This window comes from Lepus europaeus, chromosome 19, assembly GCF_033115175.1.
Source record: "Lepus europaeus isolate LE1 chromosome 19, mLepTim1.pri, whole genome shotgun sequence".
Lineage (NCBI taxonomy): Eukaryota > Metazoa > Chordata > Mammalia > Lagomorpha > Leporidae > Lepus > Lepus europaeus.
Window position 1 is genome coordinate 49800521 of NC_084845.1, and position 72089 is coordinate 49872609.

Genomic DNA, 72089 nt, shown 5'->3' on the forward strand with positions numbered 1-72089 from the left:
AATCGCACTAGGGCTGAACTGTACAGCACTCTCATGTCAATTATAAAGACATTATTCAATGGCTCTACTCAATGCATTTGACTTATAGTTAACCCCACAACTTTTATTATTAACTTTCCTTTCTACTTCTTTTAATATCTGACACCTACATATCCTAAAAAATTGGTAGGATCTTTGAAATAGAATTAGAAATCAAGTAACACAGGATCTGCTTGAGTGGGGGATGTGAAACTGAGATGTGAGAATGATTTTTATTGGAAAACAAAATGGCGTTAGACAGTGTGTGAGAAAGGCAATGATCAACCCAAATCTTATATCTGCAACGTTATTCTCTTCTCAACTTCCTTTCATTCCCTCTGGACACATGAAAGAGAATGAATCAGTGTGTTGCTAATATGTCTTTAACACACCTTCAACACTTGCCACTGTAACCAAGATAGAGCAGACCTCAGGCTCAAAATGTTCACTGGAGATATATATTTTGCTCTTTTATTTAGTATCTTATATTTAAGATTTTAATATCATATTTAAGGTGCCACTGCTTTCCATTTATTATAATGATGAAAGTTTTCTTTTAAATATATTGGCAAATTAAATGATTTGTTTTAAAAATGTATATATAATAGTGACATTAGTATTTGAAAATAATACAAAACATAATGACATTATGCAAATGTCTTAAGTTTGGGCCATATCGACCTAGCAAGGCACACATTCGTTTTACTGTTGGAGGACTAACATCTTGATTGTGCTTATTGCTATGGACTGAATTGTGTCTCCTAGAAACTTTATATTTTGCTGTTCTAACTACTTCTTCAGAATGCTGCTGTGCATGGAGATAGAGCATTTGAGGAGACAAAGGTAAATGACGTTACATGGATGGATCCTCATTCAATTTGACTGGCACTTCTATAAAAAAAGGAAACTACATGTAGAGGAGGCCACAGAGCCACCTATCCAGGGGAAAGATCGTGTGCATGCACAGTGAGAAGGTGGTGATATGCACATAAAGAGGGTGGTCCTCTAGAGAAATCAACATTTTCAACATACTCGTGTTGGATTTCCAGGCTCCAGAGTTTTTATAAAATAAAATTTAAGCCACCTAGTCTGTGAGCTTCTATCATGATATCAGGAGCTGGTTAACCCAGAGGTCACACATCTAGTCAGAATGGTTGAATGACATCTTGAATACATAGTCTCCTCACCCCTTCTGGTCCCTCAGTGAGAATATTTTTATGAGTTCTTCATTTAAAGAAGTTATAGCATCTTGAGCACTGAAGAAACAAATGAAAATAAGGGAGCATCTGACCTTGGCGATCTTTAAACTATACCATGATGATAAATAGTAACCATATGTGGACTAATAAGCAGATCTATTGAGAATACAACTGCATTTATCAAGATCTTGAATATGGATGGGGATTAAAGGATTTCAGTAATGTAAACAACGGTTCTCAACTGAAGAAATTTTGTCCTCTAAGGAACATTTGGCAACAGTTGATGGCATTTGGGGTGTTCTAACTTGAAGGTGGGTTCTAATAATATCTAGTGGATTGAATTCACAGGGGCTGCAACACATGTTGTTATGTATAGGAACTTCCCCCTCACACAATAAAGAGTTACATGGCCCAGAATTTTGACAATGATAAGATTGAGAAACTTTGATATAGAGAAAAAGGAACATGAAAAATTAAACTGACAACTATGCTCTGTGCCATGGAACAAAATGTCAATACAAAGTCAAACATGTTAGTCAAATCCTAGCAAAGCCATTTCCTGTTTGTGTTTTCATAGGGGAAATTATTTAAACACACATGTTCTAATTTCTTCATTTACAAAATAGGTTAAAAATAATACCTATGATTCCAAGTAGGGGAGAGACTACATTGAAATAATACATGTAAAGGACATGCACTGCTTTGATGTGTGTTATTTCAGTTATGTTATTCAGTCCAGACTGATTGTATTTCTCGACATAATTGACATTCTGGTTATGGAGATCTAATAGTTTACACAATGATGGGACCAGTTCTGTGGCTCAGATGGTTACGCTGCCTCCTGCAACACCGGCATCCCATACAGGCATCAGTTCAAGTCCTAGCTGCTCTACTTCTGATCCAGTTCCCTGCTAATAAACCTGAGACAGCAGTAGAGGATGGCCAAAGTGCCTGGGCCCTTGCAATGATATGGGAAACCAGGATGAGGCTCCTGGCTCCTGACTTCTGCCAGGCTCAGCCCTGGGTTTTGTGATCATTTGAGGAGTGAACCAGCAGATGGAAGCTCTTTTTCTGTCTCTCCCTCTTTCTCTCTATGTAACTGTCTCTCCAATAAATAAATCAATATTTAAAAAATTAAAAATACTTTGGACAAATCAGTGAGTCAGTAAGTGAGTAGAGACATGAAGAACTGCCTAGGTTAAGCTCCCTAACTTACTTCCTTATTTGTAATATCAATACTAAATATATACTTTATGCAGATGGTAAAGAAGTAGCCTAATTTCTGGAATAATGTGAGAAAGATTATAGGATATAAAACCATTATACTTTCTATATATTTTAGTAATGTTTGATTCCATTGAAGTGGAATGTCGTGATATTTTCTTTTATACAAGCAATGAACACAATTTTGGTTCCCTTTTGCATGCCTAATTCATAACTCAGGTAATTTCAGAAAATATTATTGAACTGGTGGTGAGCTTCATTTTCCCTTCATCTGTTTTCCTTCACTCTTGTAATGGTGGATGATATGTGATCCTATTGGGTGATTTAATTCATTTCATAAAAATACTTACCGCACACACTGTGTAGCCCGAGCTGCTTATATGCTTTATGAGAAAGAGAAGATGTCCTCTTATATTTAGTGACCTTCCTTTAGATTTATTATCTAGTAATGTCAATGAATAGCTTCTCCATATCAGTTATACTGTAGTACACAAGGAAGATATAAGAATAACAAAAAGTGCTTTCAAATATATAATAAAAATTCTGGAAGCCAACAGGTTAATATTTTTTCCTAATTCATAATATATAATTTAAATGTATATTCTAACAATATAGATTGTAAACATATAATATCTCGTGGTAGAAAATTCTAGCTTTTTTGAGCATTTATTATGTACTTCACACTGCCAGGCAAGTTACACACGTCATTTCACTTCATTTCCACAATTCTTTATGAGGTTGCTTGAATACCATTCTGAGAATATAGAATTCACAATTAAATATCTTATATACAGTTACACATATGTTCAGTTTATGAAAACAATGGATTGAGAATTGTGTGCAACACATGGAATTATTGAAACTTGGTTTCCAATCCTAAAGACATCATCCATTATTTTTGTGTCTTTGAAGAGATTTTAGTTTTCTCATATTGAAAACTAGCAATAATTACTTGAGGCTCTTGTCATGAGTTGCCAAGGCTATGGGAGCCTCTTGAGTTCACCAAGTCCAATCTTATTTAGACAAGGACATAGTCAAAGTGGAAGTTCTCTCCTCACTTCAGAGAAAGGTACCTCCTTCTTTGATGGCCCCATTCTTTCTGCTTGGATCTCATTCTCAGAGTTCTTTCATTTAGGTCATATTTTTTTTTTTTGACAGAGTGTCTTGGCTTTCCATACCTGAAATACTCTCATGGGCTCTTGAGCCAGATCCGAATACTTTAAGGGCTGATTCTGAGGCCAGAGTGCTGTTTAGGACATCTGCCATTCTATGAGTCTACTGTGTATCATGCTTCCCAATTTGGATCGTTCTCTCCTTTTTAATTCTATCAGTTAGTATTAGCAGACACTAGTCTTGTTTATGTGATCCCTTTGACTCTTATTCTATCAATATGATCAATTGTGAACTGAAACTGATCATTTTGACTAGTGAGATGGCATTGGTACATGCCACCTTGATGGGATTGAATTGGAATCCCCTGGCATGTTTCTAGCTCTACCATTAGGGGTAAGCCTGAGTGAGCATGTGGTGAACTGTACATCTCCTCCCTCTCTTATTCCCACTCTTATATTTAACAGTGATCACATTTCAGTTAATTTTAAATGCCCAAGAATAATCGTTCAACCAATGATATTAAAGAGTTCAACCCATAGTATTAAGTAGAACAAAAAAATACTAAAAGGAATAAAAATAGTAAGTTGTTCCTCAGTAGTCAGGACAAGGACTGATCAAGTCGTTGTTTCTCATAGTCCATTTCACTTCAACAAGTTTACTTTTAGGTGCTCAGTTAATTGTCACCGATCAGGGAGAACATATGATATTTGTCCCTTTGGGACTGGCTTAATTCACTCAGCATAATGTTTTCCAGAGCATAATGTTTTCCAGAGCCTTGGAAACTCATAACAAGAGCCTCAGGTTATTACTGACGCCATAAATAAGAGTGTCCATTGTTAAATCAACAACAGGGGTCACTGTACACTTACTCCCCATGTAGGATATTTGTCCTTAATGTGTTGTACTATGTGAATTAATGATATAACTAGTACTCAGTCTGTACTTTATACTTTGTGTTTCTGTGTAGGTGCAAGCTGTTGAAATCTTTACTTAGTATATACTAAATTGATCTTCTGTATGTAAAGATAATTGAAAATTAATTTTGATGTGAATGGGATGGGAGAGGGGGTGGGAGATGGGATGGTTGCTGGTGGGAGGAAGGTTATGGGGGAAAGAGCCACTATAATCCGAAAGTTGTACTTTGGAAATTTATATTTATTAAATAAAAGTTAAAAAAAGAACGAAAACTAGCAATGATTGTCAATGGCATATTTGTGTGATGAATTCATGAATTGATATTTATTGGATGTGTAAACAAAACCAAAAATTTTATGTCTGACCAACATAAGAAGTGTTCTTTAAATTTTTTTTCCATCATCCCGTGCATCTAACTTCCTCTTACTTTACAATTAGCTCATTGAAATCCTGGTTATATTTTTGGCAAGATTAACAGCCTCTTAATGCAGAAACATGGTTAACATGGAGGTAACAAATCTGAAAATATAGTAAACCTATAGCTAAGAATCACCTCTACTCCACCAAGAGATGTTCACTTGCTACTTTTGAATGGGTTTTGGACAGATTTCCGTTTTCCCAAGGGAGATTCACAGCATTTAAAAGCTTCACTGACATTTGCTGGCTATATATCTTCCTTTGCTTTTGTATGTGTATGTACATTCCCATAAAATAGGTTAATATTCTTCAAATCAACCATAACAGTCAAACAGTATCTATTTCTTAAATCAGGTACCATGGGACATCAATGAATTAAGAGATGAATATAAATAAATTGGATAACTGTTGCTGCCTGAGGTGTTAGAATGTATTCTTTCACTCACAGAAGTGAGAAGTTCAGCAGCATAAAATGTGGCAATAACTTTGATGATGCCTCACTTGAGGAAACATAGTATACCAGAAAAAAAGTTGTACTGATAGTAGAGAGTCCTGGGTTCTCATCCTAACGTAGTTTACCAATGATGAGGACAAAAGAGAAAATCAGGGTGCACATACTGTTTAGGAGCAGACTCAAATCATGTTGTGTTACTTTTTAGTAGTCTTTTAGTTTGTATTTCTGAATTTAGTTAGTATTTCTGAATTCAGTGTCCTCATCTACAAAATGAGGCTAGTTTGAGAGTTGGCACTCACTGTGATTTATTATTATTATTATTATTATTTTGGTAAGGGTCAAAAGCAATGATAGTATAAAAATTTATGACAGCGATTGGCATTGTGGTGCAGCCAGTTAAGCTGTCACTTATGATACTGGCATCCCATGTCAGAGGGCTGCTTCATGTTCTGACTGCTCTATTTCCAGTTCAGCTCCGTGCTGATGTGCGTGGGAAGACACTAGAAGATTATCCAAGTCCTTGGGCCACTGTCATCCAAGTGGGAGATCTGGGTGGAGATCCAGATCCCTTGCTCCATGGTCTGACCCTGGCTGCTGTATCCATTTGTAGAGTGAACCAATGAATGGAAGTTTTGTCTCTCTTTTTCTGTCTATCCCTCTCTCTCTCTGTCACTCTACCTTTTAAATAGATAGATAGACAGATGAATAAATAGATGGATAGATAATAGATATATGATAGATAGATAGATAGATAGATAGATATATCTGTTTCGAAATATTATGACAGTTTTCCAGGCAATAGAACCATTCCATATAGTATATAATTGTAGTTGGTGTAGTTTCTCCTTTTGTTGTTAATGTATTCTGATTCTATTTTCTTTATCCAAATACAAAAGAACTGGGATAAATAATCTCTAAGAATATTTTCAATGGTTGCAAGTTATGGTTTCTTTTTTTCTTTAAGTTTTCTTTTTTTATTATTTTTTAAAGATTTATTTTATTTATTTGAAAGACAGAGTTACGGAGAGAGGTAGAGCCAGATAGAGAGGACTTCCATACTGTTGGTTTACTCCCCAAATGACCACAATGGCTAGAGCTGAGCTGATCTGAAGCCGGGATCCAGGAGCTTTCTTCAGGTCTCCCAGGCAGGCACAAGGGCCCAAGTGCTTGGGCCATCCTCCACTGCTTTCCCAGGCCATAGAAGAGAAATGGATCAGAAGAGGAGCAGCCAGGACTCGAACTGGCACCCATATGGGAAGCTGGCGCTGCAGGCTGAGGCTTTAACTGGCTGCACCACAGCACCAGCCCCTTTAGGTTTTCTTAAAAATACACTTTTAGCTGCTAGAGCCACTGACAGGACAGAACAATTTGTCCTTTTCACCGCTGAGTTTCAGTGCTGAAAAGAATATCAGATTACGTATTCAGTAAGTATTAGTTGAATGAATACAACTTCAGGGCACCAAGTGGACCTAAACAGATCAGAACCTCTCCAGGCCATGTAAATGAGATTAATCTGTGGACTGCACTTAGAAAATTATAATTTTGGGGTCAGCACCATGGCTCAATTGGTTAATCCTCCGCCTGCAGCGCCAGCATCCCATACAGGTGCTAGTACTAGTCCCGGCTGCTCCTCTTCCAGTCCAGCTCTCTGCTGTGGCCTGGAAAGGCAGTGGAGGATGGCCTAGGTGCTTGGGCCTCTGCACCTGCATGGGAGACCAGGAGGAAGCGCCTGGCTCCTGGCTTTGGACTGGAGCAGCGCTGGCCATGGTGGCCATTTGGGGAATGAACCAATGGAAGGAAGACTTTTCTCTCTGTCTCTCTCTCTCTCACTGTTTATAACTCTACCTGTCAAATAAATTTAAAAAAAAAATCATAATTTTATGGAGCCTAATAGAGGCAGAGGTAATTAGAGTGATCACAAAATATATTGTCAAAATGAAGGTAATTTTAATAGTAAACTGGGATATTGATAAATATAACAAGAAAACAGATATAACTGCATTTTATAAATCAATGTGGAAATATAAACATGCTCAAAATGGCAATGCTGGAATATGTGAATATGTAGTTTTGACTGATCCTAAGTATCTGTTTCTTTCTCTCTCTCTCTCTCTCTCTGTCTTTACAGTCTCTTCTCTCTTTCTTTCGTGTGTGTGTGTGTGTGTGTGTTTATTTATTTATTATTTATTTTGGAATTTCACTCTCCTGGGTAGAGTTGTGTGGCAAACTGTGAGGTGCCAAAGTTCTAAGACACTAATTTTGACCTATAAAGGAATTCATCTATTATGTTCTTATTCAGAAAAATTGCTAATTGATAAGTAGTCAGTAAGGTTAGTGATAAATTTGAACCCACAGAAGAAATATATTTTAATTGCAAAATGTGATTAATTATACAAGTTTCCAAAAACCAAAAACTGCTCATAAAGACCAAAACTCCCAAATTCCTGTCCGGCATTTATTGTCCATTGTCTTCACTGGCACATGAACTGAAATAGAAAATGCCTTTTATGGTACATCCTGTAGGCCCTCACACTGGTGCTTTTTGAAACTGTTTTTATCTTGCTTGCCCACTCCTCATGATACACTGAAATATCAGCAGTCTCATTACCACTGTTTTCTTTCATCATTCTTCCATATCCAGTCTTACCCAAGGAGGGATTGTTCAGGTTTTGACATCAGATGCTATAGTGTATTAGTTATCCACACTAATGAGAAGATGCACCAGAGGGTAACGGAAAATTATTTTATGGAAGTACCAAGAATAAAGTCAGCCCTTGTACCAGGTTGTAAAGCAAAAATTATTCATTTGTGGGGACACCAGGACTCCAAGAAGGCATCAGTTGTGCCAGTGAATGAGAAAAAACTTACAGATGTCATACTAGGGGAGCCGCCACACTGAATACTGATGTGCCCCTAAAGGCACTGAGTGTTTCAAAGATGTTACTACCAGTATTGTAACCAGTAAATCCTTGAGAAGAAAAGGGAGATTTGCTAGGGTTAATATTGTGCTGGCAACTTATGTGTTTTTCAACTACTAGGTTTTTTTAAATTGTTAAATGTTTATTTATTTTAGTTGAAAAGTAGAGTTACAGAGAGAAAGAGTGAGAGTGAGAGTGAGAGAGAGAGAGAGAGAGAGAGAAATTGCTGACCTGCGCCTGGGTCCAGGAGCTTCATCTGGGTCTCCCACATGGATGCAGAGACCCAAGTACCTTGGCCATCCTCCACAGCTATCCCAGGTACATTAATTAGCAGGGAGCTGGATTGGAAGTGGAGCAGCCAAAGTTTGAGATGGTGCCTATTTGTGATGCCGCGTCACAGGTGGTGACTTAACACGTGTTGGCCCCTCAACTATAGCCTTTCATACAAGGAAGTCAAACATGATGCAAGTACCACTGAACAGAGGCCAATGTGGAGGGCACAGCCCGCATTCTGGACCAAGACCTCCTTGGTTTATCTCCCCTCAGTGAAGTACTTTATTGTTGCTGAATCCTTTCGTACCATAGCTGAGAAATAACGCCCAGTGAAAAATTGCTGGTCTAAAAAATGTAATGGCAAGGAAAAGACAAAGAAGTTAGACAAATGCAGGCAGGAATGTGCAAAATTAAATCAGTATTCAGAGACATTAGAATATTTAAGCTGTGCACTATTAACTGGCTACTGGACACTGTTACAGAGATTGTATATTTATGTATGTTTCTGGAATTGCTGGATTCATACAGCTCTTTTTTTTTTTTTGACAGGCAGAGTGGGCAGTGAGAGAGAGAGAGAGAGAGAGAGAGAGAGAAAGGTCTTCCTTTTCCGTTGGTTCACCCCCCAATGGCTGCCACAGCCAGCGCACTGTGGCCAGCGCACAACACTGATCTGAAGCAGGAGCCAGGTGCTTCTCCTGGTCTCCCATGCAGGTGCAGGGCCCAAGCACTTGGGCCATCCTCCACTGCACTCCTGGGCCATAGCAGAGAGCTGGACTGGAAGAGGAGCAATGGGGACAGAATTTGGCGCCACAGGTGGAGGATTAGCCTATTGCACCACAGCGCCGGCCTCCTACAGCTTTTCTTAATATCTACAAGGGTGTTTCTCTTTTTTTCTCTCATGAATGCATTTTTCAGTTAAGCAAGATAAGATAAAGAGAAGCCACTTCCAAGATCATTAAGTCTGAAATTAAAAAAAAAAAAAAGTGAAATGGAAAGTGAAGCCTGTCACATAAAGTACTGTAAGATAGCTAGGCAAGGCGGGGGTTGTTGTTGGTCATGTCAGACATCTGAAGTCCAGTGTTTTCAAATAGAGCCATGATTTCTCTGCAGAGTGTCTCTTTTTGTCTAACAGTTGCAAATGGATCCAAGAGTTACCAGTTTTTTTTCATCTGATCGCACTATGTGAACCACTAAAATGTGCTAAGGAAGAAGTCCTTATAGCTGTTATGTAGTTATGGCAGCAGGTGGGAATCTGCCTTTGATAGTCCCCTGTTCAGCATGCCTAACTCACTTTGTACTTTTCTTTAAAAAGCAATGTCACAAGGATATTATTGGTTGGTTTCAAATGTGTGTGTTTGTGCAAGAAACAGAAGAAGAATTGAAAACAATTCTAATTTTTGGGACAAATAATGTTGTGTTTGCAAAACTATTTTTACATTAAATCATAATAATATTGCCCTAGCACATTGAGATACAGTTTGGGCATGTTAATATATATAATTATATCCATATGTATGTATGTATGAATGTGTGTCCAAATCCATAGAGATACAGTTTCTTAATGTGTAATAATGTGTTAAAGCAAATCATGAATAACGATTATTATTGTCACACGTGTATTTGCTTAACAAATATTACTTGCATCCTTAGAACATGCAACATCCTGATGGAGAATGGGGGTGACAAAAAATCAAGAATTACACAAAGGTACAAGACAAAAAGTAGTCTCTCCTACTGAGGAGCTTCTGACTGAATAATGAAATCCAACCTGCAATAAGCTGTGTTAGAAGCCATGACAAATAATCGCTAAATCCAACTAGTCAGAAAGGACTCTGTGGGCTTGATCTAATTATGACTTCTGTAGGTGGGCCTGGTGGGAGATCTTTAGGTCATGGAGGGCTAGCCCTTAGCAGGAAGTTCTACAAGAAGCTAAGTTATGTAAGCTGGGCAGGTTTTGCAAATATCTCTCTCTCTCTGCTCCCTGGCTCACTATCAATGCATTCCTCTCCATATGATATCCCCCACTGATGGCTTTCACTAGATGCTGCCCAATCTTGAACTTTGAACCTCCAAACTAGAAGCCAAAATAAACTTTTTTTTTTAAAAGAATCTTCTCCTGGGTGCATTAAATATTCTAGTATGTGGCTGCTTGGTGAGAGTTTGACTTTTTTTTTTTTTTGAAAGACAGAGATACAGGGAGAGATGAGAGACAGAAAGATACATGAGACATAGAGAAATCTTCCATCCTCTGTTTCACTTACCAAATTCCCACAATAACTGGGGCTGAGCCAAGCTGAAGTCAGGAGCCAGGAACTCTGTTCAGGTCCCTGACATACAAACAGGGAGCCAACACCAGCTGCCTCCAGGGACGCACATGAGCAGGAAGTTGGATTAGAAGCAGAGGAACCTGGGCTTCTCAATTTAGGCACTCAAAAACAGGCTTCCCATGCGGTGACCAAAGTACTATGTCAAACACCCAGCCTGAGAACCTAACTTTTTTCTCACTCGCCTCTTTCCAACATTACAGGAACTTTAACATCATAACTGGCAATTTTACCAGGTTTGAAAAAATAGGTGAAGTTCAGTGAGAAAGTGCAATGTGAGAGAAACATTCCAGAAAAGAGGAAGTGGCACAAAGGGTTGAAATACTGGGTTGCAAATGAAACAAAAAGGCGGAAATTACCAAATTAACACACAATAAGCTATTGACTTTGTGAAAGAGGAGTTGATGCTAAAATTATTCAGAGTTAGCATCTAGGGTATCTGCATTGGGAAAATTGTGGAACTGCTTTTTTTTTCTGTATACAAAGTAATAAAATTAAATCATTTGGAAGAAACAGACAATGTCAGTGTCCATCTACTATTATGGAGATCATAGAAATGCACCATGGAATTTTGTTCCTGTTAATTTATTGCTATTCTGTTTCCATTCACAGGGTGGATGAGTGAACCCTCATCAAAATGGATTTTGCTGTGATATGTACAATGTGGAGTTGTTGAATCATTATTTGGGGCTTTGATTAATGAATTGAGAACTAAGAGGCTTAAAACCCTGGCAGCTTCTACTTGTCTCAGTACTTCTGAGCATTTGCTAGAAGTCAAATACCATTAACAGATCGAGTGGATGCTTCTTGGTACTTTATTATTCAACAGCTATTTTAATTGTTAATAATTCCTAAGAGCACTGGAGTGAAATATGAAAGGGGTGGATAGAAAAAAAAATCAAGTTCTCACTAGGAAACCAAGTCTTGGAATATTTATTGGAGGGCTAACATAATGAAAGGCAATATTATGAAAGTCAGATAAAAGTTATTGGCTATTCTTTGAAATAGGAAATTTTACATAAAATATCATTGGCAACAATTGCTACACATTTATGGGCACCTTAGGGTCAGAGAGCTTCATAATAAGTTCAAGAATTAATACACACTAACCCTAAAATAAATATGATAAAGATAATGAGGATGATAATACATAGGACAGCATTTCCTAAATTGTGGGACTTTTAAAAATATTTGTTCTATATTTTCAACAACCTTATGAATTAAATCTCATTGTCTATATCTTCATTTCACTGATAAGAAAATTTAGGTACAAATAGATTTAGTGATTTCCAGAAGGTTCTATGGCTCTTACGCTCAGAACTTGGCAGAAGCAGGGTTCAAATGTACATAGCTTGCTTCTAAATAAAATGAAATGCTGTTCTCTTTGGATAAGATTGTAAGAAAAAAGGGTTGAAAACTATATCTAAGGCAAGCGAGTACTTTAATAAGTTCATGAAAAATCAAATTGAAATGTTTATTATAATTCAAAAAATAGAAACCCATAAAGACATATTATGAAAAAAATCTGAGAATGCATTTCAAAATTATTTTCATCAAAGTATACTTATCTCTTAATTTTAATTTTCCATGAACCTTTTGAAATACCCATGTATTGGGCCGGTGCTGTGATGCAGTGAGTTAATCCATCACCTGCAAAGCTGGCATCCCATATGGGCAGGTCTCAGCTGCACCACTTCTGATCCAGCTCCCAAGTGCTTGAGCCCCTGCACCCAAGTGGAAGACTTTGAAGAAGTTCTCAGTTCCTGGCTTTGACCTGGTCCCATCATGGCCACTGGGGCCATCTAGGGAGTGAACCAGCAGTTGGAAGATTTCTCTCTCTCTCTCTCTCTCTCTGCCTCTCCCTCTCTGTAACTCTGCCTTTCAACTAAATGAATAAAGCTTTTAAAAATAAATACTCATGTATATCCAGTTGATACATGGGTGACATCCACAGTGCTACAGGTTTTACAAACACTAATGTATCCAATTTTTAAAACATGTACATGAGTAAAGTATTGTTCTTCCATTGGGCTTCCTCTATTGCATAAATGGGATAACTGAGGCTCTGAGATGTAATTATTTGTCCACAAACCATAAGCCTGAGAGATATGCTTCAGATATACTGCTACTGCCCTTAGAATCAACATCAGTAATTCTGCATTTTCATGAAGAATAACATCACTTATTTCCAGGCTGATACCTTTTTTGTAAGAGATGTTCAAAATTTCATGGAAAAAGTATACTATGAAAAAACTATGCATAGATTTCAGATATTTTTTGCACCAAAATAAACATTTTTAAAAAAAAACTTAAAATTTTTTTTCTTTTTTCTTTTCTTTTTTCTTTCTTTTCTTTTCTTTCTTTTCTTTTTTTTTTTTTTTGGAAAGGCTGACAGAGAGTGAAAGAGAGAGAGAGACAGAGAGAGCCAGGAAGAGAGAGATCATTCATTAATTGGTTCATTTCCCAAATTCCTGTAGCAGTCATGGCTGGGCCAGACTGAAGTCAACAGCTGGAAACTCAATCCAGGTCTCCCTAACGGGTGTCAAGATCACACATATTTGAGCCATCATCTGCTTTCTCCTAGCAACATCCCAAGCAGTGTCTTTACCATTGAGTCAAATGTCTACCCTGAAAATAAACTTATTTTTAATTCCATTTTCATATGAATTTTAAATACCCTTGTATATTTCTTCCTCTATAAATTTATATAAAAGTTTATGTATTTACCTAAATGCATCTCCTAATATGCTTATTTGTATAAATCTCTTTATATCTATCTATCTAGATAGATTTCTTGATATATATAAGGGCATGCATAAAGCAATGAATACAATCATTGTGTAGGATTGGCTCGCACAGTCATGACAGTCGAGCCCCACAACATACCATCTGAAAGCTGGAGACCCAGCTGATGCAGAGGCCTGAGAGCCAGAGCCTGTATGTGGTGGATTCCAGTCTGAGTCTGAAGGTCTGAGCACTATGATCAGTAAAGACAAAAGAAGATTGATGTACAAATTTGGCAGTCCAGCAGAGAGTGAATCTTCTCTTCTTCTACCATTCTGTTCTGTGCAGATCTTCCATGGATTGGATGATGGCCAACCCACAATTTGAAGGGCACTTGATTTATAGCATTCTACCAGTCCCAACACCAGTTTCTTCTGGAAACACCCTCACAGAAACACCCAGAAAACATTCTACGAGAAACCCAGGAATCTTGTGGACCACTCTAGTTGACTCATAAAATTAACTATTACACCATATCAGGAAAAAGTAGCAAATTGTCCGATATGCATCAGAAAAACAGGCATAAACTGGATATTTGTTAGATATGGCAGTATGTAATATCTACATATCTGCTGTTGACACAGACTCTAGTCCTAGGGATCTCTGTTAATATAACTCACAGTTAAAGTCTGTGGTAAAGAGATCATTCAATCCTAAATTAATTAATTTTTCCATTAAGACCTCAATGTTTTTGCCTGACAATAGAGAAAGGTGGTATGATCACACCTACGTGTTTTTACAGGCCCCCAGATCACCTCTACAAAGCATTCCCTAAACCCTCCCATCCCTTCCTTCTATTAGTCTTGCCCTGTCTTTGCTTTCCACTGTTAAAGATCTAATCAAACAGTGTTCTTATGATCTGATGACTTGTCTTCTCTGTTAGACTATGAGGTTTGGGAGGACAAGTAGCAGCATCTATTTTTGTATCTCCCCTAAGTAGCACAACACAAGCACATAGTAGGCATTCAATGCAGGTTTAAGTAAGACAGGGAAGGAATGAGTTTTCCTGCTGACAAAATTCTTTTCATACATTCGCCAATTTCATTTTCAGCATTTCATCAAAATTTTGTGTCAACATCGCCAAGGAGAGATTTTCTGATTAAGGAGTAAAATTACCATGAATTAATTTATTCAAATGTTCATTCATTCAGTCATTCCTAGTAGCTGCTTGCAGGCTTTCAGGCAGTAAATGATGGCAATTGATGACTAAATACAAGTTTGATTAATGAAGTCATCCAATTTCAGAATGTGGTAGTGAATCCATCTCAAATTATCTTTGCTTGGCAAAACTCTCCAATCTTGGATGAAAATGTCATGATCTGACAGGGTGGGGCACTGGAATGACATTAAAGGGTTGCTCCAGAAAAGTTCTGAGATGAGGTAGTATTTCTAAGTTTATATATTCCCCAAATACCTGTTGCAAACAAACAAACAAAAAATCCTTATTTAGCTGTATAAGTTCTGGTCTATTTGTTTAACAATTAGTGATCTTACATTTCCTCTTAAACTGTAAGATTATTGGACCCCATGCAGACATTTAATCAATGAGTGCTTGAAGAAGAGAATGAGGATTGCACTGTGCCATGGTTGCTTTTGGGTGGGACTGGCACACAGCTCTCTCCCAATTATATAGGCATGGTCTTTCTTGATAAATGATGAGTACTACTAAGTCTTCAATTTTGATTGTATGAGTTAAAAAGAAAGCATTTCTATCTGGTTAAAATCTTTTAAAAAGTTGCCTGTTGGGAGAAATGTGAGTTCCATGAGACTATAAAGTAGTAATTTAACTTGAATTATTCACAGATGCTAACACTTAAGCAAATTAGTCTATTACCTCAACTTCCAAATAGAGAACATTCTTTTCAAGTCAATAGAAAGTTTTACTTGTTTTAGATACTACAGTTAACTTGATATTATTGTTTCTTTTAGCTGTATTCTATAGCTGAATCCAATAGTGTCAGTACTCTTTTATTGAACTGCAAATGTCCATTGTGTAACCAATTAGTTTGCACATTTAGATTAATTTTCTACCCTATTACTTCATTTTTGTTTTTACTATTTTTATCTTTGAAAGTGCATTCTTATGGAGAGTATTTCTGCTCCCTCCCCCCAAATCCACTATATGCTTAATAATTCTAACAAATTAAATTTGTGCTTGCATGTAGATAAAATAAATAAATGGCTTAAAAACATCACAATCAAGGACAATAATAGCAAAGTGTTATACTTTTAATAAATGATTAAGGATGGTGTATTGCAAAGATTTATTTCACAGAACAAAATCGCAGAAGCAGGAGTTTATATTACTGCTATGCTTCCATGATGATAACATTGGGATTCCAACCTGCATAGCTATGATGATTAATTAACGGTCTTGTTCAGGATGAGTGAGCACCATTATTGTTCTTAAATAGGAAAAGGCAGATAACCATTACTGATTATTCCTCAATTCCCAGTCTTACTTGTTAAAAACTAAAGAATATTAAAGTAGGTTGTCCAATTTCCAAGCTGCTATGAGAAGCAAAAAATAGAATTTCCATTTCATATATATGTGAAAGTTGCTTTCGATAAAAGATTCAAAATAATGGATAGATTTACACCTACTTAATGTTCTGAATACAAAATTTATGAGGGTCTGAGTACAATTTACTCATATCTGGAAGATCTGAATATCTTTAACAAGAGGTAATTTAGAATCACAGTACATGCTTTAAGCTGAACTTTGAGCTGTATATATGAACGTATTTACCAGAATAAGAATTTATGGAATAATAAACATCAACTTGGATTATCTAATGAAAACATTTTCCAAAAGCATGGACTTTCTTTATTATTTGACTTTGTTTTATCTTTCTTCAAGGCATCAATCAGGTCATATTGGGTCATTTTTTTTTTAAAGAAAATCATACCACTGAACTGATTTTAGAGTATATTCTAAGGTGTTTAGAGACTATTTCTCAATCTTGAAATCCTTCTACCACATCTCTTCAGTAATTTCTACGACCAGTTTAAAGATGTGAAAGAAATATAAAAGAACATTCTCTTTGAGATTCTGTGGCTGGCAGGATGCACATTATAACCATTTAATGTTGTGATGCACCCTGAAATACATGTGCACTGAAATGCTCTGACTGCTCCTCGTGTCCATATCTCCTCAGGAGAACACTACAAAAGAGAGCATCTTTCACCTTTGACCACAGGGCATGGTGAAGGTCAAGTGAAGGCTGGGGAGTATTCCATTCTATACATATGCTTCAATTGCTAGAAGAGTGCTTGCTTGGTAGACAACACAATAATCATGAAAAGTCTCAGACTGGAAGAATTTGCTCTCATTTAAAAATACTAACAGTTTATCATTCTTTTGCTATTTTAGGAGAGCTTATTTACATATTCTGTTTTTCATGACTCACAAAATTTTGCAGATGAGACAATAGCTCCTAGGAGAAAGTAATTCTCCAATGTTCCAAAGCAAATTGTGAAAGAAATAAGACTCTGACTTCAGGTTTTTCTGAAGTCTAAGATTCAGAATGTGCTTTTCTTCTAAAAGATATGATATATCTGTGGAGAAGATGTCGTTATTTATTTATTCAAAAGTCATACACTATCTAGCTCTAAAAAGTGTCAGAAACTATTTGTAAGCTATAAATATTAAATAGGGATCTTGATTATAAAAATTACAAAAACTTCAAAACTATTTAACTCAAGGAATTTTTAGAGGAATTGTTAGTTTGAGTGCATTTATACAATGGAATTTTATGCCAGTACTGCAAGTAAAAAAGTAAATCTGCATATATCAAATTATAAAAATCTCAAAGATATATCAATTAAGAAAAACCAATCATTTGATGAGACTCAATGCACAATTTGTTTATGTGTGCTGTGTTTTTGGGTGCAAATGGGTGTGGGTCACTCTTTCTATATATCTTCATGATTGGAAAGACTTTTTAATGTTTGACAGCAAATTAAATCATGGTACAGACCATGGCTGTTAGTTTCAAGAGACAATAGGCAGATTTTATTCTGTGTTCTGTATTATTTGTATCTTTAAAAACAGGCAGTTGTTTTTGATACCTCTATGAGAAACAAACTGAGATTCCTTTGACACAGATATATCAGAAGCCTTGAGCAAATACCACCTCCTCTTTTCTATTTTTTTTAAAATATTTTCTTATTTGTTTGTTTGTTTATATATATTTATTTGAAAGCCAGAGAGAGAGGGAGAGACAGAGAGAGAGAAATCTTCCATCCACTGGCCCACTCCCCAAGTGACCACAACGAATGGCCAGAGCTGGGCCAGACTAAAGCCAGGACTCAGAAGCTTCATCAGGTCTCCCATGTGGGTACAGGGGCCCAAGCACTTGGGCCACCTCCACTTCTTTCCCAGGTGCATTAGCAGGGAGTTGGATTGGAAGTGGAGCAGCCAGGACTTGAACTGGCGCCCATATGGGTTGCAGGCATCACAGAAGGCAGCCTTACCTGGTACACCACAGCACTGGCCCCAAACCCCTCCTCTTTATGCCTCTTTACACTTCTGGCTTCCTCCTAAGCACTTAATTTTAATATATTTTTGACATTTACAAAGTCAAAACTTTCTCTCAACCCAGAACTCTGCCATGGAGTGTTCTGGCCAGCACCAAGCACTTGCAGAAGGAAATCTTTGAGAAGGTTGACCTCTCTCCTGGTCTGATTCCCAGTCAATGCTTTCCTAATGGCAATTCGGCTATTGCCAATGATACACAAATTTGACCATGCTTCAGAGTTATGTACGCAAGATTTGGGGAGGCATTAATAGTTCCGAGAAATATTTAAGTGATTTAATTTTCTGGTTGGAAGGACATTTTGGACTCAAGATTTTTTTATATACATTTTGAATCTCCTTAACTTTTAATTATCTGAGGCACTTCAAATTATCCCCTTCAATCATTTACTTTGAGAAATATCAAGACTGAGGTTCAGAACAGTTACGTGTATTTTCCAAGGTCACAGAGCCAGTTATTGGAAATCATGGTTACATATATCTCCTGTCTCGTTAAGGAAGATATAATGAGTAAAATCTAATCTTGTGATCCTTATGGCTTTTGCTAGGCCTGAAATTGTTATGATGAGCATTGGTGGTTAGCATACAGAAAACTGAACAGAAAGACACATTAATGTTTGAAATTATTTTTTCTTTTTCTTGTCAAAAAATTTATTTTAGAGAGAAAGAGGGAGAAAGAGAAAAATGCTCCTTTCTTCCAAGTTTGTTCCCTAGATGCCTTCAGTGGTAGGAGCTGCAACAGGCCAGAGCCAGAAGAGGGGAACATCATCCAGGTTTCCATCATGAGTGGCAGGAACACAGCTACTTGAACAACACATTTTGCCTCCCAAGGAACACATTGGCAGGAAGCTGGAATCGGGTGTTGAAGCTGTCATTGGAACTCAGGTACTCAGATATGGGACATGGGCATTCATACAGCATTTTCATCAGAAAGCCAAAGCCTGACCTTCCTTTTCTTTTACTATTTTTTAAAGATTTGTTTATTTGAAAGGGAGAGAGAGAGAGAGAGAGAGAGAGAGAAAATCTGTTCCATCCACAGCTTCACAACAGCCAGAACTGGGTGGGGCTGAAGCCAGGAGTCAGGAATCCTGGTCTCTCACATGGGTGGCATAGGGCCAGCAATTAAGTTGCCTTCCCATGCATATGGAGGGGACTGGATTGGAAATAGATCAGTTGAGAATTGAATAAGTACTCTCATATGGAATGATGATATTGCAAGCAGTGACTTAACCCACTGAGCAACAATGCTGTCCCACTAACCTTTCTTGCAATACCTAAGAGAAAGATTATTTTTCCCACAGCCATTCTTCTTGGAATTTTATGGTTGACTACTAAAAATAGATAAATAGAATTTTGTTGTATCTCAAAGAAAGTTTGCAATGGACAATGTTCTAGAAACTTGAACTCATTTTAATTCAGTTTCAACCTCTTAGGATCTCCTTCTGATCCTCCCCCTTTTATTCCAAATGATGAGTCTCCCCCCCACCCCAGGACTAACCCATTTTCAGGCAGTAGCAATTATCAGCTTGCTAAAGCAAGTACACAGGACCTGAAATATATTCCACATCTATAAGTTGAGGTATCTACTAGTAAAGAAATATGTGATTCTGAAGATTAGATTATTTCAAAGTATGCATCTTACCCTTCAATTTAACTTTTCTACAAAATACAGAAGAAAAAAGAATAAAGTAGATTTATATAAAATATCTTTTAAAGTTGGTATTGTCAGCTACATGCTGAAGTTAATATACAAATGTATGAATATATTACATATATCTATTTGCAGGAATATTGTGTTAGTGTCAGAAATAATAGTCAAAGCTTTAAAAAGATAGGGAATCAATATTTATAAAAAGGACACTCTTGAATATGAATCATGTAAAACACTCACATTTTGTTGAGCTTATTTTGGTTTTGATGACAAAGATTTATTTTTTAAAGATTTATATATTTGAAAGGCAGAGTAACAGCAAGAGAGAGGGAGAGAGAGGTCTTCCATCCATTAGTTCACTACCCAAATGGCTGCAATGGTCAAGACTGGGCCAGCCTGAAGCCAGGAGCCAGGAGCTTCAACCAGGTCTCCCAAGTGGGTGGCAGGTGTCCAAACACTTGGGCCATCTTCTGCTTGTTTCCTAGGAGCATTAGCAGGACCTCGATTGGAAATGGAGCAGCTGGGACTCAAACTGGTACCCACGTGGGATGCCAACTGCAAGCAGTGGCTTTACCCATTATGCCATGGCACAAGCAACAGCCAAGATTTATATTTTTTTTTAAAAAAAGGAGACATGTACAGAGATGAGAAATTTAAAGTATATTAATAGAGATTTTCTACCTGGTTACAGAACACCATAATAATAGTCCGAATTTCTTCTCCTCTGGTGCTGAGATTACTTTTTTTTTTTTAAATATTGAATCATAGAAAGAGATAAAAAGAAGTATGTGATCTGGCACTCTGCCTGTTTGCATTCACAGATTGAAGCAAAATGGTGAAATCTGTTTTCCAAAATTTTTGGTGTCAGTTCTAGAATCTTCAACAATTTGCTCCCCAGTCCCATTATGCTGAGGCTCTTGCTCTTCCCAAGCTTTGAAAATATAGAACCTGAGTTTTAATTTCTAATTTTGTGGCCTATAAAGTGCATATGTATATGCACTTTAGAAAGATGTGTGTGTGTGTGTGTATGTGTCTATGAAAATCTCATCTATGAAGTCTCAGAGTAGTTTGCTAGATATTGTGCTGATAGTTTCATAACTGAAACAAGTGGAGCTTAGGAACCTATAACCATAAATGCAACTTTCTTCTTTCTCTCACATTCCCACTTCTTTTCAGATACCAATTAATCCCCACCACTGTACTTCTTCAGGACTACATAAATGTTATAATTACTGTTGTAATTATTGCATATGAGCACCTGCTTTGTGTGTCTGTACTTCACGAGACACCTATGAGACACCAGAGGATCACAAACACACTTCCCAAGATGGAAATGAAGAAAGCACTCGTTTTTCATCTCTCACTCTGGGGACTTCTTTCTTAGTCTGTCTTCTTTGCTTGTCAAGAGGAGTTGCTTATATCAAGTAATCCATAAAGACAGCTTTGACTGAAAACCAGTTCATAGCTATATAATGGGATTTAATAGCTCTTGCACTGTCTGAATTTTTGTTCATCAGCAATTAATAGATATAAGCCAGCCTGAGTATTTTAGCAAGGACAGTCTTGATACATTAATACCCATGCTTTCCACTTAGCTTTCTTAGTCTGCCAATTCATAATTTTTTGAATCAAGCATTATAGTTTCCACATAAAAGATAGTATTAGAGTAAATTAAATGCTTTTACTGTCATAAAAGTAATATCTAAGCTGCCTTTTAGAATTGGACATGCATAGAATTTGGTACAGTTGCTAGTGTAGAATGTAACTTAGAAATCTCAACAACAACTTGGCAGCAGAGAGCATATGGAAGATAGATTGCCCGTAAGTCCAGGAAATAGGAAAATCCACCTGTAAGTGAAAGCTTTGGTCTTTTTTTTTTTTACATCTACCATTTATAAATCACAGCATTCTAATCAGTAGAGAACAATGAGCAATTGTGTCCAGTGTATACTGGTGATGGGATGAACAGTTCTGTGAATGAGTAATCAGTGATGTTAGTGAAACCCACACAGCATGACACAGATGGAGTGGCTGGATGGCCAGGGTCTGATTGCTCTGATGTCCTGTTGGTCTGAAGATGCTCAAACTGGACTATTTCTTCCTTATTTATATGCTTTAGCATGAAAAAGATTGTTGTAAAGATTTATTTATTTATTTGAAAGGCAGAGTGACAAGGAGAGAGGGAAAGACAGAAGGAAAGAGAACCATCTATTAGCTCACTCCCTACATGTCTGCAAAAGCCAGGTCTGGGCCAGGCTGATACCAGGAACCAGGAACTCCTTTCTGGTCTCCCACTTGGGTAACAGGGGTCTAAGCAGTTAGACCATCTTCTGCTACTTTCAGGAAGCTGGATCTGAAGCAGCGTTACTAGGACTTGAACTAGCACTCTAGTATGGGATGCTGTTGTGGCAAGTGATGGTTTCACACTTTGTGCTGTGACACTGGCACCAGAAAAGCATTTAAAGTGTCCATCCCAATATAAGTGAACTATATCTTTCATTGTTTTATCTGGAAGATTAATATGGAGAGAGATAAAAGACAACACACCTAAAAAGAGGGCTCTGAATCAAATCGTTCAACCACAGTGTTCTTGTGTAGTTAATGACTCTGGAAATAATATTGCTCAGGAACAAGTCTGATCTTAATGACCCTGGGTAAACAGTCTGAGGCAGACAGTTTTGTTCTCCCTAGAACCTCCATGGAAGATTCCTCCTCTAGACTCACTATTCCATGTGTTTAGACTTCAGGCTTCTTCTCAAGAATTTATTCTCTGGCTGGCACCACGGCTCATTAGGCTAATCCTCCACCTGCGGCGCCAGTACCCTGAGTTCTAGTCCCAGTCGGGGCGACGGATCTGTCCCAGTTGCTCCTCTTCCATTCCAGCTCTCTGCTGTGGCACGGGAGGGTGGTGGAGGATGGCCCAAGTCCTTGGGTCCTGCACCCGCATGGGAGACCAGGAGAGGCACCTGGCTCTGGCTTCGGATTGGCGCAGTGTGCCAGCCGCAGCGGCCATTGGGGGTTGAACCAATGGAAAAAGGAAGACCTTTAACTCTGTCTCTCTCTCTCTCTCTCTCACTGTCCACTCTGCCTGTCAAAAAAAAAAAAAAAAAGAATCTATTCTCTAACAGAACTTCAGAATCTTTCTGACTTAAGTAGATCAAATTTTCTGCCCCCACTCTCCCCATGTTCAAAATGCTTCCACATTTCATTTCTTAGTTATTGCCTCTGGATTCTCCATTCTGTGAAGATAGCCATATACATTTAAGTACCCTGAGTCCCAAAGATGACGACACAACTCTCCCTGCTGCGGGGCTTCACTACGCATTTACTGAGTGAACGAATGAGGTAACTGGATGATGCCCACAGTCTACACTTCCCTTTGAGTTCTCCCTTTGTTCCAGGCTAGGCTGTTAAATGTCACAGATATGGACAGAGATGAGAAATTTAAAGTGTATTAATAAGGGTCGGCGCTGTGGTACACCGGGTTAACGCCCTGGCCTGAAGCGCTAGCATCCCATATTGGCGCCTGTTCTAGTCCCATCTGCTCCTCTTCTGATCCAGCTCTCTGCAATTGCCTGGGATAGCAGTGCAAGATGGCCTAAGTCCTTGGACCTCTGCACCCATGTGGGAGATCTGGAAGAAACTCCTGGCTCCTGGCTTTGGATCAGCACAGCTCCGGCCGTTGCAGCCATCTGGGGAGTGAACCAGTGGATAGAAGATCTCTCTCTCTGTCTCTACCTCTCTCTGTAACTCTTGCAAATAAATAAAATAAAAATCTTTTAAAAATAAATAAATAAAATGTATTAATAGAGATTTCCTATATGGTTACAGGACACCATAATAATAAAGTAATAGTCCAAAATTTCTTCTCCTCTGGTGCTGAGATTATGTGCTTTTTTAAAATATTGAATCATAGAAAGAAGTCTGTGATCTGGCACTCTACCTGTTTGCATTCACAGACTGAAGCAAAATAGTGAAATCTGTTTTCCAAAATTTTTGGTGTCAGTTCTAGAATCTTCAACAATTTGCTCTCTGGTCCCGTTATGCTGAGGCCCTTGCTCTTCCCAAGCTTTGAAAATACAGAACCTGAGTTTTAACTTCTAATTTGTGGCTTTTGCATCAGTGACCAGCTATGTTCTGCTTTTCTTTAGCCACTAAAATTAACTGAAGCTAGGGATGTTATGAACTTTAGTGTTCCCAACTGCTCCATGTCCTTTGAACTACTATGACTTGTCTATGAAACTTTAATATAACAATAGTTACAGAAGGTACTGGTTTCTGCTTACTTTTACTTTTGATTCTAATTAAAGGCATTTAGAAGGCTTGTCTGATATAGAAGCTAAAGGGAAGAGTTTTGATTCTGCCTCTGCAGTTGCTTGTGTGTTCAACCTGTTCACATGTCTGAGTGACTGTTTTCAGATCTGTAAAATGGGAAGTGGCTGTCACGTAGGAGTAGGCATAGTGAGAATTAAATAAGACATTTATTACACAGAGAACATCAAATGTACATGTGCTACTATCTTTGTTTCGTATTTTAAAATCTTAACTACCCCAGGTCCTTCTGTTAGCTTCCTACTCACTCTTGCATAACAAAATATTCCATGTCTGTCCTTTTCAGTGAGCTGATCTGAAGTTCTGCCTATTCCCCCCCTAAGTGGCATTAATCATGCTGCTGGCATGCATTCCCATTATATCACAGGTCTCCCCTCTGCCTCTAGTATCCTTTGCAATATGGGATACTATTATCGCATGTGGCAATATTTTATTTGGTCATCTTCTTCCCCAATAGGTATAGTTTCCAGAGGCCAGAGACACTTCTTTGGTCTCATTAGCACAATTTATTCAGCATGGGTTTGAGCTCAATGTAACTAAGTTCTTAGTCAATGAATCACCACTATTCCCTTGGATGTGTATTAACAATACTTGGATTCTGGCTTGAAATTTCATATATAAAACATATTTAATAAGGGCAGTATACATGGTTGTAAGTGAGAGTCAGTGTATCTAGCTTCCATTTTTACTTTTGAAACTATTTCTTGGGAAAAAAGACAGGTCACCTAGCTTAGTTACATCCTAGATAACTAACATAAAATAATGGTCTCATACTAAGTCAGAATAAGTGAATGGCTTAAAGTATAGGCAGATCTCATACACTCTCACTTCTGTGTTGTGAATGACATTTGATACCAAATTTGCTAATTGGGAAAGAGTACCATAAAAAAATAGTGGTGTCTGCCTTGTGAATGAGAAAGTAGAGAATCATTTGATAAGGCATATTTTTAAAGTCTGATTATTTCTATTTCCATAATGCTCTATTTATAGTGTTAAGCTGTTTATTTTAAAGGTGACTAAAATTGAATGCATATAGACAAAATATCTTGGGCAAAGTTAATGCAATCAAACATACAGGTATCAAGATCCATATGTATAGAGTTCACCATGGGAATTTTCGAGGTAGAAAGTCTTTTTTTTTCTTCTAACATTGATTGGTTATTTCTGCCTTTCCACAGTGCATACTCAGAAGAATAAAAAAAAAAAAAGAGCATAAACATCATCGGATATGCTATTAAGACTATCTTAAAACAGTTTCCTTAATTTGCACATAAAGATAGTTAGAGGAGAGTAGGAAGGAAAGGTGATCTGAGTTGGCCAAAAGGGTGCATTTTAAGATACAGCTTCCTGCAAATTGGCACGCTATGGAGACACAAATGTGCGGATGTTTCCTCCGAGGTCGGAGCTCTTCACTGTGCCTTGGAGCTGGGGGGGGGGGGGGGGGGGGGTCTGCGGCTGCTTAGTTGTGAACCAGCAGCACCATCTAGAGGTCCGCAGAGAAACTGCGCGTGGAGGAAACAAAAGAACGGAGCCCACCTATTTAATTTGAGCAATGGCAAACACATTACTTCAGTTTTCAATTTATACCCCCTTCCAGAATGCCTGTAAAGGAATTGTTTCCCATTCCTGTTAAGAGATGACTGCAGAGTTCATTACAGGGATCATTTAAGGCTTCACATCAGAAGCTGAAACATTCCTCCTCTACATCCCTACTGAGAAGTCAGTCAGTGACTTTCAAAAGGGTTACTCCAGCCCACACATTTTACTGGACCCCTGCCATGCCCCAGGCTTTGTGCTAGGCTCTAGGGGACATAGGCAAAAATAAATTACTGACTGTCTATCTGTACCTCTAGCCCACATATCCACACCTCACCACATGTATAAATCTGTCTTATGCTTTTAAACATTTTTCTAGTTAGTGAGAACAGAAACATTTTAAAGCTTGCATTACATTTCAAAACACTTGTTCTATATGAAACCATCAGAAAGTTTTAAGTGAAATCATGGATCCAATAAAGTTCAGAGTGGCAGAGGATCATATAGTCTTTAGAGCAGAAGTTATTAAACTTCTCTGTACTTGGGAATTACATGGTGTACTTTATATTATAATACAGAATTCCAGACTCCAAGTCCCAGATATTCTAACAGTATTCATGTATAGTATTGTCCAAGATTATGCATCATATATTAAGATGTTAATCTGGTTTTATTATGGAAGTGAACAAAAAAAATCAGGCTTTTAGGAGGGGGAATGCAATGGTTTTTTTTTTTTTTAAGAATTATTTTTATTTATTTGAAATGCAAAGTTAATGAGATAGGGAGAGAGAGAGAGAGAATCTTCTATCTGCTAGTTCACTCCCAGCTGGGCCAGTCTGAAGCCAGGAGCCAAGGATTCCATCAGGTCTCTCACGTGGGTGCAGCGGACCAAGCACCAAGGCTGTCCTCTGCTTCCTTCCCAGTCACATTAGCAGGGAGCTGGAGCTAAAGTGCAGCAGCCTGGACTGGAGCCAATGCCCATATGGGATGCTGGTACTGCAGGCAGCTGCTCAGTCTGCTACACCACAACGCCGACCCATGATCAGGCAATATTGAAGAACCACACCAATGCTTTATTTCAGTTGTGCCAGGTGTTTAGCAATCCCTTAACTTCACGTGAAAAGAATTAGATATAATTATCAGCACCTGGCCAAGCCTACAGATGTCACTGGAATAGTTTGTGAAGATTTATTCTGTTAAAATGCAGACACCTAAGTTTACTGATGCCTACATTTTGATATATGTTTTATTTACATAAAAATGCACTGTGTAAAAATGCTTGTTTAGTGAGTCCCTTGTTACATTTAACTGGGAATCCATTATATTAGCAAACTCACAGCTATGAGACAGTGTGGGTGCAAGGAAGCTGAAAATTAGAAACTTGAGTGGATTTCAATATCTAATTCCATACCAAACACAGGCAAATTAGAGCTAAAAAAAAAAAAAAAAAAAAAAGTATTCCAAACTGAAGGCAATTTAGCATTTACTCTTTTTTTTTCTCTTTCTTTTTTTTTTTCTTTTTTTGACAGGCAGAGTGGACAGAGAGAGAGAGACAGAGAGAAAGGTCTTCCTTTACCGTTGGTTCACACTCCAATGGCCGCTGCGGCTGGCACGCTGTGGCCGGCGCACCGCGCTGATCCGAAGCCAAGAGCTAGGTGCTTCTCCTGGTCTCCCATGGGGTGCAGGGCCCAAGGACTTGGGCCATCCTCCACTGCACTGCCGGGCCACAGCAGAGTGCTGGCCTGGAAGAGGGGCAACCAGGACAGAATCTGGTGCCCCGACTGGGACTAGAACCTGGGGTGCCGGTGCCACAGGCGGAGGATTAGCCTATTGAGCCACGGCGCCAGCCTAGCATTTACTCTTTTTCATCTCAGCAGCCCCTGGTTTGAAAGACGTCCAGCTATAAATCGGTGGGACTTTAAAAGGTGAACTTTTTGAAACAACTCTTGAAAAACATTCTTGACAACAAACATATTTCACATATCTCCTCTCCTCTGTTCTTTTTATCCTTATAGAAAAGAGTGCCTGTCTATACTGGCTGGATTACTAAACTAGTCTGGTAATGAATTACCCTGATGACTTTCCAAATTTAACTTCCTTGTCTTCACCAGGGAGATCTTTCTAAGCCCCACATGTGGTTATGTCACTTGTTAAAACCTTCTAACAAAGCTGCATTGACTTAAGAATGGACTACAGGAGCTGGTGTGTGGTACAGTGGAGTAAGCCACTGGTTGCAATGCTGGAATCCCATATCTGAATGCTAGGCTGAGTCTTGGCTACTCATCTTCCAATCCAACTTCTTGCTAATGCACCTGGAAAGGCAGCAGAAGATGATGCAAGTAGTTGGTCCCTGCTAGGAGACCTGGTTGGAGTTCCTGGATCCTGGCTTCACTGGGCCCAGACTGGCTGTTGCAGCCATCTGGGGACATAACCAGCGCATGAAAGGTATCTCTCTCTCTCTCTCTTTCTGTGTGTCTGTGTGTATAATAAGTATGAAATATATATATGTATATATATATATCATCTCTATATGTCCCTCGCTTCTCTCTGACTTTCCCTCTCTGTTGCTCTGCATTTCAAATAAGTAAATATTAAAAGTAATAGTAATGTAAAATATGTAAATATTATTATTAATAATAATGGATTCAAAATTCAGAGTTTGGTGATTTGATCTCATTCCTCATTCTCTGGGATCCATTCCAAACTCAAATTTGAGACATGCTGAATTCTCCACCCTAACAACCCTTTGACACTTCCGTGACTTTGAAACTGATCCTTTATCCTGCCACACGGTTGTCTGTGATAATTGTTTGGACGATTCAGCTATTCCCTGCTCTCTGGAATGATTTTCTTAACATCTGTGTGTTCTATGTCGGTTTTCTGTTTTTTTGTTTTTTTTTTCCCCAGAACCCTCTATGTTCTACCATCACAGAAGCATAACAAATGTGAAAAAATGAAGATAAAACATGGCTCTTAACTTTAGTTTTTTTAAAACCACAGCATGTATGATTTCTACTTGCCGCTATATTTTTAAACATCAATTCCTCAAAAGCAAGAATACTATTATTTTTACTCTCTAATTATAGCCTCTATAATTTCTTGTTAAATATGTTCATGAACACTCCCATTTAACTCTGTTTATCCTAGCACTAGTAATCTCAATATAATTGAAATGATTTTCTACAGGGTCAGACTTATTAATTAGATGATTTGATTTGTGACTGTTATTCATTATTCTTTTCAAAAATGGACTAGTAATAGAAATTTAGGAAACAAAAAGAAAAAAATCTCTGAACAATTAGATTAATAATTTGAATCACGATTGCTGGAATGTTCTTTAGGTCATCTCCCAAATTAAAAATGTTACAAAATTAGTGTAGTGTTGGTTAATTATTCAATTTCATTTTTTAATTTTGAAAAGTAAGATATAACTAAAGGAACAGGCTCCATTTTTATCTTTATTGGCTTGATAAAAATGGATTGGGATTTCAGAGAAATCAGTGTCTTGATTATATAAAGGTTCAATTATTGGCATGATTGATTGCCCCAACCTGTTCAAATGAGCCTGGATACTGTTGGTGTTATTTCTGCACATCTTGTGAGAGAAAAAACTAGCATTTCCTTAGTGACTATCAGCCTTGTTTTCAATGCAGCTCCATAAAACACTCAGGCCACCTTGGTGTTGAAGTCCAGGAAATCTCCTCCTCCACCATCTCCGTGGGCACAGCCTGCCAAGGGTTGTCTCCCAAGGATCTCTTCTCCGTCAGATTTGGAAAGAACACAGTACAGGTGACCCTTAGTCTCACTTTCTTTACAAATACTTCATGTCAAGTTTGAAAACATCACTCAATTTATATTCTCTAGATTTCTGTTGGCTAGGAATTTGAAAAAAATATTTGACATGTAAATTTTTTCTCGAAGTCTTTCCATAAGTCCTTCCAGTCATAAACTTACTATTACATTTCTCCATTTTCTCAGTGTTTGTGTTGCTTAGTTCAAAAGAGTGACAGGAAAAGGGAGAGAGACAGAGACAGAGAGATAAATCTTACAACCCCTGGTTCACTCCCAAATGCTTGCAACAGCTGGCGTCTGCCAGGCTCCGGGAACTCCATCCCAAGTCTCCCATGAGGGAGATGGGAACACAAGTAAATGAACCATGATCTGCTTCCTCTCAGGGTGCACATTAGCAGAAAATGTTGGGTGCGTAGGAAGGATGAGAACTGATCCCAGGCACTCTAACGTGGGATCCTGGCATTTCAGGTGGTGGCTTAAGTCACTGGGTCACAATGCCCACACCTAAGTTTCTCAGTCTTTATACTCTTCTTCCTTGCCCTTTCCAGGTTACTCCTTCTTTCAAAGTCTCCTGATCATAGCTGTTTTATAGAAAAAGCAATTGGATAGCATATGTCAAAACATTAGATGGGTTTATATGAATTTTTCATTTTTTAATTTCTTATTTTAAGATTTATTTTATCTATTTAAAAGGCAGAGTTACAGAGAAAGAGTGGGAAGAATAGAGAGATCTTCCATTTGCTGCTTCACTCCTCAAATGGCCACACCAGCTGGGGCTGGGCCAGGCCAAAGGCAGGAGCCAGGAGCTTCATCCAAAAAATGGAATTGGGCCATTTTTTTGCTGCTTTCCCAGGGATATCAGCAGGGAGTGGATTGTATGTGGAGCAACCAGGACTCAAACCAGCGCCCATGTGGCATTGCAGGCAGTGGCTTAACCCATTATACCACAATGCTGGCTCCTACATTCCTATGAAGTAATTCTGAATTTATTACGATTACTTTATCTTGATCCCATAGATGTAGCTTTTGAAAAATATCCAATTATTTATTAATTCAAAGTACACACTTTTAACAATTATAATTACTTAACCTTTTTTGACTTTTCAAAAGTTTTTCATTAATAAACTATTTGTATGTATGGGCTACAGTAAAATATTTCAATACATGTAATTCAGTGTGTACTGATCAAATCATGGTAATGAATATTTTACTTTTTTAACATTACTGTATTAATGAAGACTGGGGCTCCTTTTTTATTTGCACGTGAATATAATAACTTGTTACTGTGAACTACAATCACCGCACTATGCCATGTAATACTAAGAACATACTCCCTTGATTTAAGGCAGACTTAGTACTCATTATCCAAATTCCCTTCATCCCTCACATCCCTCTCAGTCTCTAGTAATCACAATTCTGTTTTCAGATTGAGGTTATATATTTAGTATTCAGTCATTTAGCTTATTCATGTAAGGGAGAACATTTAGTACTTGTGTCTGGCTTAATTTGCATAATATTTCACCCTTTATTTCCACCCATTTTGCCTTAGATGACATCTATAATTCTTTTTAAAGTCTGAATAATACTCCAATATGTATAAATACCACATTTTCTTTATCCATTCACCTGATGATGAGTATCATTGCTGATTTCATATCTGGGGTATTGTTAAGAGTGCTGGAATAAGTGTGGTGGAACATGTATTGTTTTAATATGATGGTTTCAGGTCTTTTGTGTGTATACCCCGTGGTGAGATTGATGGAACATAAGGAGATTCTATTTCTAGTTTTTTAAGGAATCGCCATGCTGTTTTCCATAGTGGCTGTACTGCTTTACATTCCCAACAATAACATAACAGCTCCCTTTTTCTACATCCTCACCAACATTTGTTATTTTACATATTTTTGATAATAGGCATTCTCACAAGAGTGGGGTCATATCTCATTGTGGTTTTGATTTGGTATTGTGCATTCTCAGTAGTCTATTTTATTGTAATATCATTGATACAGAAAATCTTCACACAACAAAGATGTTTATGATAGTTTAAAATCAAGTACATTTTGATTCTTGTACTGTATTGTAGAAGGTTAAGCTTCCACCTGCAGAGCTAGAATTCCATATGGCCACCAGTTCAAGTTCTGGCTGCCCCACTTACAATCCAGCTCCCTGGTAATGTGCCTGGGAAAGCAGTGGAAAATGGCCCAAGTGCTTGGGCCCCTGCCACGTGGGAGACACAGAAGATGCTCCTGGCTCTCTCTCTTTCTCTTTATCCTCCCTCCCTTTTTCTCCTTCTCTCTCTGTATCTCTGCTTTTCAAATAAATAAATAAGTCTTTAAAAATATCAAGTACATTTTAATTTATATGTTAAAAACAACAGAAGAGCAACAGTGACTTAAACCACTCTCAGTCCTCAGGATATAATGTTATAAAGTTATTAGAATCTTACTTACAAACAGTTTGTCATAAAATGACCAAACATTACCTCAAAAAGCAAAACAAAATAAAACAAAACAGACCAGATAAAGGAATATCTAAACTGAATAAGAGTGGAATATAGAAATATGCAAATATAAAAAATGAATAGAATACATAAAAAGAATTCATAAAATAAAATGAAGTGTTGTGACTACAAGATGATTAATTGTTTTCCATGTATTTTTAAATGATTGATTTTGCTATGTAGGAATATTCCAAAATTTTCAATATTGAGCATTTTTTAATCTTAGAGTGAAAGAAAAAATAAAACAAATGTGATTATGAAACAGACGTGGAGGGAAGAGGCCTTCAGATATCTTGTGATTGTGGGATCAGAAAATTCAAATTAATGTCACATTTGTTTTCATGACCTAGAACCTGGGATAATTTTAGAATTGTAACTACATATCTATGTAACATCCATCTCCAAACATCCTGTCAAACCTGTCTTTTTTTACTATCTATTAATCCTACCTTTTCCTAAAACATTATTGTTGTTGATTAATGAATGAACTCACCGCTAATTATTTTAGAGCACTTTAAGATGTGCAATGGACTATAGAGAAGTGCCTGAACTCTGGAATCAGTCACCTAACTTGAAAACCTCTCTCATTCATTAACATATCTTCCCAAAACTTCTTTAATGATTTCCAAGTAGATGTTTGTCAATTTAAAAATGGGGGAGGTAATGCCTTATACCTCATTCATTATGTTATAACAGATCACAAGATTAAAAAAATCAAAAACAAAGCAAATAAAGCAAGACAGTGAATACAAGTAAAAGTACTAGAGATGAAAGTATTGCCTTAATGAATAAAAATTTTATGCCCTTGCTTATGGCATCCAGTGTATACCTAGGATCTGAAATATATTGTGATAAGTAGAGTTAAAATCTAAGTTGAATAAAGATAGCTCCACCATATTCCAGATTGTAATTCTTAGGGATATGTGACATTATTCTTGCTCTTCTTTTTAAAATTTATGCATCCTTCTTAAGGTAATTAGATGTTGTGATATGAGTGGGATCACTTGAGAATATTTCCCCCTGAGCTTGGATTGGTACTGCAGCCCCAACAGGTAAATTACAGAATCATCTCAAGAAAAGAGATCAAAATCAGTAAAACAGAATATGGAGAGATATAAATATTTTAGTAATCTAGAGTCAAGGAACTGGAAGTCACATTATATCCACATTTTGTTTTCATTATCATGGAAATTTTATGAGGAAAGCAGGAAACATTTAAATGCACATATTACCAATGAGAAAACTGGTCCTAACTGTTTTACTGCATGCAAACAAACTGGCCATTGTCATGGTAATAGTAATGTAGGTGCCATAATAATATTAGCAATAATAATAACTGGAGTGACAAGAGCTAAAAATGTGCTGAAAATATGTATATATTTACTTAATATTGCTACCTATTTTTAAGGTTTTCCTTACCCATTTTTTGCTCATGACTAAACTAAAACAAAAATGCTTGAGCAATATGGGTAAGGCTGCCTGTAAGTAATGGATCAGGCATTTTAATCCTCTGCTATAGGACCTCTGCTATCTTGCATCTCTCTAGAAATGACAGGATTAGAACAGAACTTCAATCCAAGGCACAGTAGATGCCAAGTATAACTGCATGGAAGAAAGCTTAATGAGACTTTGTGCTCTGCAGTTAGGCCACACAGATTTGAAATCAAGAAGTTACTGTTTCCTTGAGCTTTATTGGGTTGTAATTAACAAATAAAAAACATGTTTAGTTATGGTGTACAAAATTATATATGGGTGTGTGTGTGAGAGAGAGAGAAAGAGAAAGAAATTAAATAAGCAAATTAACATTTATCACCTCACATGTTTTTGGAGGGAGAGTGAAGACATTTATGATCTGCTTTCTTACCAATTTTCAACATACTGCACAAAAAATTTTCAGTACACTTTCACCTTAAGTAAAATTGTGTGCCCTTGAATAAATCTTCCCATTCACAATCTAACTCCCCTACAGCCACTGACAATGGCCATTATAACCTCTACTTCTGTAAGTGTCCCCTCTTTAGATTCCCATATTGTGTGACTGTGAACGAATGACTTTATTTATCGGAACTTCAATTTCCTCATCTGTAAGATGGAGATTAAAATAACACCCACAATATAAGGATGATGCGAAGATTAGGTGATATAAAATACATTAAAGGCTGACATGAGTCAGATGACTTATGTGTTTAGCAGATACTACAATGGCTAGCTTTGTACATATAATAAACGTGAGGACAATGCAACTTAGATATTGTCCTTTTTGTCACTTTCCAATCTTTAATGAAAACCCATAGGCAATGATAGTTAGAAAGTGAATGGGTGGTAAAATTTTGCCAATTGAAATAGAGACTACTCTAGAAATGACTGCAGAACCTACTTAGATTCTGAAGGAGTGTTCAGTTAAGGCTGTGTGTAGAGGTGTAAGCCCGGGAAACCTTGTGGCCATCTCTGGGTGGCAGTAGCCATTGTGGTCTTGATTGTGTAGCAGACAAGTCTATTAGATTTAGAATCCAGCTGCTTTGTCCTATTGCATTAGCTCATTATGAAAAGGTTCCTTCATTTTGTTGTGATTTTTTACTTTCTGAACCTCTCACAGACACTACATGTAGTTACCGACAAGCATATTTCCTGGGACCAATCTTACCCTGCACAAGAACTTTCAAACAGACAAAAAGAAATACATGCAACTAGACTAAGACACTCCAGGATGCAAACTTGCATAATCTGTATTGTATCAGGAGCTATGGAACCACATGGTAAGGCTTCCCAACCAGTCATTCAGTTTATAGACTGGCCAGAGAAAATGACTGTATGTTGTATTTTGAAAGAAATATGGCAAAAAGGTAAAAACCAAGAAGAGAGGTTTGGATAATATCGCAGCAAAGAAGAAAAATGTAGCTTTGTGGTGGATGGAGGATCCAGAATCTGGTCTCAATCTGCATAGCAGTGTGGAATCCACACCAGAAAGCTGTGTGCAGCTAAGGAGGGGCACAGACATCCTTGGAAGTGGGAGGGATTCTGTGTAATATTTGCTCTCTTGACCAAGAGAAAGAAGCTTAGCCCTTGTCCCTGGACACTTGGCCAAGGAATTCCAACTTATTTTTGAAGATCTGGTTTAAGTTATGAAGAAAAAAAAAGGGCCAGGGAATCTGCATATTTTAAGGATAGTTTTTATTTTTAAATGACACAGTAATTGGACTTATTTATGAGATACATTGTGACATTTTAGTACATGCATACTATGTATAGTGACCAGATCAATGTAATCGGCATATCTTTATTTCTTTAATGGAGATATTAAAAATATCTCCTTATTAGCCATTTAGAAATAACCGTTTAATTGCTGTTGAGCATAGTTACCCTGCTTTGCTGTAGAACATAAGTTACTTTTCCTGTCCAGCTGCATCCCTGCAATAATTCACCATCATCTCTCTAGTTCTAACCCCTGTATCCTGTTACTAGACCGTGATAACCACTGTTCTAGCTCGACTTCTGTGAGATAGTTTTTCAGCCTCTGCATGTAAGTGAGAATGTGCAGTATTGTCTATCTTTCCCTGACATATTTCACTCAACATAATGCCTTCCAGATCCACCCACGTTGCTGCAACAGACAGACTCTATACTTTTTAATGTCTGAATAGTGTTTCATTGTGTGTGTGCGTGTGTGTGTGTATCTCACATTTTCCTTCCCACTCCCCTACTGATGAACACCTCAGTTGATTCATATCTTAGCTATTGTAAGTAATGCTGCTGCAATAAACATGGGAGTGCAGATGTTTCTTTGACATACTGATCCGAATTCCCTTGGATACATACTCAGTAGTGGTATTGTTGAATCATATGGCGGATCTACTTGTAGTTTTTGAAGGTGCCTCTACTATGTAATAATTTACAGTTCTACCAATATTGTATGAGAGTCTTCTTTTCAATTCTGACTGTATTTGTTAATTATTGTGGTCTTTTTGATAATAACTTTTCTAATGTGAATGAATTGATATATTATGGTTACATAGCTTTTCAAATTTACCAGGTAAATTTGATTCAAATTCCTCAAGAATTGGTAAAAAGGTGCTGTCTGATGAAGGTTTTTCTTTTAAAGTAATTGCTACTGTTAGCTGGACATATTATCTTTGGATATTTTGATAATCTGTACACCTTCTCCTGAATATACCCATGATTAGTCTTTTAGTTGGCATAACAAAATGAGATACATTTAATATATTATTTCTTTTAATATATTGATTTGTCTTACAATTCTTTTCCAATTTATATAATTCCTCCAATAAATGATTTTTTATCTTGCCAAGTTTCCCAGAAGGAAAAGCTCCACTCTTTTACCTTTCTCAGAGCCCTTTGACTTATCTTAAGCTTTTAAGTTTCAATTGAACTGGGCTCAAATGCTATCTCTGTGAATAGCCTGACCTTGCCAATCACTCTTCCCCCATTTGGATAACACGTGGCACCTTCTCACATATCCTTACATTCTGCCTTTGAGGATCTCACCAGGGGTTTCCCTTGGACTTTGTTCCTCAGCAGAGAAATTTCCCCATTCTGTGCTTCATGCATTTGCCCTGGTGAGATGCACTCTTTGCCCCCTGACTATATTAAGAGTGAAATGATCTACACTTGAAGCGACACATCGATGGCATGACATTAAAATGAATACAGATGATGGAGGCAAGGTTTCAAAGATAGAGTCCATTTGGTATATTTCCCTGACAATGTAGGTTACCAAATCAAAACAAGGTGAAAAGCACATACGTCCATTCCAACAGTTCTAACTGCCCCTAACAGACATATCAAGTGGTGCCTCTTATTGAAGCATTGCATTTTCATTTTGCAGTACATGGGGAGAAACTTGCGATATTTACACTTTTTTTTTTACAAGGCGAATTGTATTTGTGTAAATAAGGCTTAAGATAGCAAGGAAAGTGAAAAAAGAAGGGAATTAATATTTTATGATGCTTATCTCTGTAAAATGCAATTTTATAAGCAACTAGAATATAATCTACCTGGAATAGGGACATTACTATTATTTTTATTTATTTTATCATCACAACTTCTTAGACCCATGCCTGAGAATGCCCTTTAATAAATACATGTTCAAAGAATGAATAAACAAATAAATGAATGCTGTACACATAAACTACCTATTAAAATGTTTGGTTCATAAGAGAACCTCAAATGGCAGTTACTGCTTCTTTTACTATAATTAAGATTATAACAATATATGCAAAGTATTTGATATAGAATAATCACCACTCCTGCTCCTACTTGGGATAACTATACTTTTGTTTGAAAAGTAATTGAAAAGCACTCCACGGTAGTTTGAATACATTGTAATGAGTGAAAAAATGAAGACACATGTGAGAATGATCAGGCAACTAAAATCATTATCAAAGGCCATTTATATCAAGATAAAATTATATAGACTTTCCACTGCAAGTGATGGAAATTAATTTACTTTACTTTTGTGTCTTAGACAATGGGAAGGTGCAAAGAGACGCATGTCTAAGAAAGATCACTCTCTCATTAACAGGGCAGAAAGACCAGTGGGGATTTGGAGAAAGAATGAAATAAGCAACTCAGTAGTAAGTGAAAGGAGAGGTAAAGCATCTTGCACCAAAGCAGAAAAGAAAATAAAAAATTTACTCTGGACTTAATTTTAGGCTAAATTTTAAAAATTTGATAAAATGGATTATCAGTCACAGTATTTGCATAATCACTGGCAGGGATAGGAACAGAACAGAGATGCAGATATTTTTAAAATGGAAGCTCTGTCTTATCAGTCTATGCTAAATTCTGTGGTTGCTCACCAGTTCCAGGTTGGAACTGAGCTGAATTGAGGGAGACATGAATTTTGTGTAGAAAACTCGATACACGTTTCTAATAGCAGAACAACCTTACTTTGTAAATAAGATACAACAATTCTATATGAATTATACACAGAAGCAAATTGTATTATTTCATTTCTAGCAATAAGTTACTGTTTGAAATTCAAATTAAGTAGAATAAAGGATTTTGAATGTTTTTACTATGAAGAAACATTAAATATTTGAAAAGATAAATAGGTTTAGTCTCATTGGACTTTATTCAGTATATACATGTGTAGCAATATCACATAGTCCCATTAAAATGCACAATTTTTAAAAACAAAAGATTTACAAAGTAAATGTAGAATCTTTGTGTTTGAACCAATTTTGGAGGAAAGCATCTTGTCCAAAATTCTCCTCCAGTTACAGAATCCTTCCTATAGTGTCTGAGTAGTGAAAATTGGTAATGTGTCCTTGAATGTGTCTAAGGACAGAAACCTGATCATTACATCCTTGACAATCTCTGGATGTAATAGTGACTGTATTATACTTAGCTGAATTATGTGTCCTTGGAAAGTCATTGCACGGTTTCTGTTTCCTCTCTTCTAAAAGAGGCCCTTTCTCCTTGTCCTCTTTCTGAAAGTAAACATGTCTTGTACTTTCTACAATATTTTTTTCAAAAGCTGTAGCCTCTGGAGTCTTTGCCAAACATCCTTGCCCCTCTCTGTTGTGTTCTAGATTTCCAGGATGCTAGTAAATGAATGAAACTTTGGCCTTTGAAATCTTCTACTTTTGTCCCTCTGTGATCCCTTTGCTACATAGAAGGCAAAGCATAACTTGTATCCTGATACCTAGCTACTAAAATGCTCAAAAGTTACATAGTAGTTTTTAGAGGGACTGAAGTCTTCTATCGGCCTGAGAGGATCTGCATGCTCTTTGCCACACTCCCTCTTTCTCTTCAGGCCCATATTTTAGCCCCTGTCCCTTTGTTTGGTGCCGTGTGTACCCTTGGGCCATCTCTGCTCCTACACATCAGATTGTTTGCCAACCCTGGCACCCCTGACCTAGTTGTAGTTGCATTGTTTTGCAATACATTAATCCTTAATTCCTAGTAGTAATTAAATTACAATTGAAAGTACTCTGGGTATTTAAATAAAGTTTGGCTTAGTTCTCATCTATTGGACTATAAGCTTTATAAATGCAAGAAATATTTCATGTGTACCATGTTCCTCCACAACACTCACAGCAACAAACCCAATCCCAGACACATAGTAGGAATGTATGACCTTTAAAAAAAAGATTTATTTATTTACTTGAGACTCATAGTTACAGAGTGAGAGAGAGAGAGAGAGGTCTTCCATCCGCTGGTTCTCTCCCCAAATGGCCGCAACGGCTGGAGCTGGGCTGATCTGAAGCCAGGAGCCAGGAGCTTCTTCCAGGTCTCCCAAGTGGATTCAGGAGCCCAAGCACTTGGGCCATCTTCAACATTTTCCCAGGCCATCAACAGGAGCTGGATTGGCAGAAGTGGAGCAGCCAGGACTCAAACAAGTGCCCATATGAGATGCCAGCTCTGCAGGCGGGTGCTTAACCTATTATGCTACAGTACTGGTCCTGGAATGTATGACTTTTTTAGGAATTTATTTATTTTAAATGCTGGGTAATAGGAAGAAAAAGAGAGAGAAAGAATTTCCTTTGGTTGTTCTGCTCTTCAAATGCCTGCCACACCCTGGGGCTAGACCAGACTGAATTTGTGAGCCTCAACTCAGTCCAGGTCTCCATGAGGGTGACAAGGACCCAAGGACTTGTGCCATTGCCTCCTATCCCCAGAGTGTTCACTAACAGGAAGTTGGATCAAAGGTACAGAATATTCTGAACTTGAACCAAGTAGTCTGACAAGGGATGTCGTTGGGGGTGGCAAGTAGCAACATAATCCGTGTCACACAATCCCTGCCCCTGGATATTTATGTAAGTTAATATTGTCATCCCAAAAGAATACTTCTATCAATATTGTGAATAGCATAATGATTAAGATGGCAGGTTGACAGTTCAACCTACTCTACCTCTGGATGGTTTGTACTACATTGGGAGAAGTTATTTAAACTTTAAATCATCAGTTTTTGGTTATATAGAATGAGAGTAATAATCATGTTTCCTTACCAGCAATAGTGTGGCAATTAGATGAATTACATGGAAATTGTTGAGCACAATCCCTTACACAGAGCAAGCTGTGCTTAGCTATGGTTATTTGTTGTGCAGGAGCCCTACAAGGACTTGCTGGGTAGACACAATGGATGTATAGGAAATCTGTCCTGCCTAGAAGTCAGAGTATTTACGTTCGGTGATGCTTCCATCGGAGAGTGTCTCTGTGGAACAATAGGATAGCATTAATGACTGAATGAGCCTCAGTTTCCTCAAACATAATGATAAAATGTTAGAGTAAAATCTCTTCACTCATTTTTTTTTTTCAGTGCTGAAATGTTCCAGGTCAAATATGCTTTGTAGACAAGACCTTAAATTTTGTAATATTATTTGAGGCACGTTCGGAAAACCTGTGAGTCTCACAGTTGCCCTAAGGCTCTGTTTATGCAGGCAAATTGAAGAGGAGACATGAGGCCATTATAGAGTGGAAGCTGGGAAAAGGGGACTCATTTGACCTGGACTGTCTTCATCGATAACTTTCCTGGGGTGATCGCTCAACTCCCCATTTGACAGCGTAGACAGAGCCTGAGGAAGGTTTGAGGGGAAATACAGATTGAGATAGTGAAACTTGCAAAATGCATGCTCACTGAAAACTGTTTGATGATAAGGGGTTGTACCCTGGCTGAGAGCGTTAGGTTTTGATGTAATATAGTTTAATTTGCTTGAGTCTGCTTAGCTGGCTGTACCTGCTAAGAGTTTTGATTACACAATCAGAATGAAAGTTTCAGGATAAGCACCTTTTTTTTTTTCCTCCTGTATGTCATGTTGCATAAAAAAAGAAAACGATTTTAGGAATTGACAAACCACAGCTATAGAATGGGAAATAAAGGGTAAGGTCTTACACAGATTGGCCTTTATACTCTGCATTGGTATATGCTAATGTTGTCCCCTGTACTCCAGACTTTCAAGGTGTCCTCTTCTCTTTACAGCATTTGAATTCTGCTGCCCTTCCTGCCACTTAAAGGTTTTAGAAGGTTTGTTTTCTCCGTTTGAATGACATTCCTATCACCTTGTTTGTTATATATTTGTTTCATTTTATATTTGGTCTTCACCAATTTCTATTTAAGCTTTAGGTTTTAGATTAACAATAATTCCTCCAAATGGGCTTTTTGTAATCTTTGGATCTGACCTAGAAACCCAGTTCTTATTGTATTTCAACTTCTAATTATTTCAAAAAAGAACTTAACATAGTTATAATTTATAATTAGATAATAACCCATATATATATTTAATCTTTTTTCTCCTTCCATTAGACAAAAGATACTTTGAGCACAGAAGTATTTCTTCTTTGTTCAGAGCTGTATTCCCAGCAAGCAGAGAGTTGGCACAGCAATCTCTGAAGCAATGGGTGATTTGTTAAATGCAAGGCCCAGAATGGGTAATCAATAATAACAATCATTTTTTGAAAGCATGACTAGGGAAGTCACCTCTCTGAGTATTTTCTCTTATACTATCTGGAGAGGTTGTTGACTGGACACACTCCCGGTTCTGTCATGACAGGGGCTGAGGAGATGTCTTTCTCAGGTTTGTGATCTACTTTTTGTTAGCAATGGCTTACCTTCATTTAGACTCCATTCAGTTCTCTAACTCCCTAATGGTAAAATCATTGCACCTGATCATTTTCTTCCAAATATAAAAAATTTACGACAGTTTATTGGAAGATGTTCTAAACTATAAATTAGCAAATACATTTCCTAAACTCTGTTGTGACTAATCAATTCTGATAAATTGCTTTGTGTCTTTGGTGCTTATATATAAAATGAGGAGAGGTGATAACAAAGACATTGATTCCTCTCCTAAAGTTCCCAGTTTTCAAATCGCTGGTGACTGGAGCATTCAATCAAGAGGGGAGAAAGCATATGGAGTGAGTCCTTGCGATGGTGACAGGACCTTGGGAAGTGCCAGAGGTAGAGACCTATTGCTAGAGAGAGGTAGCTCCTGGCCATGTGGTGCCTCTGGGGAACAGGGCTGAGTTTGCACCTTATCATGGACAGCATTTTTTTATTTGATACTGTGCAGGACGAGTGGCAGTGAGGTAATCCTAAATTTTGTGCACCTGTTCTCTTTGGGAAATTAAAATGTTCAATTGGTCTGTCACTTTCATGTTTCTTTAATCAGAGAATATCTTTAAAAAAAAAAAGCAGGCAAATCACATCCTACACTAATGTGACAGCAAAGACAAATTATGCATACCTAAATATTCAAAGCTTTTTCTGAGGCGAGTTAAATGAGAAAATGTGAATTTGTTTATTCTTTAAAGACATAAAAATGGAAGTTTAATGCAAATTAAGTGAATGAAATTCCCATATGTAAATCACAGGATTTTATGATTTTAACTACATTTTAATCAAGAGAAGGGATCCTTTAAACACAAACCCTTTAGTTAATTGGGGTGACATAGGAAATGCAGAAATATTCCAATGTTCACAGTAAATTCCATCCTAATATTTATACTATAGAATAATTTGCTGCCATAACAAATAAAAAAAAGTGAGTTAGTGTGGATACTATCTCTTTCACTATTGTTTCTTTTCCCTCCTGGAATTCAAGGACCAAACATAGTAGAAAGAGATGCCTAAGAAGGCAACCAAAATTCAAATTTATTCATAGAAGCACTTGTTTAGTAAATAAGAAAATCTTTATCTTACCTCATAGTGTTGTCTTGATACTCTTGTGATGGAAGCAAAAGAGAAAAAAATGAATTGGAAGGTTTACTTACAAATATAGAAAGCACTTACAGGTTAGCAAAAGACTGGTAACTATCACTCTATTTCAGTGTCCAACAAGCTCAACTGGGACTTAAATACAAGTCTCAGGTAAATTAGAACAAGAGAACACCAATGAGAAGTGAGAGATGCTCATTGCAGACGGGCCTGAGAGGTACAAAAAATATGTTGGCGATTATTGTGCTAATGTTTGCCTGAGGTGTCCTACAAACCCTAGCAAAGTGAATTTCATCTCTTGAAGTCTATTCTTTAATTGACACAAAATGCAGCTCCCTGGGATGAGATTTGGCTGCTACCTTCCCGGCCCTGGGTGCTTTATCTTAATGTTTTATTGATGGGATTCTGCTGGGCCCATCACTGGGACAGCGTCAGGAGACTCATTAGTACAGCTTGCTCTCAGTTCCAAAGAGCCTTTTCTGAATCTTTTTTGCCGGTTTAAAAAGCTGTAAAGAGAAAGAGGAAAATTTGCACAGTGGCTAAAGGGTTGTTTACCACATGAAATCGCGAGCTGCTTTTGGCCTTTCTTTTTTGTTACTTGTACTTTATACTTTATTCCTTTTTTTTTTTTTGCTCTGGTTCCCTGAGAAGGAATTCTTCTGCAAAATCAATCTCACTGCCTTGACAGGTTTCTTTCTTTTTTCTTTTAAGCTGTGGCCAGTGTACATTCTGACTCCAATACAGTGAAGACATTACCTTTTGATTACTCTATTTTGGTCATAACTCTAACACAGGTGTTAGACTTTGACTAATGTTGTACATCTTAAATGCTCTGTAGGTATAGATCTGTAATTTCATCACTCTTCACCCCATCAGCAATAATTATCTTTGAGAAGGATAAAATTTACTATTTCATTCAATCTTCTTATATTACTTTAATTTACTTTATATAATATTAATATAGTATATTAATATATTATAACATTGATAATTACTTTAATTTTTCAGTATTCTTCCTATAAATATAGTCCAAAATTGCGAAAGAATATCCTTTCATAAGTAATTTCCAGAATTTTACCTCTACAACTCTTGTCATGTGGTAACAAGGTATATAATCAGAAAAATATTTTAATGAGGCAACTTTATAAAATATTGAGAGATACAAAACTATATCTGGGCTTAAAGTTCAGGAAATATTTATCAATGCATTCTTGCTACACAGGCTAAGTGGCCATAGACAACTTATAGGGTGATACTTATTCAAGTAATTGTGAGCTGGTATGCACTCACTCTTTTTTAGTATTTGGCATCTATTAATAAAAGGAAGCAGAAACTGTAAGTGGATACATGTTCAAAGTATAGGGCTGGCCGTTGTGTAACTCTAGATAAAGTGTCTGTATTTCTGGGGTTCATTTTTCTCTCCACTTTGTACAGTGTGGTATACACTGCAATTGCTATGGTGGGGCTTTTTAATCTTCACATTTCACTGAGCATAGCAATTAAAGGTGGTAATGTTCAAAATTCATATTCCTTGTATATAAAATGAGGTAGGACTTCGGCCCACGTACTTACTCTGTTTCAGATCTTGATCTATATTTATAAAATGAAATAATATTGCCTATTTCATAGTTCTGTGATGAGAACTGATACAAATAAGTGTTTTTCATGCTATAGTTGACACTTATTGATTGTTGTAGGTGTCATTATTTATCACTATTGCCCTTTTTTATTTCATGATCTGAAAACACTTGTTAGATTTTTCTGGTCCTTATTTCTTTTAATCTAGAATCTACTATTTCAATTGTTACAAAACTTGAATGTTTATTAGGGTTCATTTCCTTGTGTATTCTGATTATCACTTTAAAGCAATATCAGTGACTCTTGTCCTCTTAAATATTTGTTAAATCATCATTTATTTTTTAAATATTTTTCATTTGAAAGAGAGGTTTAGAGAGATGAACAAACAAAGAGAAAGAGAGCTCCCAACTGTGGATTCCTTCCCCAAAGGACCACAATGGCAAGGTTTGGGATAGGAACGGAACCAGGAGTTGAGAATGTAATCCAGGTTTTCCACACTGATGGCAGAAAACTAATTGTTTGAATCATCACTGCTGTCTCTCAGAGTCTGCACTGGCATGATGCTGGAGTCCAGAGCAGGAGCTGGAAATCAAACCTAGCTACTCCAGTGCAGAATGGGGGTGTGCAAACCACCGGGCCAAATTCCTTCTCCTGGATCTTGACTTTAACTAAACACACAGAAATGATTTGTCAGGACTGTTGGATTGATAACAGCTCTTACATGTTAACAGTAGATAAGAACTCAGGTCACATCTGACATTTAATTAAAATTATTTAAAATAAAAAAATGTATTACACTATGTTCTATCCCCTTAAAATATAGTTTGGTTTTCTTTTGCATTTTCTGAGTAGCATGCTTAAATAAAATATATAATTATCTACCCAAATTATTATTTTAAATAATATAAAATTTATCATTTGGGAGTTCTTTGATGGTACATCAAAAATTATAAGCAGAATTTAAAGACGGGTTTGTTTTTGGTGCAAGAAAACTTAGAAATTAATTACATGAGGGTTCTTCAAACAGTAAGTGTTTCGAAAATATGTACTGTGAAATCTATGCGTGGATTTTCCATAAACGTTTTAAAGTTCCCTCATAACATATGCCATGGGAATAAGTGTGAGATTAAGAATTTCTTCAAAGAAGATGTAATGAATATGATGGTTCTTGAAGACCAGAAACACTCTAGATAGTGATTTTTCATCCTCACAGTATTGATGTTTTGACCTGAGTAAATTTTTCCATGGCATTGTAGAATGGCTAGCAGCATCTCTTGCCCCTGGCTCCTAGATAACAGCAACACCCAAAATCACAGCAGATGTTCAGATGTTTCCAAATAATGCTAGGGTGCAAAATTTAATGGTTGAAAACCAGCCGCTGAGGCCGTACTATTCAAAGTACAGGTCTCAAAAGTGCACTACGTGTCTCAAAAGCATCCCATCACCTGGAAGCTTGTTATAAACTCACAGTGTTGTGCCCTACACCACAATTACTGAATCTGAACCTACTTTTTAAACAGGATTTATCACCAATTTGTACCACTCCCATCTTGTGTTCCTCTCCCCCAGCCCCCAAGATTTTGAGCAGCACCTATTTAGAGACAACTTGAAAACACAAATAACAAGTACATTCACAGCAGTCATGACGCAGAGAATATCAAATGGTCAGACACAGACGAAGAATATGAGACAAGAAAAGCAGGTGTTTGGTATAGCTATTTAGGCCACTCTTAGGACCCATGTTTCCCTTAACACAAAGCCTCACCTCAAGTCACAGCTCTACTCCTGATTCAGCTTTCTGCTTATGGACACTTTGGCAGACAGGTGATGGCTCAAGTACTTGGGCCCCTGCCACCCATGTGGGAAAAAACCTGGATGGAGTTCCTGGCTTTAGTCTGGCCTCACAAAGGCTGTTGCAGGCATTCAAGGAGTGAATCAACTGGTGGGAGATTTCTAGTACACCAGTCTGTCTCCCCTTAAAGTTAAATGAAATTATAAAAGCATGGGAGACAAGATTGGGGACTTCAGTAAGAGCCAAAAGACAACATCTGACAAGCTCATGAAAACATCTAATACTCTTTGAGTAAAAGAAATTATCAAATAGTTTTAGTCAGAGATGCAATGAAAACATCATATTTGTTTTAAAAAATGATTTTGTTTGTGCTTTTTTTTTTTTTTTACTTTGATTGTATGATTAGGAGTGAGTGATTTGTACTTGTGAGTTTGGTTCATATCACACTCCAAATTAGTGATGAGTTGTTCTCTAGTTAATCTGAAAATTTGTCCTTTCCTTCAAATCAAAGAAGAAGCATCACTGTGCAAGCAGTTGTCAGGGAAAACCAAAGAGTGATGTTTTATATGTCTTTAAGAAGCCAGTCATGTGTAGTGGCTGAAGAGGCATCAAGATAAAATTACATCTTCGCATCATATTTAGATGGGATTCTTGCTGTTCTAGAAATTAACTTGAATTAATCATGATCTTTCTACCCTTTGTCATCCTTTTTTTCATAGCCAAATTAGTCCATAGCACAGAAGTCTTACAAAGTTGGAGGCCTGATTTTTGAGTTTGGCCTGGGGATAGGAAGTCAAAAGCTGGCAGAAGATGGATGCTTTGCAGAAGTGACAAATATAGTTTCCTGGGGAAATTTGCTGACTGCAATGTTCCAATTGGAGTTGCTTATCTGCTCCTCCAGATGTTGAAATAATGACAGAAGCTTAGAGAAAGCTTGACAAGAGGAAGAAAAGAGCCAGCCAAAGAGTCCAAGTTATTTGTATGGAGGAAAATAAAAGCAACACTTATTGAGATCCCTATTCTGATGAGCTATGTATATGCAATATTATGGTAAAAGCATGGAATGACTCCCTAGAACTCTACTGTAGCAAATTAAATGATTGTGTACTGTTGGACTGCCTAGAATTGTGATTCTTTTCTTCACAAGATTAATAAATCATCGCATCACTTTATTGAACATGAGACAACCTGTGGGTACCTGAGCTGCCTGACAGGACACAAGTTTATAATGACTGGATGTGTGTGTGTTACTGCATTTTCCTTCACCATGGCAAATGAATGAGTATCTTACTGTGTATGGCATTTCTAGCAATTTGTATTTAAGTCATATTTTGATACCATTAAGACCAGCTATCTAAATGAAGTATATAAATGAATACTTGCTAAACCAGTACAAGGAACAAATATTTGGTAGGCAATCTGATAGTTTGTGCACTTGCAAAAAAACAATCACAAGACATTGATCTTTGTGATAGAATAAACTACAACCAGATGACAAACATGAATAGAATGATGGGTGATTTGGGCTGGCACTGTGGTGCAGTGGGTTAGCTGCTTGCATTGCTGGCTTCTCACATGGGTGCCGGTTGGAGTCCTGGCTGCTACACTTCTGAATCAGCTCCCTGCTAATGTGCCTGAGAAAGCAGTGGAAGAGTGCCCAAGTGCTTGGGCCCCTGCACCCATATGGGTGACCTGGAAGAAGTTCATGTCTCTGCGCTTCAGCCTGGCCTGGCCCAGCCCTGGCCATCACAGCCATTTAGGGAGTAAACCAGCAGCTAGAAGATCCTTTCTCTTCCTTCCTCCCTCCCTCCCTCCCTCCCTCCCTCCCTCCCTCCCTCCCTCCCTCCCTCTTGCTTGCTTTCATCTTTCTTTCTCTCTTTTTTTCTTTCTTTCTTTCATCTTTCTTTCTCTCTCTCTCTTTCCCTCGCTCATTGTGTGATCTGACCTATAAATAAATAAATATTTATAAAGATGAGTAAGAATCATTAAACTTATTTTCAAAGTCCATAATTATCTTGTGATTGGAATGCCAATGGTAATTCCTTGATAGATACGTAAATGTAGGTGGAAAACACAAACAAAAAAATTGAGGTTTTAAGTATTTAAAATCTGGAGATTGAAAATGTCTTTTTATATCTCTGTATGTGTGATTTTCTCCTGTGTGATTTCCTTTAAAAGAACTCATTCAACTTCCTATGAGAGATACTTTTTCTTTCTAGAGGAAAACTACCCAGTTGTAAAATATGGTTTGTTAGAAGAGAGAAACATTTTTGCAAATATTTCACCTTTCCTAAGCAGATCTTTCCCATCCTACTTGGGTTCCTGAAAGAAGATTTTTACAATATCCCTTGCAGTATTTCTCACTTGTGGCTGAAATTATTTCTGCATTCAGTTGAAATTTCAGGCTGTGCACTCTGAACTATACTCCTCAAGTAAATCACCATATGACTGAACTTGAAAGTTGTATGCCAACTAGATTGATGGATATGCCAAGAGGGGCGTGGGAGATGCATAAAGAAAAAAGTATGATATAGAAACAAGGATTGCAGATTTGGGTTCAAACAGCAACCTTCATTGTTTCTTATTGGTGTTTTGGAACATAACACTTCTCAATTTGCTGTAAGTGCAGCTAAACAAGTCATGGGAGAGACAACGTGCATACACCTCTCTGCTTTGAAACAAGCTAAAAATCACAGAGCTTTTGTGGAAGTGTACCAAGAAGTGTTTGGTCACAAATCTATTTATATTCTTTTTTAAATCCTTAATTTGGCAGCTGGAAAAATATCATGCATTTATATCTTTAGAAGATTCACATCTATTAAGTAAATGAGATAAGAAAAATAATTCATTTTTTTCCTGATGAGCAAGCCAGAGAACATGCTTGTGCATTATCTTTACTATCTATTATCTACATCATTGGAGAGTAGATGATATATGGGTTATAAAAACTGATGAATTTAGCATTATGGTTTCCTTGGGAACGTTTTATAGAAGGTTCTACATACCAAATATTTGGACCAATGAATAAATCTATTATATGTGCAACATTGTATTGATCTTAATACATTCGTATATTCCTTGGCTGAAATACATGTATCACATGTCAACAGTAATTATATACTTAAACTTTTTTGTGTTAAAAAATATAATAAACCATCTCAAGCATTTTAAGTGTATAATAGTTCTAATGTATGCACATTGCTGTACAACACATATCTGGAATTTAAAAATAACTAAAAATGTGTTTATTTGAAAGATGGAGAGGAGGGAAACTGAGAAAGAGTATATGATTCTGAGAGAAAGAGAGCAGTCCCATCCAGTGGTTCACTCCTCAAATGCCCATAACAAGCTGAGTCTGGACAAAGGTTGGGACAAAGAACTAGGAACTGAATCCAAGAGTTTCATGTAGGTGGCAGGAGCCCAACAACTTGAGTCATCACTGCTGACACCCAGGATGTGTATTACAAAGAGCTGGATTTGGGAGCAGAGTTTACGCTAAAACTCACATACTCAAATATGGATTGTGGATATCCCAATTGGCAACTTAAACACTAAGCCAAATGACCTTCCCTGGAAATTTTTCCTCTTGCAAAACTGAAGTTCTCCAAGTCTCCATTTGCCTCTCTCCTTAGTCTTTGTTGACCACCATTCTACTTTGTTCCTGAGTTTAGCTGTTACAGACCCTCCTATAGTTGGACTTATACAGTATTTGTGGTCTAGTAACTCACTTATTTCACTTACCTTAATATACTCAAGATTAATCTATTCTGTAACAAATGACATAGTTCTCACGTTTAAGATTGTGTCATATGCTATTATATGACTACACCATATTTTCTCTACACACTCACCTGTGAACAGACATTTAGCTTGTTTCTACCTCTTTGCTATGATGAATAGTGTTGCACTAAACAAGGGAGTGCAAACATCTTTTCCAGATCTTGTTTTCCACTCTGTTTGAAGTATAGCTAGATGTGAAATTACAAGATCTTATGGAAAGTGAATAATTGTGTGTTAGGTATGGCCTTTCGTACCCCCAGAAAAGAGAGATGGAGACCAATCTCAACAGAGACCGGTTGCTTTATTTTAAGCAAAGAGGTTGGAAAAAGTTTGCTTAGAACTCAGGTGTTTATCGGGTTAAGGAGGGAATTTGCCACTACAGAGGGGAGGGAATGGAAGGTTGCTGGCAGAAGAGTAAGGGGATCTTTGGAGTCTTAGGAACTTTCCTCTTATCTGTTTCATAGCAGCCCTGTGCAGCTTATCTGCTCTGCTATTTGCATTGCAAGGAGTTTAGAAGGGTCTGGTTAGGGACCAAGGATCTCCACACAAGGGAGAAAATAGGGGAGGGGGGGGTAAAGGAGGAGGGGAAAGGTGCAACATGTCTTTTATTGTAGATATGGAGGGTGACTGCTTCTTATAAACTAATATTCTAGAATTGATTAGTGTCAGCCTATCTTTCTATTTTACCATTATACGTGCAGTTTGCAAATAGTTTACTATGTCATAGCACACAAAAATATTTAAAATGTGTATTTAATGCATTTGTGGAAAGACTGCACAGAGGTATATATCTTGCCCAGTTTTTATGAGAGATTATCACCCCTCAAAATTTACACCATTCTATTTTTGCAAGTTGTTATTTCTTCAATTTTTTTCCAATGACTGTGACTGGAGAATATATACTATGTAATTATTATAGGCAATTTAATATTATGGGGAGAACTGGATCTTTTTTTGGCACCTGATTTATAATGTAAAGAATCATTGAAACCATTAATAACCAGGAATTCCTTATTACAAGTAACAATAACTAGGAAAAATCTAGGAAATATATGGTAGGACGCTGTATCCTCACATAATAAAGCAGATTATTAGATTTACTAAAATAAGTAATCCCCAAAGAATGGCCATATATTGCTAACTTCGTGAGTCACCCTGAAGACGTACTTCTATTTAGAGTGTGAATCCTGTGGATTAGAAGATTTGCATTTAAATGGTCTTTTTCCCCCTTGCAGCTACAGGTTTCTGCAAAGGATAATACCATTCTTTCTTTGTGCAGCACATACATAAAAGGTCCTAATAAATCCCACCATTGTGATGATCCTGGAGTTTGTTAAAGGACTTTTAAGCTATTCTAAGGGTTTCATTTGAAGCAGAGTTTCCTGTATTTCCTTTTGGGAGCTTTTAAGTGTATTTAGGATAATTAGCTCTTCCCCTGCAGGCCATCTTTATAAATGTAAGAAAATTGCCATCCATCTTCTAGTAAACTTAACAAAAAGACACATATTTGAAACCTCATCACTAACTTCAATGGCAAAAGAGGCAATAGTTTAACATTTATAAAAGCTCCCTTCCTAATATTGCATGCCTATTCATTTAGGGCCTGTGAAATTGCGTATATGAAGAAATGAAGAGGATATATCATGGAACGGTGGTGTTGAAGAATTCTCATTTAAAACCTTAGCTCCACCAGCTCCCTGCTAATGCTGCTGGGAAAGCAGCAGAAGATGACTCAACTGCTTGGGCCCCTGCACCAGTGTGGGTGATCTGGAAGAAGCTCCTGGCTCCCAGGTTTGGCCCAGCCCATCCCTGGCTATTATGGCCATTTGATGAGTGAACCAGCAGATGGAAGACACTTTTTCTCTCTCTCTGCCTCTGCTCCTCTCTCCCTATAACTCTGCCTCTCAAATAAACCTTAAAAAAACACCTTAGATCCAACTCTGAAATTTCTTTCACATTATGTAGTATAACATTTTGGTTTTAGAAATTGTTTTCCAATGACAAAAACAGAGAATCATGGAAAGGATAATGTCAATAAAGTGGCAATGCGTTTGTGTATCAATATCAAAAGTTTAGTTAGTTCAATGTGCAATCCACTAGAAAAAGAGGCACATGTAATGGAAATGCCTGTATCGTGTGGTTAAAAGAGTAGAGGCTTAAGTGCTTTGTGTATATGTCCCATCATCATAGAGTATGTGTGAGTGTGTTTGAGTGTCATGAATAATAAACTCCAAAGACAACAAGTAGACTTCAGCAAATAGAAAGACATATTCCCTACTCTTGGCCAGAATGTCAAAAAATTACAACTTCAGTTCTCCCTTAGTTTACTTTATAAATTTATTTTTATTTCAATTGAAATACAAACAAGACTTTTTCACTTAGAGTAAGAAAAGTTGGTACTAGAAACCACTTTAAAAAAACATTCAAGAATTGCTTCAAAAACTCTGTATAGAAAGAATAATAAAGGAGCATAATAAACATGCCTCATGGATTTTTCAAAACAAAATGAAAAAAAATAGAGTAGCTTTGTCATGTAAGTAAATACAATAGTGAAATAGAATAGAATCCTGAATAATAATTAACTGTCTACAAAATCCAGTGCAAGTTAAATATTTCTCACCACTGATACATCTTTTGGCTTTGTTGTTGTTGTTGTTATTCTAAAGGTTCATTTATTTCAAAGTTAGAGTTACACAGAGAGAGGAGAGGCAGAGAAAGAGAAATGTTTTCCATCTACTGTTTCACTCCCCATTTGGCCGCCTATCTGAAGCCAGGAGCCAAAAGCTTCTTCCAGGTCTCCCACATGGGTGCAGGGACCCAAAGACTAGGGCCATTTTCTACTGCTTTTCCAGGCCATAGCAGAGAGCTGGATTGGAAGTGGAGCAGCTGGGACTCCAACTGGCACCCATATGGGATCCTGGTACTGCAGGTGGCAGCTTTACCCACTATGCCACAATGCTGGCCCCCAAATTTTGGCTTTTACAAGGAAATAGTGCTGGATAAAGCAGACAGCAATAGGAAAATGATTAAATTAAATATATTCTTCCCACTGTGTACAAATTAAAATCTAAATCAATCACAGTTCTGGGGAAAGGAGGAAGAGGAAGGGAGAGGTGAAAGAAGGCTGGTATTCTTTACTGGTTTGAGGGAAGATAAAAATGACACAAAGGTGAAGGAATTCTAATGAGTGAATAATATTTAAATATGAAGAAACAAATAGCATGAAAATCATATAGGAGAAAGGGTCAATAATACAAATAATTCTGAAGTAAATAAAAATGCACATTAAACCTATAAACAGATAATAGCACATCATGTAACATAAGAGAAATGAAAATTAAAACAACATAGAAATGTTGTATCTCATGCATCAGACTGGCCACACTCCAGCAGCTTAACAATGCACTGTCTTGTCTCAGCTGTGAAGAAACCTGCACTAACCTTCCAGATGGTTTATGTTCAAATGATAAAAAATTTATGGGCAAAATTTACCAACATCTAATCCAGCGATAATTACATTTATGCACTGATCAAACAATCTACTCTCCTTTTTAAAAAAATGAGTTTTTATTTGAGAGGCAGAGTGACAGAGAAAGGGAGAGTCAGAAATATATATATATATATATATATACACACACACACACATATATATATATATATATATATATATATATATATATATATATACAGAGAGGTCTTACATCAACTGGTTCATTATCCACAAGCCCAAAACAGGCAGGACTGGGTTAGACCAAAGCCTGGAGCCAGGAACTGCATAATGGTCTCCCACTTGAATGGAAGGTTCCCAAGTGCTTGAGCCATCATCCATGCCTTCTCAGGCATATTAGCAGAGAGCTGGATGGAAACAGAGCAGCTAGGATTCCAACCAGCCTTTTGATACAAAATGCTCACATCGCAAATGGTGGTATAACCTACTGCACCACAATGCCGGCTCCCCAAGAGATCTATCTTTTAAGAATTTATCTCAGTTATAGTTGCAGAAACACAAAGATATATTCTCCAACCTTATATGTAAATGCATTACATGAAAAGAATTCCCAAACATAGCAATTTGACAAATTATTTTTATATACCATGTATTATTCAGCATACAGCTCAGTACTACTTTGAAAATAGTTAGAATGTCTATCAACCAATATAAACAGATTTCCAAAATGTGTTAAATTAGTGAGGTGAAGTAATCAAAAGTAGATATTGCTTATTTCCTTTTGTTTATGAGAGAAGGGATAAAAACCAAATAAAAAACAATGAAGGGGAAAAAACCCCAATCTATAGAAAGAAATATTTGAAAAGAAAATACTTTTTTAGTATGCTTGATTTTAGTAGTGCTTTAGGCATAGATATTCTGAAACTCCTTCAACTCTAGTGCACAATTGAGCTAATGAGTAACAGTGTTGCTATTGTTGAAAGCAGAGGTTTTTATTGAGGGAAGAAGTATACATACATATATGAAATTATAATTGCATGGGGGTATGTATATGTTTTTATTATATAATAATGCATATATGCATGCATTTATTTTTCTATTTCTTGAAAGGTCCTAGGAGCAGTAATGAGTTCATTTAATATTCAGAACTTGGTCCCTGAAGATACTTCACAACCAAAAGGAACTAGGGATCCTAGACACATAGCTGATTCCAGATCTGGGACATCAGTTATGCTCAATGAAGGAACATAAACCCAGAAATGATGGGGACATAAGACAAAGACACAGAGCCAGCTTGAAGGAGCTTCCACTGCAAAATCTGGATAATTTCATCATTAAAATAGGTGAAGACATTGATGTGCCATAATCTTTTAATACAATGGGAGTATGTGATTTAACTAGAACAGAAAATAGATAAAGTAAAAGAAAATGGATAAATTTGTGCATTAAAGAAATGAAACAAGGAAGAGACAACATGTTCTTACAGGGACATGTCAACAACTCTTACAGGTGACATGAATGGTGGGGTAGACAATCAGCATTTTGCAATTCCATGGTCAAAATTGTTCCAGCAAATATCATGGAGAGTAGGGGTTGATGATAGTAGTTTTACATCATCTCAAAAAGTCTTCCCACAAATTTGTTATTATGTGGAAGGGCTAGCGCAGTCATGCACAATGGAGTGCCCTGACAAATGACCAGGAGATCTTAAAAATAACATTTTGAAGAACAGATGCCATGAACCTCAACAGTAAAATGCTCTACCCCCAAGCTAAACCACCTGCCATATACCTCTGGATTTCAGCTAGACATGAGAAAGGATTTTGCCTCATTTGGGAAATAAGTTGTTGTGAGATCCACCCTTCAACTGAATTCCTAGAAGCATTAGAAAACTCCCAAACCATAGCATAAGGGGTCTGTAGTTTTCAAAATGTTATTGTCATAGAAGAAGAAGGAATACTGAGAGTCAGTTCTAAATGGAAAGGAATCTAAATACCATAGTAAAGCATGGCCCTGACATATGTGTTGTACTATAGGGGAACTGCACCAATGCATATCTCACTGAATGGGAAGTGTACAGATTATTGTACTGGGCCGGTGTCATGGCTCACTTGGTTAATCCTCTGCCTGCGGTGCCAGCATCCCATATGGGCGCCGGGTTCTAGTCCCAGTTGCTCCTCTTCCAGTCCAGCTCTCTGCTGTGGCTCAGTAGGGTAGTGCAAGATGGCCCAAGTGCTTGGGCCCTGCACCCTCATGGGAGACCAGGAGGAAGCACCTTGCTCCTGGCTTTGGATTGGTGCAGCGCCGGCCATAGTGGCCATTTGGGGGGTGAACCAATGGAAGGAAGACCTTTCTCTCTGTCTCTCTCTTTCACTGTCTATAACTCTACCTTGTAAAAAACAAAAACAAACAAACAAAAAAACCAAAAAACCAGATTATTGTACCAAGGTTGGGCAGGCGTGAAGTCGTTAGTCTTTGGTACCCTACAGACCTGAAGCAATATGTGCAGTTGACCTGATAGGAAATATTCAAATAACAGAGAAAATGAGAACAAAACTCCTGTTAATTAAAAAGGTACTGAGAATCATGCTAGGTGTGCTTTACAGCTATGACTCCAGTTAATTTTTGTAATTAACATATTGATATTAAGAGAAAATCAATGCTCAGAAAAGATAAATTATTCCATTATCTAAATTTCTTTCAAAATCATGTTGCTTTGCATATTTAAAGAATTTTTTTTTGTTTCTTGAGTGAAACTGGAGTATACTTTCTCCAAATGTTAAAACCCAGTGTTTTTGGAGCCAGCGCCGTGGCGCACTAGGTTTATCCTCCACCTGCGGCGCCAGCATCCTATATAGGCGCCGGTTCTGGTCCCGGCTGTTCCTCTTCCAGTCCATCTCTCTGCTGTGGCCTGGGATAGCAGTGGAGGATGGCCCGAGTGCTTGAGCCCTTGCACCCACATGGGAGACCGGGAGAAGGATCCTGACTCCTGGCTTCGGATTGGTGCAGCGCTGGTCCTTGCAACCATTTGGGGAGTGAACCAATGGAAGGAGGACCTTTCTCTCTCTCTCTCTCACTGTTACTCTACCTGTCAAATAAATAAATAAAATCTTTTAAAAAAAACAACCAATGTTTTCTTCTTTACTAGGAAACTGATGATAGTTTTATTTTTGGCTTCTGTATAGCTACCTTTGTTATATTTCTTAGTTTTGCTGAGACTTGTCACCATACAGAGAACAAAAATGATTCCACATAATGTACATTTATACAACATGAATTCTCTTGAACTATTTATCTATTTATTTATTTATTTGACAGGCAATGAGACAGAGAGACAGAGAGATCTCCCATTTGCTGGTTCAGTACCCAAGTACTTGTAATGGCCAGGGCTTGGCCAGGTCAAAGCCAATCACCAGGAGCCAGATCTTCCATGTGTGTGACAGGAAGCCAACTACTTGAACCATCGCCCACTCCTTTCTTGGGCACATAAGTAGGAAGCTAGAGTTGGGAGTAGAGTCAGAACTTGAACCCACGTGTAAGGATATGGTATGTGGGTGTTCCAAATAGCACTTGCCTCCATAGGTGTGCATTAGTATGTAGGTGGATCATAGATGGAGACAAAGCTCTACCCCAGGCACTCACATTTTGGTATGTGGGGGTCCCTACTGGGGATTTAACCTGCTGCAGCACAACAATCATCCTCTCCAGAACTCTTGGTGTGAACCCAATTGATGAGAAACCAACATACTGACAACTTTGTAGAGCAAATATTTTCAGAAACTATCTTCACCAATACAAGAAACAAAGTCAATTCTTTTGTTTGTTTGTTTGTTTGCATATTTGCAGAGACATAATTTCAATCCATTCCACACTCACAGGCCCAGTTACCACCAACCACAATATTCAACAAACAAAAAGCAGGAAGATCACAGTTCCACAGGAGTATTAAAAAAGCACTAAAAATGACAATTATATCACAAAATGCCCATTTCATTTCTATACATTTTTGTATTCTATATTAATAGTCCCATATCAAAGAAAATATATAATATTTATCTTTTCAAAGTAAGTTCTTGATAATTTGCTATACTTATAGAGATCTATATAATGTATATTTCAACATGAATAAAGTGTGTTTTTACTTCAATATGAGAATATTCTGCTACCATATTTTGAGATGAACTACTTTCTATATATATATGTATAGATAGATATTTCAAAACAGATTTGATTCCAGTAGAATATCTAATTCAAAAAATAAAGTAATTCTGCTCTGTAGAGTTTTATTCATTTCTTTTCATGGTTTCAAAGCAACTTCTTTTGACTTTGCTGTCAACCTCTAGGTGAAATGTTTCAAAAGTTTGCATAGTGATTTTCCCATTAAAATGCAAATCAATTTTCCTTAGTGACAAATATTAAATTAAAACCCTCATATAAAGTGGAGACATTCCTTAATGGCTGCAAATTTAAATCCAGTCCTATGTTAAGATCTGAGTTATGGGGTTCCGTCATGAGTAAAGTTTGCAAAAGTGGTTTCTGGCACAATGTCATGCTTGATAACATGATAGTAACTGTTTAAGGAAGTATTTATAATGAGAAGATCTGAGTTGTTAACACTAGCAGGTTGTTAATAAACAGACATTGGAACTAATTGTTTGATTTCATTTAAATTGTATGTATTTGCTATAACTTTGACAAAGAACATTAACTTGAGATCTTGGATAGGGTAGGTCAATAATAATTTGACTATGATATCTTGTTATATGCCATTGGTGTATTTTATAGTATTATTTAAACTTTAATAATGGCAATATCATTTTCTAGCTTAGATCTTGGAACAGCAAATGTCATTGGTAGTAAATTGGTGGCATTCAAAGGAAGTTGGGGTTTAAGTAATAATAATCTGTTGGTCTGGTACTCAGTCAGGATTCTTATGAGTAAAAGATTTTAAGTTCATCTCATTGTCCTTGAAAAATGGAGCACTTGTGAGTCTATTTCAATGAGAAAACCAAATATGGTATAGTATATTTTATCTCTCTGGCTTGTGTTTCTCTATTTTCTCTTTCTAGTCTCTTGCTTCTGTATACCTCTGTATTACTACAATTTTTCTTGCTCTGAGTGTAGTTCTCATTTCAGTAAGACTCTCAATGTCAGTTCCAACTCCAATATGCTTCTGCTTAACATTCCAAGGAAACAAATGTTTCTCCCCTCTCATTACCTGTATATTAAAGCTAATAAAGTATTAAGACCTATTTTAATTATACAAATATTCTTAAGGTGATTATGAAGAACAATCATTTTGGCCATAGCACTTATTTGATTACCAGAACCAGAAAACTATAGTAAGAAAAAAAAGTACCTGCTGCCTTGTCTTGGGAACAACAGAGGCAGGATTCACACCCGGTAAGACAGGTAGAGGCAGGATTCACCTGGTAAAAAAAAAAACAGGTAGACATAGGATTTACACCTGATAGTCTGATCAAGAATCTATATTACTAGCATTCTCTGTGTTGGAGCAATATACAACTGCTGCTGAGTTTCCTGGAGGCTCTATGGAGTCCTTGCAATATTACCATAAGGAATAAAATCATAGCTTTCCATGAGCCCACACTGTTTTCTTCATCTCATTATTCCCTTACTTCTGAAAGTGTTTGACAATCAAGCTGACCACATCTAAGCAAATGTATGTTTGAAAGAGTGTAACACATACAGTCCTAATTTCAATAACATCATATTTCTCTTAAATCTTACAGTTCATTTTTTTGTGAGTGGAATTTTGAAAGATAGAGGTGGGAACCATGACTTTTTGTCTTGCTTTATATTCAGGCTTTTTTCTTCTTAGGCAATTGTGCATTCCAACCGTTTTATGTTTATGCTGCTTAGTATATGCACCATGTCTGTGTTTGAAGGGGAAATAAGTGAATGAAAAGAACATATTAGTTAATAATAATAATACAGTAATAGTGACATGACATATGCAATTATATAGAGCAGCTACTTTATGCAAGAAACTTGTAATAGCTGCTATTCATCCATGTGCTAATAATGAAATAAACTAATCTGTTTTATCTTAATGTCGCCATATTCAGACTCCAAAGGAAGAAAAGGCAAAGATTTACAGTTAGGAAAAAACGACGGGAGAGAATTGATAGCAAGGAGCATACACACACACACACACACACACTATAGCGGACAGCCAATGGATATATAAAACCCCAAAGAAATTTCTATCAGTTCACTGAATACTACCTATAAAATTTACATTTTTGACAAAATAACAACCATCTGCTAATGACTTTGGTGACAGAGGCCTCAATAGATTAGCATAGAAAAGTCTGAACATCTAGCTGGTATCTTTAATGAGAACATGTATTGTCATTCAGGAGATTACAATGCTTCAATGCTTCATTTAAACTCTTGTGAAAGCTGATATGTGAGAAATAAAGTATCACTGGTTTTTAGAATTAATGATTTGTAAATCAGGAACATTAACCAAATATTTCCCAAAGAATTGGGGATAAACACTAGTGCAATAGCACATCTGTTTAGAAGAGTGTTTAGACTGAAGAAAGGCAGAGAAAGAGAGAGAGAAAGAGAGAGAGAGAGAGAGATTGACTGATGATTGAAGAGTTCAAGCTCAAAAATATTGACTTCAAACTTTTAAGCAGATGAACTCTGCTGGGAAGACATACAGAAAGAACCATTGACTAGTATCCAAATTCTTAGCACATCTTTCTCTCAGAGAAGTAGAACTGAACTCGGAGCTCATAGTGAATTCACAGGAGCTTCAAGGGAGTTCAGATTAGCACGACAGGGGGTAAAGCAAGATCAGATGGTGGCCTTTTAATGCTCTCTGAGTTCAGTGCCTCAGAAGTCAGTGGGGAAGCTCAGTGTGGAAAAACTCAATAGGAGCAATGAATGAAGAGAGTGCATCTGTAGCTTTTTTTACCCTGTGTGGCAGAACAGACCTCCAAATAATGAATGAGCTAATTTATCATTTGGTGCTAATTATTAGAAACCATGTGTAAGCAGATTCTTAATATATCGTGTGTAACCTTTTGATAATTTTAATATGTGCCCATGTTTAACTCAGTAATAAAACCAAATTGCTCATTTTCTAGTTTTGAACAATATTACAACTTACCAACTTTGACCCCAACAATGACCTTCATAAAATAGGAATAGTTTGACTCTATCATAAGGTTGACATACGTATACAATGTAATAACATATTTGCTTGTCTACATTGTTATTTGGAGTGAAAACGATTAGGTGTCAGGATTTTAGCGTTTAGAGAAGGCAAGGAGGGCAGTTAAAGTAGTAGAGACTTTATTTTAGGGGGGATAGAAAGGAAGTTAAGGGACTTGGGGTTCTATGTGCCCAGACAGAGGGGAAGGGGTTTAAAGCCAGGCTGTATTCTATTTGGGTAGCGGCAGAGTCCCTTCTTAAGCTGCTTATTGGGGGAGGTGCAGAGCAACACGTGGACCCTGATAAGGTGAGTGGGAGACTTTCACAAAGGTTGTTCCTTGGTAGAGTTTACAGCGATTTAGGAGCTTGCACTGTCCCTGGACCTCTTGGGTCTTTCCCAAGCAACAAACATTTCTCTAGCCTTTAGATTATCTAGCTGTGCCTAATTTCACTGAGCCAGGGGAGTGCAGGCCCCAGTCACCCAACAGGTTCCAACAAAGACATAGCTCAATCAGTGTGAGATACACTTGTATTTTGCTGTAATTGGACCTTTCTAATTCTGGCAAAACCAAAATATGACAATTCTTTAACATCAGAGGGAAAAATTAACTGTAAACTCGATCTAATTGATTGCTTTGCTTGCACTCTTATTTTAATCTAATTAGCCAAACAGTGATTTTATTGCTAAGCTTTTCAAAAATTTAAAATGGAAATACCTTAGAAATGTCATCAGATTATTATTGAAATTTACAGCAGTATTTATGAGAGTGTGGAAGATTTAAGAATAAGCTCAAGCTCTGATAAAATATTACATTGCAAACATCCAAACTCCTTTTCTGATCCTAATATTTGGAAAACCTATAGCTCAATAACTATCAATTAACTCATATGATAATTATCAAGTAATTTTTGGTTGGTTGAGATGGACATTGATAGTGTCCTGGTCTGGATTATCTAAAAATGGAGATGAGAGGAAAATATGACAGTGCTAACAATGATATTATTAAGTTTCAAAACAAGTAGTTATGGTGCTCAGAAAGAAAACTCAGTCAAGGACAGATATGATGCTGTGAAGTTCTGTATCTTTGGTTTCCAGTTACCTCTTCACAGAGAGAGTACTGAGACATGGCATTTCAATTAATGGTATGTTTACATTGTTTTCACAACTCTATCTGAAAGGACTATAAGAAGAAAAATTGGGGCCAGTGTTGTAGCGCAGCAGGTTAAGCTGCTGCTTGGGGATGCTCACATCCCACATCAGAGTGCCTGGGATTGACTTCCAGCTACTAAGCCCTTCTGATCCAGCTTCCTGCTAATGCACTTGGGAGGCAGCAAATGAAGTCCACAGTCCACAGTTACTGCCACCCGTGTGGGAGATTCAGATGGAGTCCCTGGTTCCCAGCTTTGATCTGACTCAGCTGTGGCTGTTGGAGGCATTTGGGGAGTGAAACAACATCTGGAAGATAACTCCCTCCCTCCCTCCTTCTTTCTCTGTCAAATAAATAAATTAATCCAAAAAAGAGAGAAATAGTCAAGAATTTGCCTAAACATCTCAACCCAACCTACTACTTAGGGTACTCATTAGTAATTTGGCTCCACTGCCCTTGTGAGTTGTGTCATATGACATCTGCTGGCTACTCATAAAGACCTGTGGCCTTACATGGAATCCTCAAAGTTAATTCTGTGTAACGAGAGCTAGATATGTGAGTTCCAGGTTTCAGGTAACACTCATCAACCTCAGAAAACATAGAAGGAATGTTGTTCACAGGTCCCCAAACTTTCTCAGATTCATTGCTCTTGTCTCAACAATCTTTCAATGGTGCTCCTGTGTCAAAAGAAATACCTTGCAAGTCAAATCCAAATAATCTGATAAGTATTTATATCCTAAGAACTTAATGATCATTTGAAAATGCATATCAATTTAAATAAATTACATTTGATTGCATTCCTAACTAACCACAGTTAATGACCAATAGGGCATTTATGCTTATTTGGTGATCAACAAATTTTGAAACTGAAATTTAACTGTAGGGGCAGGTGTTGTGGCACAGTGGGTTAAGCTGCTGCCTGTGATGCTGGCATCCCATATGCATGCAGGTTGGAATTCTAGCTGCTCCACTTCTGATCCAGCTCCCTGTTAATGCAGATGGTAAAGCAATAGAAGATGGTCCAAGTACTTAGGCCTCTACCATTCACATGGGAAACCCAGATGGACTTCCTGGTTCTTGACTTTGGCCTGGCCCAGCCCTGGCTATTGCAGTCATTTGAAGAGTGAACAAGCATATGGTAGTTCTCTCTGTATCTTCTTCTTCTCTCTCAACCCTGCTTTTCAAATAAATTAAAATAAATGTAATTATCTACCATCATCTGCCTTTCATATTTCATGTTGACTTTGGTGATTTTTGCCAAAATACATCATCCAAAGGAGCAGAGAGTAGTCTAATAGTTGTAGTATTCACAAATAATCTACATTGAAATTTAAATTTACTTCTGATGTGTAGTTTCTGGGGATGTGTTACGATTGCTAAGTGTTACTTAAAATGCCACATGTCCTGTGAAACTCCTAGGCACTATGATACATATTTGGACACCTTGGATGCCAGCAATGACAAAGGAAGATGGTGGCACCTTATGAAATAAGGGTTTAGATGGTAGAATTAGAGGAAGACTAAAATGTCTGTGTCCTATCAGAATCCTTTACATATTTTGGTGTCAAAACACTAGGAATTATCAAAAAACAAATTAGTTTACTTTCTGACATTTTCAAATATAATCTCAATTCTGAATTCTAAATAAAATCCTACTGGTTTCACTCCAGAAAGGTATCTCAAAGGCTGAGTTTGCTCATGTATGAAATGAGCCAACCAGTAGAATCTCTTTCGTAAGTTTTCATATTCTTGTCTAACATTTCAGTGAAAGATCAGTCCTGTTTCTAACCAGGATTGTTCATTTGAAGGATATGAGAAAATTCTCATGCTGTCATTAAAAGCACAGTGATAGAACAAAATGGATAGACATCATTCAGTCTTGTCTGGACGAACCCACGTGAGTCAATATTCCAAAATTCAAAATTTAACAAACCTGTCAAGTGCACCCAGATATCCAGTAAGGAGAAAAGGAAATGGGTGCTAATCCATAAAAGCAGTTGCCCTGATTATATGAAAGATGCAATGCTCAGAAACTTCTGCAGAAAAAAGTTGCTTCAAACTTAAAGGTAAGACAATAATCCTTTCATTCTTTGAGAATTAGAACTTTGGTCTGAAAAAAATGACTGACTGACTCTGGTTCAATGAGTAAAGTGTTTGTAACTCTATCGTAAAAACAAGCAAAATGCTCAAAACCTGAAAAAAAAAATCAGTAGCTGTTCTTTGATCTGTAAGAGAAGTGAGGTCACAAGGAAAACCAGAGACCCCAAGTTGTAAAGACACAGAAAATATTAAGTCATGAGAGCAGGAACTCACAAGCTAAGACTTCCATGGGAACTACTGCCAGGGCAGGAGAGCCTCACACTAGAATTGATGGATTGCTAGAGGCTCAGGGTAGACATGTTTCAGAGTTTAAAGCTCCATGGTGATCCACCCGGTTTTGTGCAATCTGTCACCTGGAGCTTGACCAGATTCTCACAGTAAATAATGAAGAAAATTTCTCTCCTGTTTCTGGCAGACTAAAGCAGTAGTGGGGAGCCTTTATTCTTCCAAGGGTCATGTGGATATTTATGACACCATTCACAGGACATATAAAATTATCAACTTGAAATGACCCTGCTATAAATTTATTGAATTTCAACTCATGCCTGTGGCCAGACCAAATGGTCTTGGAGCCTCATATGGACCCAGTGTTGGACATTCCCTGATATGTGGCAGAGGAATGGGAAGTGCAACTCTTTCAAAAATAATCATACTCACTCTGTTTTTCTTACCAAGATCTGCACGCAGGAGAAAACATTTAACAGACCTTTCCCCCCCTATTTAACCAGAGTCTTATTGGCCTGGTCTCCCATGTAAACATCCATCTTCCAGTCGATCTAACCTTCCATTTGGGAGAAGGAAAATACAAGAGTTTAGTCCAGTCTAGTCATTTTGACCCACACAAGAGGATGTAGGGTTTTGGAAACACACAGAAAGTTCACAATTTAGAGACAAGGATTCAATATAGTGAAATCTAAAAATAGCTCTGTAGAGCCAATAAATGCCATGCTCATGGACTGGAAGATTCACAGTATACATCATATTTTACCAAATTGAGCTATAGATTTAATGGAATTCTAATTAATTTTTTTAACTTTTATTTAATAAATATAAATTTCCAAATTACAACTTTTGGATTATAGTGGCTTTTCCCCTCATAACTTCCCTCCCACCCTCAACCGTTCCATCTCCCAGTCCTTCTCCCATCACATTCTTCACCAAGATTCATTTTCAATTATCTTTATATATAGAAGATCAACTTAGTATATACTGAGTAAAGATTTCAACAGTTTGCACCCACACAGAAACACAAAGTATAGAGTACTGTTTAAAAAGAAGTTTTACTGTTAATTCACATAGTACAACACATTAAGGACAGAGGTTCTACATGGGGAGCAAGTGCACAGTGACTCCCGTTGTTGATTTAACAATTGACACTCTTATTTATGACATCAGTAATCATCTGAGGCTTTTGTAATGAGCTGCCAAGGCTATGGAAGTCTCTTGAGTTCACCAACTCCAATCTTATTTAGACAAGGCCATATTCGAAGTGGAAGTTATCTCCTCCCTTCAGAGAAAGGTACCTCCTTCTTTGATAGCCCCCCCCTTTTTTTTGCTGTGATCTCACTCTCAGAGATCTTTCATTTAGGTCATTTTTTTGCCACAGTGTCTTGGCTTTCCATGCCTGAGAAACTATCATGGGCTTTTTAGCCAGATCTGAATGCCTTAAGGGCTGATTCTGAGGCCAGAATGCTGTTTCAGGCATTTGACATTCCATGAGTCTGCTGTGTATCCTGCTTCCCATGTAGGAACATTCCCTCCTTTTTAATTCTATCAATTATTATTTACAGACACTGGTCTTATTTATGTAATCCCTTTGACACTTAATCCTATATTTTTGATCAATTATGAACTTAAACTGATCACTATAACAAGTAAGATGGCATTGGTACATGCCACTTTAATGGGATTGAATTGGTATCCTCTTCTATTTCTTTCTTTAAGATTTTGTAATTCTCATTGTAGAGATCTTTGACATCCTTGGTTAAGTATATTCCAATGTATTTGATTGTTTTTGTAGCTATTGTGAATGGCATTGATCTCAGAAATTCTTTCTCAGTCGTGGCATTGCCTGTGTATGCAAAGGCTATTGATTTTTGTGCATTGATTTTATATCTTGCTACTTTGCCAAACTCTTCTATAAGTTCCAATAGTCTCATAGTAGAGTTCTTTGGATCCCCTAAATAAAGAATCATATCATCTGCAAGGAGGGATAGTTTGACTTCTTCCATCCCAATTTGTAACCCTTTAATTTCTTTTTCTTGCCTAATGGCTCTGGCTAAAACTTCCAGTACTATATTGAATAGCAGTGGTGAGAGTGTGCATCCCTGTCTGGTACCAGATCTCAGTGGAAATGCTTCCAACTTTTCCCCATTCAATAGGATGTTGGCCATGGGTTTTTCATAAATTGCTTTGATTGTATTGAGGAATGTTCCTTCTATACCCAATTTGCTTAGAGTTTTCATCATTAAAATGTGTTGCATTTTATCAAATGCTTTCTCTGCATCTGTTGAGCTAATCATATGATTTTTCTTCTGCAGTTTGTTAATGTGGTGTATCACATTGATTGATTTGCAAATGTTGAACCATCCCTGCATACAGGGATAAATCCAACTTGGTCTGGGTCGAAGACCTTTCTGATGTATTGTTGCATTCTATTGGCCAGAATTTTATTGAGGACTTTTGCATCTATGTTCATCAGGGATATTGATCTGTAATTTTCTTTCAATGTTGCATCTTTTTCAGGTTTAGGAAATTAGGTGATGCTGACTTCACAGAAAAAATTTGGGAGGATTCCCTCTTTTTTGATTTTTCTGAATAGTTTGAGAAGAATTAGAGTTAGTTCTTCTTTAAATGTCTGGTAGAATTCAGCAGTGAATCCATCTGGTCCTGGGCTTTTTTTTTGTTGGGCGGGCCTTTACTAGTGATTCAATTCCTGAGTCAGTTATGGGTCTGTTTAGGTTTTCTATGTCTTCATGGTTCAATTTAGGAAGGTTGTATGTGTCCAGGAATCTATCCATTTCTGACAGATTTCCCTGTTTGCTGGCATACAACTCTTTATATTAATTTCTGATGACTCTTTTTATTTCTGTGGTGTCTGTTGTTACATTCCCTTTTTCATCTCTGATTTTATTGATTTGGTTGTTTTCTCTCCTTTTTTTATTTAGTTGGGCCAATCATGTGTCAATTTTGTTTATTTTTTTCAAAAAACAAGCTCTTCATTTTGCTGATGTTTTGTAATTTTTTTGGATTCAATTTTGTTGATTTCTTCTCTAATTTTAATTATTTCTCTTTTCCTACTAGTTTGGGTCTGGTTTGCTGCAGTTTTTCTAGATCCTTGAGATGCATTGAGAGCTCATTTGTTTGGTACCTTTCCAATTTCTTGATATAGGCACTTCTTTTGCTGTATCCCATAAGTTTTGTTATGTTGTGTTGTTATCCTCATTTACGTCCAGAAAGTTTTTTATTTCTCTTTTGATTTCTTCTATGACCCAGTATTCATTCAGGAGCATGTTGTTCAGTCTCCACGTGTTTGCATATGCTCTAAGGATTCCTGAGTTGCTAATTTGCAGCTTCATTCCATTGTGGTCTGAGAAGATACATGGTATGATTTCAATTCTTTTGAATTTGCTGAGACTTGCTTTATGGCCTAGTATGTGGTCAATCCTAGAGTAAGTTCCATGTACTGCTGAGAAGAATGTAAATTCTTTAAGTGTAGGATGAAAAGTTCTGTAGATATTTGTTAGATCCATTTGGGCAATAGCGTCGTTTAAATCTACTCTTTCCTTGTTGATCTTCTGTCCGGTTGATCTGTGTATTTCTGAGAGTGGAGTATTGAAGTCCCCCAGTACTATTGTATTGGAGTCTAAGTCTCCCTTTAAGCCCCTTAACATATCTTTTAAATAAGTCAGTGCCCTGCAGTTAGTTGCATATGCATTTATAATAGTTACATCTTCCTGTTGAATTGATCCCTTATTCATTATATAGTGCCCCTCTTTGTCTCTTTTAACAGTTTTAGTGTTAAAGTTTATTTTGTCTTATATTAAGATGGCTACACCAGCTCTTGTTTGGTTTCTGTTGGCATGGAATTTCTTTTTCCATCCTTTCACTTTCAGTCTGCATGCATCTTTGTAGGAAAGATGTGTTTCTTGAAAGGAGCAAATAGATGGGTTTTGTTCCTTAATCCATTCAGCCAGTCTGTGTCTTTTAACTGGATAGTTGAGGCCATTTACATTCAATGTGACTATTGATAAGTAGTGATTTTGCCCTGCCATTTTCCCAAAGATATTTCTAATATATGCTTTGAACTTCCTGTGATCTTTTAATGGGGGATTTTCTTCCTTTACCTTCTTTCGTATTGATGGCCGTGTTTCTGTGTATCTGTGTGTAACACATCTTTAAGCATCTTTTGTAGGTCTGTATGAGTAGTGCCAAATTCTTTCAATTTCTGTTTGCTATGAAAGGTCTTTATTTCACCTTCAATCACAAATTAGAGCTTTGCATGATATAATATTCTGGGATGGCTGTTTTTATCTCTTAGTACTTGGGCTCTATCTCGCCATTCCCTCCTAGCCTGTTGGGTTTCTGATAAGAAGTCTGCTGTGAGTCTAATTGGAGATCCTCTGAGAGTAATCTGACTTTTCTCTCATGCACATTTTAGGATCTTTTCTTTATGTTTCACTGTGGTGAGTTTGATTACAATGTGTTGTGGTAAGGATCTCTTTTGGTCATGTTTATTTAGGGTTCTATGTGCTTCCTGTACTTGGATGTCTCTTTCCTTCTCCAAACCCTGGAAGTTTTCTGCTAGTATCTCGCTAAAAAGGCCTTCTAATCCTTTCTCCCTCTCCATGCCTTCAGGAACTCCTAGAACCTGAATGTTGGGTTTTTTAATAGTATCCTGTAGATTCCTGACAATATTTTTTAGATTTCTAGTTTCCTTTGGTTTGACTGTATACTTTCCTGTGCTCTGTCTTCTATGTCTGATATTCTCTCTTCTGCCTCACTGATTCTGTTTTTAGGGCTCTCAAATCTGTTTTTTATTTGTTCTATTGAATTCTTCATTTCATTTTGATTTCTCTTCAATATATCAATTTTAAATTCTACTAAATTCCTCATTTCATTTGGATTCCTCCCTTAGATTTCATTTTCACGAGAGAGATTTTCTGTTATGTCCTGCATGGATTTCTATAGTTCATGCATTTGTTTTTGATAACTTCTAAATGTTCTTGTAAATTTTTTGAATTCTGTTTCTTGCATTTTTTCTATCTCATCATCTTCATAATCTTGTATTGGAGTGTCATGTTCATTTGGGAACATCATGATGTCTTCCTTGTTCTTGTTTCCTCAGTTTCTGCATTTGTTGTTTGGCATTGTGGAGATATTTTTTAGTTTCTTCTTATTTTTTTTTTTTTATTTTCGCTGTGGTGGCTTTTCTCGTTATACTATGAGTCTAGATTAAGTGGACTGTCTGATTTTGGTGGATTTCTAGAGGCTTGTGGTGGGTGTGGCCAGAGACCTCTGTTCAGTTCTTCAGGGTTAAGGGTGTTCCAAAAGTGACACACCCAGGTTTGGTATGTCTCTCTCTCTCTCTCTCTATCTATCTTTTTTTTTAATTCAAAAGGGATGTAATTCCTCTAAGCTGAGCTCTTCTTGATGGCAATCAGTGTCTGAGCGCTAGCCCCAGTAGGTATATTATTCATCTGCTCTGTCCCACGGAGCACACAAAAGATCTATGCAGTCCTTAGTGTAAGTTCAAATTCCCCTGAAATGTCTCTCACCAGGTAGCCAAGGCCGCCTGAATTTGTGGTGTCTCCCACTGAGAGTACTCACATCTCAGCCACACCGTGAGTTCTCCCACACACCCTGTTTTTTTTTTTTTTCCCACAGTCCCTGTTCATAAGCTCCATGCTCTCCCTAGGTCTTCATCTCCTGTTATTACTCCCCACCAGATTCAGGTTTTTCTGCTTGGCTGAGGGCAGGCACAGCCCCGATCTGGTGCAGCTGTTACATATGTCCAAAATAGCACCTGTTCTATTTTCTCACACGCCTTTGTAAGGTGTGTGGAGAGAGAGAATCATGTCCGTACTGTCCCTTTTATTTTTTTCTCTCCTCTAGTTAGGCTGGTGTACTTTCTCCCATGGGGCTTCAAGCCTCGTTCCCTCTAGGCTCTTCCTGACAATTTTCTGCCAGTGTCTTGGGCTACTGTGGTTTTGCCTCACCTCTCTTTCTAGCACTGGTGCGGAGGCTCTCGGCAGCTGGGCTCTAGAGCTGTGGGTGCCCATGTCCTCCACGTAGATCCACTATGTCCCTCTAATTACAGAAGAGCTTCCTCTGCAGTTTTTTCCCTAACTCTTTCCTGAGACTATACTATCCCCACTTTTATTAAACATTTTTCCTGGACTATCAATGAGCTCCCTCCCTATTCCACCATTTTGGAGCCAACTCCCTAAAAATTCTTGCAGCTGAGGGTGGCGCTATGGTGTAGCTGGCTAAGCAGCTGCCGGTACTGAGATCCAATATGGGCATCAGTTCTAGTTCTAGATTCTCCACTTCTGATCCAACTCTCTGATAATTAGTCTGGGAAAGCAGCAGAAGAGGGCCTGAGTACTTGGGCCCCTGAATCCACATGGGAGACCCAGAAGAGGCTCCTGGCTCCTTGCTTCTGCCTGGCGCAGCCCAACAGTTAAAGCCATTTGGGAAGTGAACCAGCAACAGATGGAAGACCTCTCTCCCTTCTCCCTGCATTCCCCACCTCCCCACCCTGTAACTTTACTTTTCAAATAAATAAATCTTTACAAAAAGAATTCTTGTGGTTCTTTTGTGGTTACTAACAAAATCTTGTGAATTTCATAAGGAAAGGCAAAAAAAAATCTAACAAGATATTAAAGAATAAGGACAAAGTTGGAGAACTGACACTCTCAGATGTCTTAAAAAGATTTATTTCTTCAATGAAAGGCAGAGTGGTAGAGACAGAGGGAGAGATAGAGATATTTCATCTGCTGGTTCATTTCCCAAATGGCTGCAGCAGAGTAGGTCAATTTATCTTCCACAAAAGAGCAAAACACAGACACTTTAGGAACCATAGTATTTTAAACATACAGTGTTAGAATACCTAGATATACAAATTATTTATTTTAAAAAAAGGTGGGGGGGGCTAACGTTGTGGAGGAGCAAGTAGATAAAACTGCCACCTGCAACGCTGGCATCCCATATGGCTGCTTTTAGTCCTGGCTGCTCCACTTCTGATTCAGTTCCCTGCTTATGTGCCTGGGAAAGCAGTGGAGGATAGCTCAAGTAGCTTTGCCCCTGTCACCTACATGGATGACCCGGATGAAACTCCTGGCACCTGGCTTCAGCCTGGCCCAATACTGGCTGTTATGACTGTCTGGGGAGTGAACCTGTGGATGAAAGATTATCTCTCTCTTTACCTCTCTCTGTAACTCCAACTTTCAAAATAAATAAATAAATAAATAAATCTTTAAAACAAAAACAGAACTGCCCTGGGGCCAGAGTTGTGGCATAGTGAGTAAAACTGCTGCTTGCAATGCCAGTGTCCCATATGGGCACCAATTCTGTGTCACAGCTGTCCCACTTCCAATCCAGCACCCTGCTAGTGCTCCTGAGAAAGCAGTGGAAGACAGCTCAAGTGTTTGTGCCTCTAGCACCTGTGTGGGAGATCCTGAGGAAGCCCTGCCTCAGCCCTGGTCATTGTGTCCATCTGGGAGTGAACCAGTGGATGGAGGCTCACTCTTCGAGTCTCTCTTTCTGTAACTCTTTCAAATAAATAAATAAATCTTTAAAAAAAAATGCAGCCTGGACTAGAACCAGTGCCCATATGGGGTGCAGATGCTTCAGGCCAGGGCGTTAACCTGCTGTGCCACAGCGCTGGCCCCAACTGCTCCACTTCTGTTCCAGTTCCCTGTTAATGTACCTGGAAAAGCAGTGGAAGATAGCCCAAGTGTTTGGGCCCCTGTCCCCAGGTGGGAGACCCAGAAAAGGCTCCTGGCTCCAGGCTTTGGTCTGGCACAGTCCAGGCTGTTGTGGACATTTGGAGAGTGAATCAGCGGATGGAAGACTTTCTCTTTCTGTCTCTCCCTCTCCCTTTCTATAAATTTGCCTTTCAAATAAATAAATAAATCTTTAAAAATACTGACAGAACTACTAGAAGATAAAACAGGAAAAAAATCTAGATGACCTTGAATTTGGTAATGATTTTTGGATAGAACACTAAAGTATTGTTCATTAGAGGAAGAACTGATAATCTAATTTCATCAAAACTAAATAGTTTCTACACCATAAAAGACAATGTGAAAGAAATGAAAAAATGAAAAAAAAATTACACTGGTCGAAGAAATTTGCACAAAAATTTTTTTAATAAAAAACTGATATCAAAA